The sequence below is a fragment of the Corylus avellana genome, chromosome 4 (genome assembly GCF_965113065.1).
Source record: "Corylus avellana chromosome 4, dhCorAvel1.hap1.2, whole genome shotgun sequence".
Lineage (NCBI taxonomy): Eukaryota > Viridiplantae > Streptophyta > Magnoliopsida > Fagales > Betulaceae > Corylus > Corylus avellana.
The window spans coordinates 18,045,872-18,117,539 of NC_142493.1; the positions used below are offsets into that span (position 1 = coordinate 18,045,872).

General features: G+C 36.5%; 5 protein-coding genes across 7 annotated transcripts; 4 read left to right on the top strand and 1 right to left on the bottom strand.

Annotated features, from left to right (window-relative positions):
• Positions 1-1,371: 1,371 nt before the first annotated feature.
• Positions 1,372-31,326, top strand: CPSF73-II (cleavage and polyadenylation specificity factor 73 kDa subunit-II). Of its 2 annotated transcripts, XM_059590610.2 has the most exons (13): positions 1,372-1,568; positions 1,659-1,836; positions 1,951-2,023; positions 2,300-2,417; positions 5,133-5,206; positions 8,617-8,753; positions 9,632-9,695; positions 11,114-11,179; positions 16,861-16,930; positions 20,600-20,704; positions 23,659-23,800; positions 29,169-29,265; positions 30,291-31,326. In XM_059590610.2, the coding sequence occupies exons 1-13, from the start codon at positions 1,544-1,546 to the stop codon at positions 31,242-31,244; spliced, it is 2,103 nt and encodes a 700-aa protein (XP_059446593.2). In that variant the 5' UTR covers positions 1,372-1,543; the 3' UTR covers positions 31,245-31,326. The 2 variants fall into 2 exon arrangements, with proteins under 2 accessions (XP_059446593.2, XP_088371465.1); XM_088515339.1 differs by lacking the exons at positions 1,372-1,568; positions 1,659-1,836; positions 1,951-2,023; positions 2,300-2,417 and adding an exon at positions 3,809-3,823.
• An 813-nt stretch (positions 31,327-32,139) lies between these two features.
• Positions 32,140-36,224, top strand: RIE1 (RING-finger protein for embryogenesi). Its single transcript, XM_088515340.1, has 5 exons — positions 32,140-32,782; positions 33,874-33,993; positions 34,581-34,713; positions 34,836-34,994; positions 35,755-36,224. Exons 1-5 carry the CDS (start codon positions 32,268-32,270, stop codon positions 35,914-35,916), a joined length of 1,089 nt encoding a protein of 362 aa, XP_088371466.1. The 5' UTR covers positions 32,140-32,267; the 3' UTR covers positions 35,917-36,224.
• An 8,355-nt stretch (positions 36,225-44,579) lies between these two features.
• Positions 44,580-45,846, top strand: LOC148586399 (uncharacterized). The gene is made up of 3 exons (XM_088515611.1): positions 44,580-45,003; positions 45,142-45,674; positions 45,778-45,846. Exons 1-3 carry the CDS (start codon positions 44,580-44,582, stop codon positions 45,844-45,846), a joined length of 1,026 nt encoding a protein of 341 aa, XP_088371737.1.
• A 152-nt stretch (positions 45,847-45,998) lies between these two features.
• On the top strand, positions 45,999-46,595 carry LOC148586400 (uncharacterized). The gene has a single exon (XM_088515612.1). It carries the CDS (start codon positions 45,999-46,001, stop codon positions 46,593-46,595), a length of 597 nt encoding a protein of 198 aa, XP_088371738.1.
• Positions 46,596-58,866: 12,271 nt separating this feature from the next.
• On the bottom strand, positions 58,867-68,491 carry LPXC1 (UDP-3-O-acyl N-acetylglycosamine deacetylase family protein). 2 transcript variants are annotated; one of them, XM_088516127.1, is made up of 7 exons: positions 68,326-68,491; positions 67,822-68,130; positions 65,689-65,895; positions 62,520-62,621; positions 61,379-61,443; positions 61,067-61,150; positions 58,867-59,329 (listed from the first exon to the last, which is right to left on the bottom strand). In XM_088516127.1, the coding sequence occupies exons 1-6, from the start codon at positions 68,383-68,385 to the stop codon at positions 61,087-61,089; spliced, it is 807 nt and encodes a 268-aa protein (XP_088372253.1). In that variant the 5' UTR covers positions 68,386-68,491; the 3' UTR covers positions 58,867-59,329; positions 61,067-61,086. The 2 variants fall into 2 exon arrangements, with proteins under 2 accessions (XP_088372253.1, XP_088372252.1); XM_088516126.1 differs by having other exon boundaries at positions 61,067-61,211; positions 68,326-68,487.
• Positions 68,492-71,668: the final 3,177 nt, after the last annotated feature.

Consider the following 71,668-nt stretch of genomic DNA (forward strand, 5'->3'; position numbering starts at 1 on the left):
CCCCCCCCCCCCCCCCCCCCCCCCCCCCCCCCCACACACACACACACTTGGTGGCTGCCGATTGGAGGATCCAATAATCACTAACGGAGGAAGGAGAAAACATTTGAGAGAAACTCTCGTTTCTTTCTGAGACATGCAACTAGTGTGTGATTTTCGTGAAAGGGACAAAATCGTGAAAGAAAGAAAAACAACAAAGAATCAGCTGCCAGAATAAAGAACAGAAAAATTGGTTCTTTGATTCTTGTCTTCTCTGAATGCCAGCTATAGAGTTGGAGCAGCGTTAGCTCGTTGAAAGGGGCGATTAATGGGAGAGTTCTGGAGAGTTGAAAGGGGTATTCTCTCTTTCGGGGGTGTGATCGAGAGAGGAACGACTCCGGTTTTTTGAGGGTTTTTTTTTTTTTTTTTTTTTTTTTTAATTTTTAATTTTTTATTTAAGTACTAGAATCTAATAAAAACTTTACATTTTGGCCATAAAAGTCCATGTGACAAGATGCCACATTATATTTTTTGTGGAGAAAAAATGACAAAAAAAAAAAAAGATGATGTGACATCTTGCCACGTGGACTTTTATGAGTAAAATATAGAGTTTTTATTAAATTCTAGCACATTTTTTTATTTTTTTTTATTTTAGGGCCGGCATGTGTTAGTTTTGTGTCAATTTGTTTATAACACGAACCCGTTTATGCCAAACCTAAACACGACATGTTTAACTAAATGTGTCGAACACCTAAATCCGAACACGACACGTGTAACTCGTTTAGATAAACGTAGCGTGTCGGGTTGACATGACAGAACCTGTGAATACGTTTAATTTAGATGTTAATATGTTCCAACCCTACACGACCCGACTCGTGAACATGTTTAAAGTCATTTTAATTTTTATAGCCTAAATCCAGCAATCTTGCAAATTTGAAATAATATATATATGGGTCAAACGTGTCAACCCGCGAACCGACCCGACACGTTTATTAAACGTGTCATAAACGAGTGACTTATTTACAATCCAAACTTGTTTAACCTAAATCTTAACCCTAAAATCGCGTGTTGCGGATTAAAATTGCCGGCCCTAGTTTTTTTTTTTTTTTTTTTCATTAACTAGCTGCTTATTACGTGGCCCAGGCCTTAGATTATTTTTATGACATCTTAGCTCCTCTCCAATTCAAGTGAAGTGGAGAAAATCACACAGACACGTTATGAATTATGATAAACTAGCGTTTGTGGTTCAATGGGTGATACGGCAATTTCTACACAAAATCCTGAGGTTCCATCTTCTCTTTTGTTAATTATCATCTTTCTGTGCAGAAACTAGCGATAAGTCAGAGCTGCAGCAAACGTTTGCTTCAGAAGTTTAAACGAGAATAAAACGCAGTCGTTTGGTTAAAAAAAAAATCTTGAGCCATTGGTTATTTTTACTGCAGAAGCCGGATCCATCCCACATAAGCCGTAAAGCCCACCAGCCGAACCAAGAACCATATTTCAAAAAGCGCGCCAAAGAGGGTTGCTAGGGTTCTTTCTTGTTCTTCCAGAGAGAGAAAATCCCACCATGGCGATCGAGTGTCTCGTCCTCGGTATTCCCGCTTCCCCCCTTTCCTTCACTATTCTCACGATCTCTAATAACATTCTTAAACCCAACTTTTTGTTTGCGGTTCCTGTTTCAGGCGCTGGGCAAGAGGTCGGGAAGAGCTGCGTGGTAGTGTCGATGAACGGGAAGCGGATAATGTTCGACTGCGGGATGGACATGGCCTATCACGACCACCGCCGCCACCCAGATTTCTCTCGCCTCTCCCGGTCCGGCGATTTCGACACCGCCCTCACTTGCATTGTCATCACCCACTTGTGTGTGCTTCCACCCACCCCCTTGTCATTCTCATTTCATTGTTCATTTATTCAGCTTGATTGAATTTTCTGGCTTGGTTTACTCGATTTTCATTGATTTTGCAATCGGTTTAGCCATTTGGACCACATTGGTGCTCTTCCTTACTTCACGGAAGTCTGTGGGTATCGGGGGCCGATATACATGACGGTGAGTCTTTCACATGTTTGATGAAATGTTTAGGAAGTATTTTGATACTGAATTCCTCCTGTTTTAAATATCGTATATCATATATTCCTTCCCTTCCTGTGCCCCTAGTTTTCTGACTGGTCACTTGGTTTTTTTTAATAACTAAATGATTGAGTTGGGGTGACAGAGGTACATTGACGTCTCAGATGACTTATCAAATGTTTCACATGTGGAGTTTTGAAATTCATGATTGTCACTGGAATTGGATATTCACGTTGAAACTTAATTGTACTGCAGTATCCAACAAAGGCATTAGCTCCTGCTATGTTGGAGGATTATCGAAAAGTTATGGTTGAGCGAAGAGGTGAAGAGGAACAATTTACCTCGGAGCATATTGTGGAATGCATGAAAAAAGGTACATGCGTTTTTTCTTTTTTCCCAAGTTTTTCTTTTGGGATGTGATGTAGTTACCTGTGTGTGCCAGTCATTTTTGTTTAGTTTCGATGAAGGCCAATTCAACAATTTTGTATTGAAATTGGGTAGGCCTGGTTGGATGGCTATGATCTATCTAGATCACTGACATGACCTGATTTGCTTTGATAGAGAACCATGAATGATTCCCATTTGTCCCAAGTATCTTTGTTGAAGCTCTTATCCAGATATTAGTTTCTTACAATTGATGATCCTATGCCAACATATTCAGTCTTTCACACTGCTATTTTAAGAACTTTCTTTTCAATTTTGCTTTTTTCGGGACACATTAAAATCCCCCCGTCCCTGTGCCTTGGCCAACGACCTTAGTTCCATTTGTATACCATAGTGTCTGTTCTAGAGCTGGATATATATGCATTTCTACACATTTGCTAGGTGGCTGAGATAGTTACTACCATTATATTTCTAACTCAACTCCCCTCCAAAAAAAAAAAAAAAAAGAAGAATGAAATAGAGAAAAAGAAAAGGTATTTACTTTCATCGTCAGGCACTATCTCATTTACCCTCCATTGGTTCTCCCATCTCTATGGGCTGCTTCCATATCTTCAAAGAAAGGATCAATCAGAAAGAGATGCTACGATAAAGTATTCTTTGGCTCTTTTTCTTTTTTATGCTAATGGTCAAAGAACCCTAAATTATTTATTAGTTAGCCTGGGCATTCATGGGAAATTTATGTTCTCAAGGTTGAAGGTGTTGGCTTTTGCTAGCATTAACCACACCAATTGCGCACATGAAATGTGGAGATTCTTGGATAACCTTTGAAGGCAGGGTTTCTCTCTAGCTAGCTGGTGTTGCCCATGCAAGATGAATGAGGAAACAATTAATCACCTTCTCATCCATTGTGAGTATACTACTGATCTTTGGCACTTGGTTCTTAGCATATTTAGAGTTTCTTGGGTGATGCCTAGTAACATCCCAAAGCTACTTCATTATTGGAAATTTCAAGAGAAGGGGACACATAAAGAGGCAATTTGGAAAGTTATTTATGCTCTCTTAATGTGGAGCATTTGGAGAGAAAGGAATCGACACCTTTTTGATGATAGTGAGTCCAATGTGCTTTTTTAAAAATTCTCCTTTCTAAGATCTCTTTTGGATTGGGTCATTGTAAATGTTCCTAATTTAGACTCAAAATTTGGTAGATTTGATTTGTTTTTAGATTGTCGTAGTTTTAAGGGTATTCGGCTCTTTTGTATACTCTTCGTGTATGAAGGCTTTGCCCTTTTCTTTCAATAATATTATTATTATTCTTAAAAAAATAATAATGGTTGAGCAAAGAGGTGAAGAGGAACAATTTTACCTCAGAGCATATTGTGGAATGCATGAAAAAAGGTATATGCACTTTTTCTTTTGGGGTGTGATGTGCGTATGAGACGGTCATTTTTGTTTAGTTTAGATAGAGGCCAATTGAATAACTTTGTATTGAAATTGGGTAGGCCTGGTTGGATGTCTATGATCTATCTAGATCACTGACATGGCCTGATGGGAAGTTATCTCGTAGTTTGCTTTGATAGAGAATATGAATCCCATTTGTCCCAAGTATCTTTGTTGAAGTTCTTATCCAGGTATTAGTTTCTTACAATTGATGATTCTATGGCAACATATTCAGTCTTTTTTAATCACATCTATTGCCTACCACACAACCGCAAGTCATGCCGATGACTAGTCATCGGCTCAATCGCATCGATCAAGGGCACAACCACAACAATTCAGCAACCCTTCATCAATAGAGTTGGCATGATGAAGCCCGACACAGTTCGTCATGTGCAGGCTAAAACCTGATGATGGTCAGGGAAGGAAAAAGCCAAAACTGAGAAAAAGTATAAAGAATTGAGGAAGAAAAAAAAAGGGATTAAACAATATAAAATACTATCTTGTGGCTATGATACCATGTCAATATTAGGGTAAAACAAATTTTCTCTACATAGAATTAGGCTAAGTACAAGACTTACAAAAAAAAGAAGAAAAAGAATTAGGCTGAGTACAAGACCTGCTTTGATTGATAATCAGCCCCTTTCGGTGGTCTAACCGACTTGATCATGAAGAATTGAAGATGGAAACAATGGAGAAAGTACTTGGCCAATCGGTTGATGATTTGAGGGCGAGAGAGAGAAAGAGGACTGAGGCTTTGAAACCCTAGAATTGGTTGATGATTTGAGGGAGATAGAGGAGATGTGAGGTGTTTGCATCTGTGCCATTTGTGTGAGAGATGAAGAGAGAAAGACTAAAGGCAAACCTAAACTTATGAAACCCTAAGGGTTGCTAACAAAAAAAAGTATATTTATAAATATAAAAATAAAATATATATATATTATAGTTGGTAAGGTTGGGTTTCCCAATACCCAAAACCCAACACCCAACCCAACCATGTTGGTAATTCCCCCTCCCTGTCGACTGACTGACTGTGGGAGTCGGAAAACTGACTGAACCTAGTTGGTTTGGATCGAGTATCATTGGGTCAGTTGGTTTGGACCAGCTTGATGCTCAGCCCTACTTCTAATGCTCCACTTTTGGCTATTTAGACATTTAAACAAAAATACTTCTTTTTTGGTCATATTGCGTGCTCTCCAAATTCAGCATCTGCTACTTTTCTCGTATCTTGTCTTTGACTTTGTTGTTTTGATTTGATTCCTCATTGCAGTTATAGCAGTGGATTTGAAGCAAACTGTTCAGGTCGATAAAGATCTTCAGATTCGTGCGTACTATGCAGGACATGTAAAGCGTCTGAACTTCAACTATGATTACATTCTCTGTTGACCGCAATGTTTCCATGCACATGGACTTATTATGCTTCTCTTTCAAGTTTATCCAAACTTGTACAAATTTCTTATTGTCTTTCTAGTATTGCTTATCTTGTCGTAGATTGTCATTGTTATGCTCCTGTGCTCTCTTCTAGTTATGAACTTACCTCCTTAATTTCACATCAAACACTATTGATTAAATGTACCTGTTTATATGCAAGCTCACTTTCCCATTTGGGACTTAATTGGTATTTGGGTGCTAAATTTTGTGGCCGTTCACTCTCTTGATCTAACACATTAAGGAAAAATGTTGGAATCAAGGCTTAGTTTTATTCGAGTTTACACATATAGTGCAAAACACACGCAACATTCTAGATGCCAAAGCAAGCAGCTTCGGAATTCTTAGAGGTTTTACATCCAGGAGCTAGGGTGGATAGTATTGTCACCGGTTGAATTCTGGGTGTGTGAGTTGTGTATTACCTATCAAAAAAAAAAAAAAAAAAAAAAAAGAAAGAGCAGGTGGAACTCAAATGTATTTGACCCTTGGTCACTATCTTTTTTGGTGTCAGTTGGGTTTCTTAGTAAATTTGTGCCTTAGTGTGGTCTCAAGCCCAAATCTTCTTTCTGCTTAGATTAGAGGTCCTGATGGATTAATGTTGATTAGTAAATTGCGACTGATTTTGTGCTCAAGTCCGTGTCTTTATTCTGCGCAAAGTAGAGAAAAAGTGACGTAGCGGAAGACTAAGGTAATTAATCAAAGAGCAGCGTCTTTGATTCTGCAAGGAGAAGCGTCTTCGTCTTCTACCCAAAAGATAAAACAAGCCCGCAGGCTAAAAATAAAACTCCGCAGAGTATTTGAGAGAGAATTCTCTGATTTGATTATAATTCAATTGATTGAGTTTTACATAATAGGCAAGCCTATTTATAGAAGATAAATACTTGTAGAGAAAGTAAACCTACTTCTAGTAGAGAAAGTAAATCTAATCTTAGTAGGAAAGTAAACATAATCCTAGTAGAGAAAGTAAACATAATTCTAATAGGAAAAGTAAATATACTCCTAGTAGGGAAAGGATTAAAAGTAAACTATTTATTCTTGGGGGTGGGGACACACATGTCCTACATCAAAAAGACGAAGGACATATCAAGAAACCTACTTATGGATGCTTATATGATGGGCTCTGAGCTTTGAAACCTGAGGTTTTAGGCCTAGGGATGATGAAGAAGGGCTTTAGTATTTGTTGGTTGGTTGGGGTTCAAAAAGGATAAGATCTAATGGCAAAGAGGGGCTTTAGTATTTTTAGGTTTGTTTCTTGTCAATCATTGTCTCCTTCTCTTTCCTATTTCATCTCCACACTTTGAAGTGTTTCCATCCTTAAAACAATTCAGAATGCACTCTCTAACTCGGGTTGGAGGTAGGCCATGGAGGTGGAGATGGCTGCTTTACATCAGAATGGGGACTTGGGATCTTGTTGCCACCTAGGAAACATATTGTTGATTGGAAATGGGTGTATACTGTTAAGTTCCATTCTGACGGTTCTGTTGATCGCCTCAAGGCTTGGTTGGTTGCAAAGGGCTATACCCAGATTTATGGTATTGACTATGATGAGACATTCTCACTTGTGGCCAAGATCTCTTATGTTCGAGTCTTGATATCACTTACGGCCAATCTTGACTGGCCTTTATATTAGTTGGATGTCAAGAATGCATTTCCCCATGGTGACCTACTTGAGGAGGTTTATATGGAGCAACCACCTAGGTTTGTTGCTAAGGGGGAGTATCAAGCAGTGTCTACAAGTTGGAGAAAGCATTATATGGTCTCAAGCAGTCACCAAGAGTGTGGTTTGGGAAGTTTTCTGATGTTATGACGTTGTCATGGATTTTGGTCTCCACTGTTGTCAGATGGATCATTTAGTTTTCCACTTACACATTGATGCTGGATACGTACTATTTGTTTATGTGGATGATATTGTGATTACTGGAGATGATTCTGGAGGCATCACCAGATTGAAACAATTCTTACAGCAACACTATAACACCAAAGATCTTGGTAAAATTTGGTACTTCTTGGGAATTGAAGTTGCAAGATCGAAGCTAGGCATCAATTTGTCTTAGAGGAAGTATGTACTTGATATCCTCGAGGAGACAGGATTGCTAGGTGCTCATCTTGTTGACACTCATATGGATCCAAAGAAAGTCGCAGTAATAGAGGCTACCAACTTCATGTCTCATACCAATCATCTTATTCGTTTGGAGGATCTTACCATATGATTGCAAAGGCACTCATTCTGATTGTAACAGTCATATCGTGGATTTTGGTTTATAGATGATAATCTCATAAGATCTAATTTGAACCAAAGATATCTCTGCCATTGGATGGCTGAGATGGGATTAAATAATAGGCAGCTCTAACTTATAGGTGCACTGCACTAACAGGTAGCACCAACTGAAAAAATCAGTTGTGCATGATGGTGGATAAGGAGTTACTCAGCAGGTTCTCAGGCACAAATACAGTTGAGTTTTCTATTGTGAGGGTCATCAGATAAAATTTCCTCGTCCATTGTAAGTTGCATATCTAGGTCATCGATGGTTCCACCTGAGCCCCTTCAACTAACCACTTAATTATATTAAAATAAGTTAGTAATTATCTTGGATCAAGCAACTTTATATCCCACATAGCATCACCATCCCAAAATCTTCCCTATAAATATTTTAACTTACATTTTTTTTAATTTAACCTATATGGTCACCATAGATTACAAGAGAAACGCTCAGTTGTGGTTTCTGAAAAATAGCAGCTGGCTTCATTTGTTTGCTGCCTCTATGCTATAACAGTACCTCATTTCCAGAATTATGCTTGAGGTGATTGTGTTAAATGTAAACTCTGGCAGACTTCAGTTGATTTTCCTGAGAAAATATTTTGATCAGAGATCTACACATTTGAAGCCAGATTGTAGCTTCAAGTGCAGCATGCTTCAGTTGAGATCGCCCCCCTGCCCCTATAGAAATCAAAGCCCATTTCCACTGGACCAAGATACTCTGGACATTGTTCCAAGAAAAGAGGATTGCTGTTGCGTGCAGATTCAAAGCTTGACCGTTTGCCTCTCTTGCCTACTTGAAATGGCAGAGGAACAGTAATTTTCAGACAAAACCCTAGAGATTGTATTAATTGGGGTGACACATACCTGTGTGTCTAACAAGGGTGCTTTACACAATTTTTAAGTGCCAGTCTGACATGGTTTCCATCAGAAGATCTTTAATGTAGTCATTTCCATCAGCAAGTAGCTTTCAATGTTTTCTCAAAATAACTTCAAGAATGTAGTCTGCTTTTTCAATCATTTTACATCCCATGTTAATTGAGCTATAACTGTTTATTATGTGCCGAAGGTTCTTGGAGCAGCAATGTTTTATGCAAAGGTGGGAGATACTGGTATAGTGTACACAGGAGACTATAATATGACACCGGATAGGCATCTTGGAGCCGCTCAAATTGATCGACTACAGCTGGACCTTCTTATAACAGAGTATGGAACATGTTTGTGTAAATGGCTAATGTGATAATGTATTTGTTTTGGTAGGAATAATATGTGTGTTGTATTTATACTTCTGAATTGATAGTCAAATTTTGCAAATGGTTTGTGATAGATTTTGGCCTCTTAGGTGTTGTCATCCTCATTACATTATCCAATAACTTGTAGCTTTCTCATTCCATAATTTAATAATGGCCCTCCCATATGCTTTGAGCTAAGCAAAATCAAAGGAGACACACAGGTAGGAGTGGTTCTCCTTAGGCCATCATATACTTGTTTAGAAACTGATGTTTCTTACCTCTCTCTCTCTCTCTCTCTCTCTTCATCTGTGTGTGTTTAAATAGGTGTGGACCGTGTGGTGTGGTCAGGAATTTTCCTGTCATTATAAAATTTAGAACAATCATAACAAAATCGGCACACTATGAGCTGAAGAAAAACATATTTGAATTCAACATTAGTGTATCTTTTTATTTTTATAAACATCAACATGTTTGCTTATGTTGTTCCATTTACTCATTGGTATCTAATCAAACGTCAAAACACTAAAGGCCCTGTCTTTTTTTTTTTGGCTGAGAATATCTGAATTTTATTAGTGAGAAGACTACTGGGGGACCATACCATTTCTCTTCTCTTCAGGTTAACACCCATGTAGGGATACAAGAGATGGGGCTAGGCCCCCAGGAATTACAGTTGGCAATCCAAAGGGTTATGTTGTGGGAAGTCCTATTAGCTATTCTAGGTGAAAAAAATTACAACCAAGTACTAAAAGAAGCTCCTGTCTTACTTAGATGTTATTGCATACTCCTGCTTAAATGATAGGTTTCATTTGGACAAACTACTATGTTCTCTTTTTGATAATATTCTTGTTACAGGTCCACATATGCAACAACTATACGTGACTCAAAATACAGTAGGGAGAGAGAATTTCTTAAAGCTGTATGTAAATAATCGCTCCATCAGATGTCATAAAGTTTTGCGTTTTTACTTATTTTATTGTTTCAATTCTTGTCCCATTTTACTCTTTACTCTTGGACGGCCGCTTGGTTAGATCCTTTAGTGATTAGTTTCTTTGATTTTCTTTTTCATTTCTCTTCCTCCTAGGCACTCTCTGTTTATACTTCCCGTGTATGTGGGTTACACCCCTTTGCGCTTTTTATATCATCATTACTTATCAAAAAAATTCTTGTCCCATTTTTCCAATTTTTAAATATTTTGGGAAATACAAGTCATGGCACTTACTCTTCCAGCTTCTTGCTGTTGAAAGGTTTCTATTTGTACCTTCAGCTAAGTACTTTTAGTTTTAACACGTTGAAAACAATCAAGGCAGTCAAAATATCATTTCTAAGATATGAAAGTTCTTATTAAAGAGTCAATTTTTCAGTGTGATTTTTGACGTATATAATAAAAAAGTCTCATATAGTATGGTACTTGTGGCTTTCCAAATTAGGCAAAACTTGTTTGAAAATATCAATCATATTAATTAGTGTCAACCTTTTCATCTTGTAAGCTATTTCCTCATCTTTGATATGCTGAATTTAACTGAGAATCTTAGATTTATTCAATTGATAATTTTTAAGGTTTAGAAACAATGGTCGGAACCAATGGATGAGTATTTACTGATTATTGTTCAATAATATATATATATATATATATATATATATATATATATATATATATAAATGAGTAATCGGCAAATGCCATTAAAAGGGCAAAGGCATTTCTAAATACACAGGAAGTATACATGAAGAAGCACCTAACTAGAAGGAGCAAAAAGAACAAGAAAATCACTATAACTAATTGTTAAAAGAGATAAGCAGCTGTTCAAAGATACAAAGTTTTGAAGAAAAATGACTTAATTTCCTCCAAAATCCATTCACAATCCCCAAAACATCTGTCATTCTTTTCCCTCCATTATTGTTCAATAATATGTTACTACTTTATGTAATTTACTTATCAAAAAAAAAAAAAATGTTACTACTTTATGTAAACAATTTTTTTTTTTTTTTTAATTAAAAAAGGGATCCAAAGGAGTAGAGATAGATAAATTGCCAAGTTCTTTCTAGTATATTTCACATTAAATATTGAAAGAGCATGGGTAGGGGATGACCCATAATTAACCAATGGTACTATGGGTCTGCTCATGTTTTATTAGTTTCTTATATTATTGACCTAATTATACTATTGAATTCAGGTGAACACTCTTTTAGATTAATAATATTGCATGAGTTCATTTTTTTCGTCTTATAGTTTAAAGTCTTGTGTTTGTGGCTTTGCGCTCTACATTGGTTCTCCCTTCCCCTTTTTTTTTTTTTTTTTTTTTTTTTAATTTTTTTTTTCTTAACTAATGGATATAGGTTCATAATTGTGTTGCGGGCGGAGGGAAGGTGCTGATTCCGACATTTGCCCTTGGAAGAGCTCAGGTTTTCTCATCAGTATAGCTATTAATTTCAGTTTTTTTGAACATGATCTCTTTGAGCTTAGAGTTTAATTATATGGTTTAAATTTTTAGATGAAATTGTACCTAACTATGAAGCGTTAAATGTCTTACAAGGAATGTATTTATGTTGGACTGGTGCTCCATTTTAAGTGTAGTGGTGAATCAGATCACTTGTTACTTCATCACTCGGTTGCTAGAGAGTTATGGTCCTTTGCTTTACTACTTTTGGGGTTCAATAGGAAATGTTGAAGTGTACTTTAGTTGGAAAGGATTGTTCGAGAGCACAAAAGTAGTTTTCTTTGGAATGTAGTTCCCCCATGGCTGGTGTAGAAGATATGGAAAGTAAGGAATAATACATGCTTAGTGGCATTGAGTTGAGTTGACAAGAAAAGAAAAAGAGAAGAAAGAAAGAAGGGAAGAAAGAAGAAACTGCTTTCTTTCTAGGTTAATGAGCCATACGACATCTACATGTTTAAATAGAACAGGAGTGCAATTTATTATGAAAATTGATTAATTTGCAAACTACAATAATAATGGGAACACAATCAGAGAGTAAAAGGAAATTAATTGTGTTTCCTAACACTTCCCTTCAAGTTAAGGCGTGGGTGAAAGATGCTACTTGAAACCTCCTTTGTCTAAATATCTGCTAGTTGTTCTCGTCTTTATATATGGTGTACAAATTAAGCTTGCACATAGTTTCTCCTCAATAAAATGTTTGTCAATCTCAATGCACTTGGTTTGTTATCACTGTTAGAAGAGTTATTAGGGTTTGTGAGTCATTAGGGTTTGGGGGTATTTTGGTTATTGTGATATTTCTCTAACCCTATATAATAAGATGTGTGGTAGGCTATGTAACAAAGAAGAGAGTAATGTGCCTCCACCTTTTTATGCCTAAATCGTTCATGCAAATGACAACATGGTATTAGAGCCTTTGGGTCTAGATCCTTGGCCCTTTGATTGCAGTATTTGTTTTTTCGCTCTTTTTTTTGTTGAACCTCATGTCCTGATGTTGGTGAGTCTCCCTTTGGTGGCAGCACTGTCTGTGTGGCACAATGCCCGCATGGGCAGTGCCTTGATGAAGCTTTAGAGTTGTTCTTGGAGACTCAGAGAAAAAAAAAAAAAATTATCTGGCAGAAAATACTGGCTTTGTTTGTTTTGGTGTTATGTGATGGTTTTGGTGCTTTAGGGGTGTTCCTCTCAGCAGTTCTCTTGTTAGTCGAAGGTTTCTATGTTTCTTACTTGCGAAGTATGGCCACTAACGGTGGCTTTTGTGGTTGTCGGCGGCTGTTGTGGTATTGTCAAGTTTCCAGCGTATTTGTGGCGTTTAATGGTGTTTTTTTTTTGAGTTCTCCGGTGATTATGTGGTGTTTTGAAGTGTTTCTGGCAAGTTTTGGTAGTCTCTGGCAGGTTCCTGGTGATTTGGTTGGAGAAGACGAATCTTGTTTGGTTGCAGGTGCAGTTTTTCCCCTATCCGGGATAAGGCTATCCCTAGCTCCATTCGTGCTGTGCCTTAACCAGGTTGTTGGTTGATCATGGGAAACGTGATCGTCGTTTGTTATCAAGATTCAACCGGCCTTGGTGTTTTGCATTGGTTTCTGACCGGTGGTTGTTGTTTTCTAATGAGATTCTACTGGCCTTGGTGTTTTGCGGTGAGATCCAATCTACTCTAGGTATTTTGCAGGGTTGTGGGTTTCGACCGGTCCTTGTTTTCCGGCGAGATCCGACTGCTTGTTGCAGTTTCAATGAGTTTTTGACTGAGGTTGAAGCTTTTAGCGAATTTGCTTGTTATTTTTATCAATCTTTGTATTGTGTGCTCCAAGCTGTTTCAGCTTGAGGGGGATTGTTAGAGTATGTTTTTCTAGGTGTTTTTCGTTTGCTTGGTTCGTCCATTCTAGACTTATATGAGATATATGTTTTTCTAGGTGGGCTATTGTGGGCTTTAGTCTTTGGGTTCTTTCTTTGGTTTGCCGTGTGGCCGTGGTTACTAGTTGGGTTTTTTGGGTCAGGTCTTCTTGGGTTTTGTCTTGGGTTTAAATTGGGCTTCCTATGTATACTTTCTTGTGTACTTAGAGGCGCATAACGCTTTTTTTGATATATAATATTACTTATCAAAAAAAAAAAAAAAAAAAGCCATAGTATTTCACATATTCTATGGCCCATAGCTTTGAATTCAACTTTTGCAATCGATCTAGCAAACGCAATTTGTTTTTTGTTATGCCAAGTAACCAAGTTACCTCTTACAAATGTGCAATATTCTAAAGTAGAACGTCGGTCCACAATTGATCCCGCCCAAGCATCATCTGTATAAGCTTCTATTCTTTCATGATGATGTTGAGAAAAGAACAAATGTTTACCAGGTGAGTATTTTAAGTAGTGAAGAATCCATAGATTGGCTACATATGAGTCTCATGCGGTGAATGCATAAATTGACCTACCACACTTATTGTATAGGCAATATCTGGACAGGTATGATACAGATAAATTAATTTACCAAGCTATCTTTGATATCGTGCTTTTTCCATCAGGGAATTCTCACTACTTTCCCCTAACTTATTATTCTACTTTATTGGATTATCAACAGCTTTACATCCGCCCATTCTTGTTTCCTTAAGAAGATCAGGAATATACTTTCATTGATAAAGAAATACACCATGTTTTGATCTTTGTAATTTTTTCGTCATCATTTCCTGTCAATACTATTTCATTGATATACACAATAAGAGTAGTTGCCTTTCCTTGTGAGTTGTGAAGATTGCATGATGAAAGTTTGTTCAGCCTGACTTTGCTTATAACCACATCTCTGCATAGTTCGGGAAAACCTTTCAAACCAATCTCTGGGAGATTGTTTCAATCCATATAATGCCATCTTTAGCTTTTACTCTTTACCATTGGCGAAGGGAAATTCAAGACCAAACGAACCTCAATGTATACTTCTTCCTCTAGATCTCAATGCATATATGCATTTTTCACGTCAAACTGGTGAAACGACCAATCTAAATTTGCTGCCAAGAATAAGACTTGTATAGAGTTCATCTTGGATACTGAAGCGAACATCTCCTCATAGTTTATCCCATAGGTCTGCGTAAAGCCTTTTGCAACCAATCTAACCTTGTATCTTTCCATGGAACCATTGGCTTTATGTTTTATAGTGAACATTCATTTGGAACATATTGTCTTTTTCTCATTAGGTAATTCAATGAACTCCCATGTATTATTTTTGTTAACGGCCCTCATTTGCTTGTGCATTGCTTCCCTCCACTTTGGGTCACTTGGTGCTTCCTGTAAATTTTGAGAAATAGGAATAGAAAACAATTTGGAAATAAAGGTACAATTTGAAGGTGAAAAATGCTGATAAGAAAAAAAGTTAGAAATGGGATACAACAACAAAAAAATCATCGACCGAAGACGAGCCTTTTCCCGTTTCTCTCTCTTTATTTTTCTCAATTTTCCAAGGCATAGAATGCTCTCATACCAAGTTGAAAAGAAAGGAAAAAGAGAAGAAAGAGAAGAAAGAAAGAATAGAAGAAAGGAAAAATTGTATTCTTTCTAGGTTAATGGGACATATGGCATCAACAAGTTTAAATAGAACAAGAATACAACTTATTATGGAATAGATTAATTTGCATATTACAATAATAATGGGAGCATAATCCGGGAAAAAAATAAAATAAAGAAATTAATTGTGTTTCCTAACAAGTTGTCTATTCTTGAGTTAAAAAAAAAAAAGTACTTTGTAGTCAAACTTGATTTTTGTTTTGCACCTTAGATTGTAATTATTTAGGGGGAAGTTAAATCCCATTATCCTAAAAGCTTTAGCTAATAGGAAATAATAAATTTTATCATTTAATTAATATTTTAACACTCCCCTTTACGTGTGGGCTTAAACTCTCCTTAATAAGTGATGCCTAATACTTGGAATGTTTAACTGAAATTGAGAGGTAAAGCAGTAAAGTCAGGATTCGAAATAAGGACTTTTACATTTTTTGGTGAATCAAGACTTCTACTTTGATACCAAGATATATAACTAATTATCTAAAAAACTTAAGCTGATAGGAAATGATGAATTTAAAATTTGATTAATATTCTAAGAGAAGATTCTATCTGTGTATACTGCTTGTTTATATAGGTCTCCTTTCTTTCCAATATTACTTATCTAAAACAAAATTAGGCTTTTGTTGTGCCATTTGTATCTTAGATGCTATTTATATAGCTTTCATATATTTGTAAAATTTGTTTTGCATTGACTTTCCTTCTGCCCAGATTTTTCTTTTTTTGTTCTTGATACTACTGCATTCAACAGGATTTGCTTTCAATTTTAGTTAATTTCCTTAGCAAGCAAAAGCCCTGAAGCAATATATTTGATATAAATGAATTTGGAAATTGCAAAACACTATTAAGTTTTGGGTTTTTTCTAAAGTTGAAAGATATGGAAATTATAGAAATTTGTTTTATTGTTTATTATCTTGAAAATTGATGAGGAAGTTGAAGCCTCCCGCTATACTGCATGCCAAGTTGAGCCTATTGGTGGTTCAGCAGTGATTTAACCAAAACCAACAGTTCCTGTTAGTTGGAAATATCTGATTTTGTTAGTTACCTAATAACTGGTTTGTCAATCTCTCGAGAGACTCGTGTATGAGAATTGGGTTGATTTCTATAGACATAGTTATGAATATGTTATGCCAAACCACATTTTAATAACTTTTAGGCCGTCTTTGGCTGCACGAAGTTGGATTGGTTTTGGAATTTCTGTTTGTTGAAATTCTAAATCTTGTCATTATTAGAATCATTTTCTGGATTTGGAATTGGAGGATTCCATTATTATTTCTTGCACTCATAAATTGGATTTGTAATTGGAGCTTCTAATTCCATTTAGAGGGTTCATGATTCTTGCATCCGAATGCAACCTTGGTGATCTTAAATCCTTACTTAAATCCAAACACAACCTGGTTCTAAGTCTGATAATGTTTTTTAACTGAACATTAAAACTTTGTTCTTCTCTCTTTTATTGTCCTTTTGTGGCTCCATGCGATATACTTTTTATGATTTTGTTTCACTATGCCGATATATTTCAAGACATTTAAGCATACGTAAATTGACTTATAGTCTGTCTCTCTCCTCTCTTTAATCTATATTCTAATATTAAGTAGCCAAAAAAGTTCAATTTATATGTTATCCCTGAAGAATTAATCCTTCTGTTGCCTTTAACAATATAGTTTAATGGTTTTTTTTTTCCCAATTAACTATATTAGTTGGTTTAGTATGCTGCTGAATTTAATTGAAAAAAAATCTCAATGGATCTCCATATATGTTTCTATTGAATTGTTTGTTAACTTGTCACCTGTTCTACTCTTCTTTTTTTTTTTTTTCCTCTATAGTTACATATATTATCTAAGTTTAATAATGAGATGCCATATCATGTCAGGTTGTTAATTTTGATATAGTAACCATGCTTTTTCTTTTTTATTTTTTTTTTCTTTTGCACGGGTACGGCCAATATAAGCCTTATCTTTGTCTAGTGGATACTTTTTCTTATGTTTTAATTTATGTTTGATATTTTACCCTCAGCTCAATAGTTATATACTATAATTTCATTGTGAACTAATATCTAGTATTATTGAATGGTTGTGAAATTTCGTTCTGACCATCTTATTCATCATCAATTAGGAACTCTGCATTTTGTTGGAGGATTACTGGGAGCGTATGAATTTAAAGGTTCCCATTTACTTCTCATCAGGTTTGTTCTTTTGGATGCTGTCTTCTTATTTAATTGCATGCATGAGGCTTGGCCACAATGTATGTGGTGATTCATCAAATGCTAAGCGTTTTCTATCCCTTATTATTTAAAATTTTAAATACATCAATTTTGGATAATTATTTGCTGAGATCAGTAGCAGGGGCGTGAATAGTGGCATGACAGACTTGCAAAAATCCATATAACATATTAACCCTAAGACGCTCTTCTAACACATACTATTAAAATTTTTTTTCTTCTTTGTATATGTCTGTTGTCCAATCTTTTTATGTTTTTAGCAAAGGAAAATGTTGTTCTTACATAAGAATCTTACAAATATCCTTAAAAGAATGATGTGTAGTTCTATTGTCAAGGCACATGTTGCACATGACCCACCTACCATGCATTTGGCATGAGGCGCATGCTGCCACATCATTCTCTACAATTTTTCTATAGGAGTATCTTGTTTTATAGCATTTCTTTTTACCAAAAATTGATCACTCTTTTTTTCTACTTGTCCTAATTTTCTTGCTCTCAATGTATGCTTGGTAAGACCCATTTTAAATTGAGATGCAGCTATAAAATAATTGATGCAGCTATAATAAAAGAATATCAATTTGTGGTTTTGGGTCAATGTGTCTACTTGTATATGTATGTATTAATGCTACCATCTTTGTATTTAGATCTGTATGTGTGTCCATGTGCTAATGTTTAACGAGACATACTGACGGGCATAATTCTTTTTCTTTTTCTCTCTCTCTCTCTTTTTTTTTTAATTAAATTTTGGGAATATATTTGCACAGTTCAAATATGTAGCCTTTTTTTGGTTCTTTTTTTCCCCCTTGCTTTTAAATGGACCCTTAATGCTGGAAATCAACTGAAGCTAATAACCTTAAATATTAATAGAGTTTTAGTCTGTCTCAACTATGTTTGAACTCTAAACCATTACACCTCCCATAGAAGTTGCTTAACTTATGTGGAGCTATTCTCAATTGCCATATCTAATTGAGTTTCATATTTATCAAAATCACAATACAGATTGAATTGAGCCAAGTTTTATTGAAAGAGTTGTTTCTGGGATAAATGATTTTTCAGGTATAGACATGGTCATGATCATTTGGGAAGGGAATAATAAACGACTCTCTGAACAATGGAATGGGTGTACTAAGCCATACTTTTAGCCTTGCAGTAATTTGTTTGGGTATTAGGTATTCTTGGGGATCATCTAGAATACATGAACTGATGGAAGAGTTTAAGAAGGGAAAAAATAGTTCCAACCAATTCATCCCAAAGACATCCATCATCATTTGGACTATTTACACATGCAAATGCCCATTCAAAATTCTCAGTAATGCATCTGAAAGAATATGCTACCACAAAATTGTCCACATAGTCCTCAATCTTCTCCACCACCCACCTATCCCACATTAACAAAATATCTCCTAACGCCCCTCTCAAACCCAAATAAGACCAATCCATGTTATTGCTACCCCCACAAACTACGAGCCGCCTCCCTAGTAATAACCTCCATTTTTGTCTCTTGCAAACAAACAATATCTTCTTCTGAATCCCTTAGTAACCCTCTAGTCCTCAAATTTTCTCCTCATCATTCAGGCCTCTCACATTCCATGTTACAATCTTAAGTTTCATAATGAACATTTACCACCCCTCCCCTTCCCTGCCACTATATGAGAATGACCTCCCGTGATATCATAATTCAGTAAACACATCAATCTCTTTAATTCACAGTTTCCTCTATTAAATTTGTCTTCCCACTCAAATCTAGAACACTACCCACACCATTTTGATGCCAACTAGCTTCAATCACAATGAACAACACCATCAATTGATCCTCAAAACCTTCACATGACATTATGACTACCTTTCAAAAACTTTTGACCCTCAACCACTCAATTAGAAGCCACTGAATAAGACCCTCTTTGTTCCCCAACTAAATCAAGTGGTTGAATATCCAGCATCTCATTTCCCATACTCTCCTCAACCGAACAAGACACCGTGGCCAAAGATGGATCAAATGCATTTCCATTCACATAGTGTACCTTCAACCCTTCTAAATTCCAACCCTCTAAACCTCCTTCCCCCACCATATTCTCCAAAGCTCCAAAGAGTTACAAGAATTTAATTTCAACGTGGATCTTGTAATTTGTTGGCCACCTACCACCCGATACAGAATTTGATTACCCACCACCTATTCTCCGAAACACTCGCCAAGAACATCCCCACTTCCATAGGCCCACCTAAGCTACTCCCTTGTATCACCAAACCGCCTAATATATATTGTAACATTGAATACAAAGACCAAAATACCCATATAACATATTAACCCTAATACGCTCTTCTACCACTCCCCCTCAAGCCATATATATATCATATAAGCCCAACTTGGAGCAAATAAACTCTAATTTCGTTCGACACAAGGATTTTGTAAACATATCAGCTAGCTGGAAGTTTTCATACAAAGCCTTTTTTAACTTACAGACGCAACCTTGATACACCCCCTAGCAACAAACCCAGGTGGTTGCTTCATATAAACTTCCTCATGTAAATCCCCATGTAAAAAGGCATTTTTGACATCCAATTGAAATAAGGGCCAATCAAGATTAGCAACCAAAGAAATAAGAATACGAGCGGAAGAGATTTTGGCAACTGGAGAAAACGTCTCATCATAATCAATACCATATGTCTGTGTATAACCCTTAGCAAACAAACATGTTTTCAACCGTTCAACTAACCCATCACGATTAAACTTAGCCGTGTATACCCATTTGCAACCAACAATGTTTTTAGCAGGCGGTAATGGAACAAGCTCCCACGCACAAGTACACTCATAACTTAGCTGAGAGCAGTGATTAGAAAGAATAAAACATAGAGAGGGAAAAACACAAAAAAAAGAAATATGATGGGAGGAAGAAGCAAGGTGGGTAGAGAGTAATCAGATGCCGTCAGTAGTTATGGCTCTGATACCATATTAAAGGGTTTGCATGGAAAGAAAACAGAAGAAGAGGCTTTATATTTCATGTAGCCTCTCTCCTCTCACACACACACACACACACACACATATATATATGGTAACATTGAATACAAAGACCAAAATACCCATATAACATATTAACCCTAATATGCTCTTCTAACACAAGTTTTGTTCCATGTTGTTTTGTTTTGTTTCATACTTTTACCAACAAATTTGAACTTTAAAAAAAAATGAGACAATTAGGTGGCCTGCAGATAATGCATGGAAAATGTAATCCAGATTATGATTTCTTTTAAAAGTATCTTAGTTTTTTTTTTTTTTAATCTTGTATCTGTGGCTTGCATATGTTGTTTTAACAACAGCAGATTATGGGGTGCATGCCTTAGACAATAATAGGGAATAGATTTTTGGATTTCTATTGTTATTCTCTTGATATCATGTAGTGTTTCTGCATTGTATGAATTATTAAGTCATTTTCACTGCAAGTTGTCAGTTGTCGAATCTTCATGATCTTTCGATCATCTTTGATCTAAATCTAGAATCTTTTTGTCTGAAGTTAGACGTTCACTAATCTTTTTGACTCAAACTAGAAATTACTAATGTGCCAAATTTGTTATTCAACTGCTCTCTTCCTTGTAGTGTTTCCCCTGAATTAGTGATATGGCTATTTGTTCCTTTAGGTCTAACCATGCAAGCCAATACATATTATCAAATGCTTATCAGTTGGACCAGCCAGAAGGTCAAAGAGACATACTCCACACGTAATGCATTTGATTTTAAACATGGTATGTCAACATTTCTTTCTCTTAATTTTTTGAGGGATGGAGGATAAAGTTTAACATTGTTCGGTAGAATTTGGAGTTGCAGTACCCTCTGATATATTTTCACAGGAAAAGGAAAAATATTATTGAGCTAAAGGTTTTCTGAAGCTTCCGAATCTGCTAGTAGCCGTTGCCTTTTTTTAACAAGATTAATTCATAAGATATTCTACAGCAAGGCTCCCTAATCTTCTTGTTACAACTTCTCAAGAATGTTAAGATGCATGTTTAACAGCTATAATAGCAATTTGAAGACATAATTCCACATTTTAATGCTTTAATTACTTTTGCATCCATGAGGAGAGATTGAGTTCTGTTAGATGAATAGATCATGTTTTCCATTTCATTTTTAGCAGCAAAATCGAGGGACAACTGCTCCTTTTCTAAATTGAATTGCTAACTATAATTGAATTCCTGGAAGGTACTTCAACCATAGTTTTAATCTAATCATTTTAATAAACTGCAATTGTCCTGTGCCAAAACTCTTACTTGCTAAGGTATCTAATTCATTCTACATTTTTCCTTTATACTGGTACAAGAACTAGTGAAAAGACAAGTGAGAATTTATTTGCCGGCCCTTTCTAGAAGTTTTACCCGTTAGATTCCTTGGGAAATTAAACACCTCATGAATTCATAGAATTATTTTTTATTTTTTTAAGAATTATGTTTGTGTTTATTTATTTTTGTTGTTGAAGGAATTATATGTAGCAATGCCGATGGCTATTCATTTAAGTTTTCAGGTAGAATGCTAGATCTTCAACAAGATAGAAATTCTCATATTTGTGTACATGATCCTGTTGCTCAGATGATTTTTATTGTTTACATCGCTAAGGCTACAAACACTTTCTTGTTGGTACTAACAAAACATTCCTCTTCTAGTTACTTGGGGTTTCGGGGAAGACCTTCATTGGGCAACGCTTGGTTTGGGGTGCTTGTACAGCCTCTTTATTCTTCTAGTTCCTTAATTACCATAGTGCACTGCATTTTCAGAAGCTTCCTGTCTAACTGGCTCCAATTCTCTTCCATGCTGGACTTGTCCATAAAACCAATAATCAAGTCTTCAGTCAACTGGTGGAATACTTCATATATACGCACGCACGCACACGCACACACATACAGATATATATGACTTGTACTTCAAACCAGGGCCCATCTATCATAATGTAATAGTGTATCCTATAATATCTATAAGTCTACTCCTCATGTCCGTGGCAATTTGACAAATGCGATTATAAGCTTTCTCCCACTCTGATCATTTGCGACTTATAAACTTCTTTGATATATTCTTACCACAGCTACTAGGTTTCCAGTTTTAACTTTGTGGGTTACATCCTCCATCCCTTTCATGGTTAATGATGTTTGCTAAAAGAAATTCACTTCTTGTGTTGTATGTTCAAAATCATTTACTTGTTTTTCATTCTTAGGCATCTTGCTATTGCTAAGATGCCTGCTTCCAATTCCAGAAATTATTTCATATTGAAAGGGCATATTCTTATCCTATGGCATCTTTAGTGTGATTGGTTATTCTTAAATTGGTTGCTATGAACTGGGTCTTTTTCTCTGCTACTTAAAAAGTGCATTCTTATTCCATTAATACAAACATATCAGCATTTCAAATTAAAACTTTCTATTTATAAATTTTTTTTCTTCCATCTGATCGCATTCCTACTTCAATAATTCTCCCCTACTCTCTTCCAAACACCTTTCTATGATTTTTATTTGTGTTTGCTACTTTTTTCATGATAAAATCACAATTAGCATGACATATTTCATTTTCTCATGAGACTCTTTTTTTCTGTGATTAATAAATCACACTCATGGAATTTTCTTTTTAAATTTACTAAATAAAAGCTTTAGAAAAAAAATTATAAATACTCTTTGGTTTGTTTAAAAAGGCAGATACAAATATATTGTATCCCTTTGTGGTAAATTCCTCTCTCTACAAACACAGATTGTAATTTTCATTTCCACACTAGCATTGTGAGAATGCTTGCTATCTAGACTAAATATTTAAATTGCCTAAGTCCTTGCTTGTATTCATGTTTCCAACCCTACCCTCCAGTTTTCCAGATCAGAATTGTTTACAGAGATCAAAAAACCAGTCTCATGTAATTTTATTTGTATAGATAATGATGGTATGAAGCAATACTCTTCTATATCATTTAATTTATTGAGCTTTATTAAATAGTTTGTACCTTGTGACTAGGTAGATGTAGATTGTGTGTTGACGGATATGTACTAAGTCCCACATCAGGTATAAGCTCAGTTGATATGAGCTATACAAGTAGACATGAGAAGCCTTAATCATGACTAGTTTTTTTTTTTTTTTTTTTTGGGTATTGTGGTCATGACAAATGGTATTAGAGCTAACTTGATAAAGTCCATGTGGCTATGGGGAAATGTAGAGCAATGAGGATCCCCCTAACAAGGAGGATGTTAGGGATTCAAATGAGAGAGATTGTGGTGCCCCATCACTGTATAAATGTAGATTGTGAGGATATTGTGTGAATGTGTACTAAGTCCCACATTGGGCATATGCTAGGTCTTGGGCTATAGAAGTAGATATGGGAGTCCTAATTATGACAAGTATTTTTGGATAATCTCGCACATGTAGATAGCATGTTCCAGGATCGTCACAACTGTTATAGGATGCTAGCTTTCTTTCATATAATATAAAATTTATATAAAACATTCGAAAATCATTTGACAAAATCTCTTTTAATTTTTAATTTTTTGGTGAATCAATATGATATGCAAATAAGCATCTTTTTGTCTAGTTTAGTTCTATTGAGTCAATTTTACAAAGCATATCCCAATCTAAATTGAAGCTAAAAATGATTGATATGGGAAATAATACAGTGCAATGATGGTTAATTCTTTGATAGGTTCTGTGTCTTGCTGATTGTGTTTGGATGTTGCAGTTCTCAATTTTGACCGTTCTATGATAGCTGCTCCTGGACCTTGTGTTCTTTTTGCTACACCTGGTTGGATCAGTGGCGGTTTTTCTCTTGAGGTTTTTAAGCAGTGGTCTCCATCTGAAATGAATCTTGTGACATTGCCAGGGTACCATCCTTCTTACTTGTCTTATTGAATTAAGAATGATTTTACATAGTTTGGAACAAAGTTATTATTCTTACAATCCCACTTCAAACTCTCCAGTACACTGGCAAGGAATTATTTGATGTGGGACACCTGGTAAATATATAATGATATCCAAAAGTTCAAATGAAAAACACAATATCTGGTTCAGATGCCCATTCTACTTCTATAGTTTTATTGGGCCGTTTATACTGTTTTTAGGTGCATCAGAAGATGTAACAAATTGCACATGCCTATTGTCTTGGTTTGAAAATTCTTGGATTAATAGTCTCTCAGAATGGCATCTGCCAATCAGCTAAAACCCACTCATTTGCATCTCTCTTCTCATAAGCGATGCACGCCATTAACCTCTTATCTGACTTTAGAAGTTTTTATTTTTATTTTTTATTTTTATAAGTAATTGAGATATCATTAAAAGTGTAAGGCGCCCTCAGGTACACAGAAAATATACCATAGAAAACACCTAGTTAAAAAGGGAAAAAAAAAAAAAAAATCATAACAACTAATTACTAAAGGAGAAACAAAAGCAGCTGTCCAAAGATACAAAGTAATGAAGTATAAAGACTTAAGCTCTTCTAATGTCTTCTCACAGTCCTCAAAACTTATGTAATTCCTTTTTTTCCGTAAACACTACAAAAGGTACGAAGGCACCACCCTTCACACAACAACACTTCAAGTCTTGCCAACAATCCACCAACAAGCATTCAAGTCAACTACTTGTCTAGGCATAACACAAGACAGCCCAAATCGACTAAAGAAAATATTTCATAAGGCACAAGCAACCTTACAATGGAGAAGAAGATGGTCCACGGTCTCCCTATTCCTTTTACACATTCAGCATCTATCGACCACAATGACATGTCACTTCCTAAGATTGTTATGAAAATCATCTTTCCTGAGGCTGTCAACCAAGCAAAAAAGGCCAAAGGAACCTTAGTCCGCCAAACATTCTTTCAAGGGAAAAGAAAGCCATCATTACTAACCAGGCCACTATAGAAGGATCTAACATCAACCTCCCAATCATGAGCTGCCCTAGTAAAGCTTACGTTTTATTGATTGGAGCCACCATAAATCTCCAATAAGCTGCTACAGAAGCATCCTTCACGCAAGCAATACCATATAAATCTTGAAAGACTTCCCCCAACACTATAGATCATGCTGGAATCTAACCTTGGAGCCATCTTCCACCTTAAATTTGGTATGACTTGAAAACTTCTCCCAAACTCTCCTAATATTCTTCAATAACTCCACCCCATATGCCTCAAGAGACTCATTAGAACACCACCTACTCCACGAACTACCAAATTTAGAATCCACCACAACTCTGTACCAAGCCTATCTCTCATGCATACTGTGCCATAGCCATTTTACTAAAAGAGCATGAGTGGACATCAACAAGTTCCAAACCCCAACCCTCCCTCAGAGATCGAAGAACAAACCTTGGACTAGCTTACTAGGTGCTATTTGAACTCTTTGCCTAGCTCACCCCATAAGAAATTTCACTGAAACTTCTCAATACGGTTACGACACCTACCAGGAGAGGGAAGAAGGACATGAAATACGTAGGCAAATTTGAAAGTGTGCTCTTAATAAGGGTAACCCTATTACCCTTAGACAAATACATCATTTTTCAACTAACCAACCAACGCTTTATCTTTTCAATAACACCGTCCCAAATAGGTTTGGCTTTAAAGGAGGCCATCAACGGAAGACCAGAATACTTCAAAGGAAAAGAAGAAACCCCACATTCATAATACTAGCAAACCCATCCACATTATCAACATTACTCATAGGAACCAATTTCAACTTAGCCAAATTGATCTTCAAGCCCGAAACAACTTCAAAACATAAGAACAAGTACCGTAGATGACGTAAATGATTTGGGTTTTCCCCACAAAAAATCAAAGTATCATCAGCAAACAGATGGTAAGAGGTATCAATCCCACCAATATTCCATGTCCTCATAGAGAAGCTAGACAACAAACCCTCATTTACTGCAGCAGAAATCATCCTACCCAAAGCCTCCATCACAATGACAAACAACATAAGAGACAGAGTGATGTAGATTAGCAAGCCTTGCTGGCCCATCCGAACGGGCCTAAATCCGAGAGCCTCGTCTCGAGTCCTCGTCCGGAGACCATCCGGACGCCTATGTTATTTTCGTGTTTTTATGTTTTATCTGTGGCCGTCCAGACGGGCTTAAGTTCCGTTTGGACAGGCGAAGTAGAGTTTCAATTCGATTTAGTTTCGTACTTTTATTAGGTTTACGGTTTGGGGGCCTATAAATACATACTTTATAGACCCTAGAACGCAATTGTTGTTTATGATTGAGTTTGTTTAATAAGAATTATTCAGAGTTGAGTTTCTTCATGATTTTCCTTCAAAACCTAGAGAGTATCTAATGTTTTAGAGAAGATTTATTAGATTCGTTGATAATATCATAATCTAGAATTAACCCCAAGGGGTTGGCCCAAGTGGTGGAGGCCTTGGTTTTGAGGTATCATCCCTTCAAGGTCCAAGGTTCAACACCTCATGGGTGCAAACAATCATTTGGGGCCACACCCCCTGGTGAAAAGCCAGCGATTTAACCAGTTCCGTGCAGGAAAACTTCCGAGGGTGCGGTGCATGGGATCGGGGTTTACTCTACAAGGGTGGGTCCGAAGGGTCCTGCCTTGGAAAGGTTCCCCGACATTAAAAAAGAAAAAAAAAAAATCATAATCTAGAAATACCTATCCATTCTTTATTACTGTTTGTCACTGCAGCCCACTAAGTTACGTTGCATCACAGAGGTTCCTCTTGTCTCAAGCCACGGGAGCTACTCAAAGAAATAGTGGGAGTGCCGTTCACCAAAATCAAGAAACGCACAAAAGAAATACAATAAGCTATACATGCGTAGCATTACCCCTCTCTCCCCCCCCACCCCCCCCCCCCCCCCCCCCCCAAAAAAAAAAAAAAAACAAAAAACCACACCTCAGCATGTACATTAAAATAAAAAAATAAATAATAAAAAAAAAAACCAGTTAACATAATAATAAACATTTTCTAAGTCCATTTTGCAAAGAACACCCGACTCTCCTGATCTTATTCTACTATCAAAGTATTCATTGGCAATAAGAATAGGATCTAGGATCTATGCACCTCCGATGAAAGCATTCCATGACTTAGAAATAATCTTCTTCAACACCATCTTTGGCCTGTTTGCTAGAATCTTTGCAATAATTTTGAAATACCACTCACTAGACTAATCAGGCAAAAATTCTTGGGATTAACAACCCTTGGAATCTTTGGGATGAGGGTGACAAAAGTAGAATTTAGGCTCCTTTCAAACTTACCTCTAGCATGGAAATCACAAAAGACCTTCATGATGTCCTCTTTTAGAACAACCTAGCAAGCTTGGAAGAACCCCATAGAGTAACTATCAAGTCCAGACATGTAACATCCCAGTCCCATATTGGGAAGAGAGGAGTAGCTCACATTGAATAAGTGGTTTATAGAAAGATACTTATGGGTGTTAAGTTTCACATTACTTATTTACTATGTGAAACTAGGCTTTATAAGAAATTCTATAGAAAGCTACAAATTGATTAGTCATTTTTGGGTGATAACGCAGATGTGACTAGCATTTTTAACTAGGTCGTTACAAATGGTATCAGAGCCACCTAATAATGCCATGTGGTATTGTCAGTACTACATGACATAGCTTTGACGAGAACGTCAGAGGTTTAACCCCCATCCATATTGGGAAGAGATGAGTAACCCATAGCGTAGGTGGTTTATAGAAAGAAACACATAGGTGCTAAGTCTCACATTTCTTACTTACTAGGTGAAACTAGGCTTTATAAGGAATTCTAAGGAAACCTTCAAATGGTCTAGTCATTTTAAGGTGATAGCGCAAATGTAGCTAACGCTTTTTTCTGAGTCATTACAAATCATCTTGTCACCATTCATTGCTTTCACGACCTCCAACACCTCCCCTTCCTCAAAATCTATCTCCAACCAAATAGCCTCAACCTCATCACCAATAGTCAATAGAAAGGTTGTCCAACAATGGCCTCCAATTGAACTATTCAATGTACAACTTTTTATAAAACTAGACAATGTGCTCCTGATCTCCAACCGATTGGTAGAAATTGTAGCATCAACAAATAAGGAGTCAATGGAGTTCTTCCTTCTATTGGACTATTCAGTGTACAACTAGTCACCCTCCCTTAACCACAAGACCCAAGATTTTTGCCTCCAACTCACCTCCTTCAGGAGAGTGGATCTCTCTACTCGCTTACAACTTCTGCCTTCTTCATGAACTCCTCAACACCTATTGCCCTCTCTTCTTCAACAATGTCAAAAACACATAACTTTTCCAAAAGATCTTTTTTCTTCTTCTTTACATTGCCAAACACCTCCTCATTCCATCTCCTTAAATCAACTTTCAAAGCCTTGAGCTTGCAGGCTAAAGTAAAGCTCGAAGAGCCTTGGAAATGATAAGAGTCCCACCATTGTTTCACCCTGTCCACAAATCCCTCAGACTTTAGCCACATGTTTTCAAATTTGAAGTACCTACTATCCCTTTGAAAGTCACCACAGTCAAGGAGGATCGGGAAATGATCCGAGCAAAGTGTAGGAAGAGCCTCCTTTGGGACACACCAAGAAACTAGGCACAAGATATCAATTATGGACCAAGAGGGTGACTCCCAATTATTCGACTAAGTAAAGTTATGTCAACAAGAGGGGGGTCTATCAAGGCCTGATAATAAATGAAGTTAGAGAACTCCACCATAGCTGGGCAGAAACGAGCTTCTCCCGATAACTCATTGGGAAACTGGGTAACGTTAAAATCGCACTGAATGCACCAAGGCAGGTTCCACCAACTAAGCATACCAACCAGCTCATCCCAAAGAAGCTATGATATTCTTGTTTGATTTGCTGAGTGGGAAATGTAAGATATGAGAATTGAGAATCCATTTCAGTATGGGAAGAGTATGATTCTCAGTTTTGGGTACTCCTGGACACTTCTCAGGCAGATGCCCACGGTAGGATATGGCCTTCTTTCAAAAAGTAATGGGGGATGTAACTGTAGGAAAAAACAAAATGAATGTTAATAACATACATACTGACCCTTTTGGCTTTCAATAATGCCTTTTTTTCTTAATGGTTAGAATATGAATGCTTGCACACAATAAAATTTCTGACAAGTGCACGATTATTGGTTAGTATCTGTTGGGAGCCTGCATGTGTTACATGCAGGGCTCACCCTGTGCACATGTTTAGGACCCACTCAAAACTGATAGTTACAACTAAAATGCTACTAATCTCCATTGCATCACTTCTACTGTAGGTATTGTGCAGCTGGAACTATAGGACATAAATTGATGTCAGGTAAACCCACCAAAATTGATCTGGACAAGGATACCCAACTCGATGTGCGATGCCAGGTTCATAATACTCTCCCTATCTCTCGTACATTTTCTGCCTCTTATCATTTTGTTTTTAATATGTTTCCTTATTTTATGAAGTCTTTATTCCTATTGGTTTATCTTTACCTATGGTTATTTGGGTAAGAAGTCAAGTCTTTGAACTGGAGATACATTTTTTCGTAAAGGTATATATATGGCAGGTAATAAAGCACTGGCGGAGCCATATGGACTCAAAGGAGGGCCATGCTCCTCCCCTCCCCCCCCCCACACAAAAAAAAAAAAAAAAAAAACTTGTTTGAATACTATTTTAAATTTGGACGTTGTCTATTAAGGTTAAAATCATGTCCACTTGTTTCAGAATTTGTGTTCCCATGCAAAAAATTCCAGTTTGTCATTCACCAACATTATGTAACAACTGATAATAGTTTAAAACTCAAATAATTTAAGGGAAACAACATTATTTCAAACAAATTTGCTACTCTTATGCTAATTTTTGTAGATGAGTGTTTTATGTATAATGTGCTTTGTAATTTGTCACGTTAATACGACCATATCACAATACAACTTGTTTATGTTCCACATAGCTGGTATCATCATACACAGTGACAGCGGTAAATTTAGCGAGATTTATAAGCCTTCAGGATCCATAATGTACAAGATTGTTATATATGCCATGGAAGCACGCATAATAATCCATGTTAGCATGTATGTCATGGACTAAGAAAAGAAAAAAAAAAAAAAATGCAATATACTGCTCGTCATAGATTGTGAATTTAACTTAGTGTGGCCTTCAAAAAGGAAACTCCTGCTTCCGCCAATGTTATGAAGCATATGAACATTGTAACCAGTTCAATTTATTGTTCACTAGGGAGGAATAGAAACACAAAATTAAGAAAATTATTCTACTGTGCTTACTCTTTCTGAAACTAGAGCTCTCTCTCTCTCTCTCTCTCTCACCCAGAGAAAGACTAAATTTCTTTTTCTGTAATGAGTATTTTTCCCACTCTCTAAAGTTCTCCTGAACATATCTTATATTTTGCCAGATTCACCAGCTGTCTTTCAGTCCTCATACAGATGCCAAAGGGATTATGGATCTTATCAAATTTCTGTCCCCAAAGCATGTGATACTTGTACATGGAGAGAGACCTAAAATGGCTACTCTTAAAGGAAGAATATATTCTGAATTGGGAATTCAATGTGATGACCCTGCAAACAATGAGACAGTTTGCATTCCTTCCACTCATTATGTGAAAGCAGGAGCCTCAAACACTTTTATTCGAAGTAGCTTGAATCCAAACTTCAAGTTTTTGAACTGCAGTTCAGAAGATGAATCCGATTCATGCTTAAAAGGAATTCAATGTGATGACCCTGCAAACAATGAGACAGCTTGCATTCCTTCCACTCATTATGTGAAAGCAGGAGCCTCAAACACTTTTATTCGGAGTAGCTTGAATCCAAACTACAAGTTTTTGAAATGCAGTTCAGAAGGTGAATCTGATTCATGCTTAAAAGATAGAAAGTTCATGCCACGGCTGCAGGTAACTGATGAAAGGACAGTTGAAGGGATCTTGGTTGAGGAAAAGAGTAAAAAAGCAAAGGTTGTTCACCAAGATGAGCTTCTTCTTATGTTGGGAGAAGAGAAGCACGAGGTTCAGTTTGCTTACTGTTGCCCCATAAATTTTGGCAACTTAGAGGAGTCCAGAAGCAAAGATCTTACTTCATCAAATAATGTGCATTGCTCTTGGCTTCGCATGCTGTACATAAAACTTTCAGATGAACTTTCTGGAGGAAACGTCCAGGATCTTGGGGAACATATTCAAGTAGAATCTGTTCATGTATCCATTTGTCAGAAGGACAGGTGCCCTTACAGAATAATTGATAGTCCCCAAAATAAATCTGAAGCAGTGTTCTTTTGCTGCACTTGGTCAGTAGCAGATGAGAAGCTTGCATGGAAAATAATTTCGATATTGGAGAATTTTAATTTTGGAACTTATTGAATTATAAAGTCAACGATTATTACTATTATTATTATTTTTTATTTTCTTTTTGTGCATTCAATTTTTACAAAATATTCTAATTTACTATTCCATGTGAGTTTTTTAGTAATTTTTATATTTCTGAGCAGAAAGCTATGTAAGAAAATGTGTTGGGCGGGCGTTCGTGGCTCGTGCTATTTGAATCCCGGTTTGAGCTACCAGTGTTCTCAAATCTCAAGGCAATCCAATTTTAAAGTAATACTACTTAGCATACTGCTTTATAATTATCATACAATAAAAATTAACTTTAAAATCAATAAAGGATTGTATATAAAAAAATAAAAATAAAAAGAAGAAAAATCTAAAACTAGTTATTATTATCACTTATTCCAATTATATTGCAATCAACCTACTAAATATAATATTTTTCTTTTACATTTCCTTTGTTTTTAATTTTTTTATTTGAATAAAGAAATGGTTACAAGGAAAATTCGAAAATAAAAAGGAGTGGGAAATCTTAAAAACAGACTTAAAACAAAACAAAAGTAAAAGTGACAGATTAAAGGTGAATATATCTTATCCCCACTTTGAATCAGCAACAACCACCACCGAAGTAAAAAATGCAATTTTCTCCCGAATAGAAAGAAGAAGAAAAAAAAAAGCACTTTTATAATCCAATATATGAATTAAAAAATAAAAAATAAAAAAATGTTACAAAAGTGTCTAGAATTATCTAAACATTTCCGTTTAGGGTTGGTTTTGGTTAGGTAGAAATATGGGAGGGGCAAAATATGTTGGGCTGAATACTTACCCCTACGTCACGTGGATCTTCAAAATAACGCTCAACGTGGTATGCAGACAGACACCATATAAAAACCAACAACCCACGAGTCAATCAAGAAAAAAAAGCCGTCTCTCTCATCTACCATTCAACGTCCACAAAGAGCGTCGAAAGTCTTACACAACACTCCCCACACCCGACAACCTCTCTACTTGTATTTCTATGTGATTATGCCTCTCTCGGTGACTCTCTAGCCTCTACCAATGTCATCGCATTCCTCTTCCACCGCTGCTTCTGCGGCGGCGGCGGCGTCTGACACCAACGCGCCTCTCCTCCTTTCCCGCCAGGGAGACTCCGAGTCGTCTTCGCCCCGCCCCGCCACGCTGGCGCTCCTTCTGGGCCGTGCCACGGGGCGGCGCGGCCCATCCATTCTGGTCCGGGAGACTGCCGCCCGGCAGCTGGACGAGCGACGGGCCGACTGGGGCTACTCGAAGCCGGTGGTGGCCCTGGACATGATGTGGAACACGGCCTTCGTGGTGGTCTCGGTGGTGATGCTGCTCTGCACGCTGAATGAGCGGCCCAACACGCCCATTCGACTCTGGATCTGCGGCTACGCGCTGCAGTGCGCGGTGCACGTGGTGCTCGTCTGGATTGAGTTCCGCCGGAGGAACGCGCGGAGGACGGCTAGGGGTAGGTCTCAGGCGGTGGACGAAGAAGCCCACATTAGCGAGGACGACGACGAAGAGGACAGGGGCTCGGGGAGTCCCGGCCGCTCCAGGTGAGGTTTTCTTTGTTGAATTTTGAATTTTTGATTTGAAATTTTTAGGCTCAATTTGAATATTGAACTAAATTAAGCTTTTTGGTTTGGACTTTGTGTTAAGTCTGAGGGATTTTGTAATCTTCAATCATCATCGAAAACCTAGTTTGTTGAACTTTTTATGTTGCGTGGGACAAATATGCAATTTCTGATGATTTGATGTGGAGCGGTTCAACAGTAACTTTCATTGTACCACGGGCCCTTAGGCCGTGCAAGGTTGAGGATTAGAGTCGTTGGTGTTTACCTAGATCTTTTGCACTTTGTAGGAAACCATAATAATCGATGATAGAATGGATTGATCACTTTGGAAAAGTTATAAGTTTGAGGTCAGAACATACTGTTGAGAACCAAGTGGAAGATGGGAGTTGTTGGCAGGTAAAAGCAGCTGAAAAAGTGGCTGTTTTGGTTGGTTATTGGCATTGGCAAGATTTTACTAGCAAATAGTCTTAGAAATCTGAGAACATTTTTTCCTAGGTTGTTGTTGTTGTATTTGTAAAGTTAGTGGTGAGCCAGGGAATCATCTTTATTGCATTGTCCTATTACTAAGGAATATTGGTATCTTGTCTTTTCTCTATTTGGCTCATGTGGATTATGCATAAGACAGTTGCAGAAACGGTGATTTGTTGGAGAGGGCGTTTTGGTAGGCATGAAGATAGCATGATCTAGAATGCGCTTTCTTATGTCTGATGTAAAGCATTTGTAGAGTAAGAAAGGGTCGAACCTTGAAGGCATGAAGCTGCGAATTGGCTAATCTAAAAATGCTGTTTTTGAGATCACTTTATATTGGCTGGCGATGTCTAGTAGCTTCTGTTTTCCTTCATATGAATACTCAGATTGATTGTGCTGAATCAGGCACTATGTCTATTCTTGTTGTAACTGACAAAGCTGCAAAGCATCTCTCAGACCATGCTATAAACATTAACTTTTATTTTCTTTGTTGCCTCCTGCATCATCTGCCATTACATTTGTTATTCTGTGCTGTTCAGTAACTGAATGAGGAGATTTATGAAATATTGGCTCCTCCCTTACTGACTTGATTGTGATTGGCTTAGTGTCACTAAACGCTGTGAATCGGTGAATACAATGGCATCATTTCTCTGGTGGATAGTTGGCTTTTATTGGGTTGTCTCTGGTGGCAATATCCTTCTGCAAGCTGCTCCACGTTTGTACTGGTATGCTTCAACCACTCTGATACTATGTAAACACTATTTATTTATTTCTGTAGGTTATCATACTATATTATATATAATTTTCCTTCTAACTTTTTACCTCAGTTTATAAACATGCTAAGTTTCTGGAATTAATGGCATGAGTCATCAGCTCATATTGTCCCATAGTTTGATCTAAAGCTTTAATCCCCTGTACCAAATAAAATTTTCTTTTAATATTTCTAAAACAACCAAGCTGTCACAATGATAGTTATCTTGCTCTAATGCACTATGGTTCTTCAAGGGAAGTATGATTTTCAATAGATTAAGCCTATTTAGCAGATTGTCATACAATTGAGATGGCGTGACAGTGAAAATCAGTCTTTGATTTTATTTTTTTTACAAGTGCTAATTTAGGAGCTGATTTTCAATGCCACATTATCCAGTTGTATGGCAATCGTATAGCAGTTTACTATTAAAGAAGAACTCTTGTGTGTTATCACAGAAAAACTATCTTCCAGGTAAATTATAGATCCATTTTTATGTAACATAATCCTCTCTGTTGCATGTTACATTTTCTGCAGAGGATCTCTGATTCTGAATTTTTGCAGGTTGGCTGTGGTTTTCCTGGCATTTGATGTCTTCTTTGCCATCTTTTGTGTTGTTTTGGCATGTTTGATTGGGATCGCTCTCTGTTGCTGCTTGCCATGCATTATTGCAATTCTTTATGCCGTTGCAGGACAGGTATGAAGTTATAGCTGTTAACTATGACTCAAATATGTGTAACATATTTCCAGAAAAAAAAATATATGTGTCACATATTCTTGCAACTGCTTAGTATTGTTGTCTCTTCTGTGACAAAATAGGAAGGAGCATCAGAAGCAGATCTCAATATCCTTCCAAAATATAGATTTCAAATATTGAGCAATGATGAAAAGCCTAGTGGGGGTGCAGGGTCGATGGTTCCTGTAGAAACGAGCAGTGGATACTTGGCAAATGAACGTACACTTCTACCTGAGGATGCGGTATGTGTTTTTTTTTTCTTTCTTTTTTCTTTTGTCTTTTGAAAATTTATATGGTATTATATTGTTTTATCATGAGAAGGATAATTATTTTCACAATTTTATTACCTTATTTTGTGGAACGTTGCCTTTTTACATATTTGATCAGAAATTCTGTTCATCTTCGCATTCTTCATATTTCTTGTTGGATATGTATGCAAATACATCTATAACCTTATTCACATGTTCATGTGCACATGGGTGCACAATGAAGGGAAGTAAGTTGAATGCTACTGTCAGTTGGGAAGGTTTTTCCTTTTTACCTTCAAAGTATTTAATTTCACTTCGATACTTTTGATCTGATGTGCTTAATTTTGGGGAAGTGAAGGAGTTTTTGTTTTTCTAGAAGCATTTCATTTGACCATTGTTGAGACATTTGTACTGAGACGCCTGAAGCAAGGCACAAGTTAGGACCTGGATGTTGGTCATGTATGATGGATCCCTTCTTTATGCCAATTATGGACCTAGATTGCCTTTTTAGTGACTTACAACAATCTAATCTTATACAACAAGCTAATCTTATACGGCATACGTTGTAGAGAAAAAATTGAAGGACCGGAAATTAAATTGGGATCTACTTGAAAGCATCTATCTTAAGTAGTTAAATTGCTAATGCACATAGAATTTTATTTTATTGACACTTTATAAACCAACAAAAAAAATTATTTCATAGACTAAGTTAATTTTCTTGACATCTTCGTTTTGGCTTTCTTTTATTTTCCAGGAATGTTGTATATGTCTCAGCCCATATGAGGATGGAGCAGAGCTCCATGCTCTTCCCTGCAACCATCATTTCCATTGTACATGCATTGTGAAATGGCTCAAGATGAACGCAACATGTCCGCTCTGCAAGTACAACATTCTCAAGGGAAGTGAACAGGTATAAAGGAAAGATTGGAACCCCCAATGTCTGGGGTCATCAACCCACAATTTGTTTGTATGTTTGTACAGAAAAGTGAGGCAGAGATGGGAAAGCTTCTCCAAAATTTATAGACAGTAAGTTATAGCAAGTTGTCAATTGAGCCTCATTTTGTCTGTTTTCGGCCATTTGGAGTTGCCTTTATTCTTCTTGTCTCTGTATGAGTTGTTTCTTATGCTTGCACAAAAATGGAGCAATTGATGTGCAGGTTTTACATGGTTGCTTAACTTTCTCGGTTTTCTGGTTTTATAGTAGAAAGAAAATTGATTGCTTCACATATCTATCAATGTATTCTTGTTAATATTTGACTGGTTATCATTAAAAAAAAAAAAAAACATTGTTTTGCCCCAAATTCTGGTCATTTATTATTTACCCTGTATGTACTTGGTTGACTAGAGGATAGACTATTGGAGAATTCTGAGGGGTCGCAAGCTTTTCATATTACGGCGGGGGATCACGCATTGTCATATGCCTTTTAGCCAATTCTTCTAAGTTCTTACATAGCACAGAAAGCTGTGGTGAGTATCTCGTAGTCGATTTGGGAGTATGTTGCATCTTTTAATCATTGAAAAATAAATAAAAACAAAATTCAAGTTAATAAATTGTGACAAAGTTTTCCATCAAATTAAGATGGAGAAAATTGAGTTACTCTTTTACTAAACTGTTATTTTGGCCTACCTTAAAGATTTATAAATTATTTTTTATATCACATGGAGTAATTTATAATTTAGGTCAATTATAGGGACTAATAAATTATTTTTTATACTAGTGGGAATGATTTATAATTTAGGTTAACCACGATAATCAATTTTGCATTTATCCATTTTGCTTAATAAAACCAAAAGTGGGAAGATTGTCAATTGTTTTGCATCTAAGAAGGGCAAGTTTTGAGTTTGAGCTTGGTTTGTTTTAGTTCCAAGCTTCAGCTAAGTTAGAGGAATATGGCTAGAAATTACATTTTTATCTCACCATACTTAGTAATCCCAATCAAATCTTAGATTACTCTTTGTTTAAAAAAAAATATTAATTAATTAATTAATTAATTAAATTAAATTAAATTAAATTAAATAGTTGGTTGTGATTGCTATATTAATACGGGGATAGTTAGTGAGATAAAAATACACTATATATCATTTCTCTTTCAAGAACGTTTATGCTGAGAGCATGTAGGCCTTGTTTTGGCAAAGAAGAATGCTACATTTCCCACTTTTTTTTTTCTTCAAAATTTGATCACTAAATGATATGTCATAATCTTATGTGATGGTGACACACTTTTCACAATAATTCCTACATATCATTTGGGAAGTAAATTTTGGAAATTTTTTTTGAGAAATGTAGAATTTCTCAAAGTAAAAAGATTTTATTTTGTAGTGATTTTTTTAATTGAATAATAATAAAAATTGAATGATGTCAATGGAAAATAGTGAAACTGAAGAGTTGATCATTTGCATCTCAATTCTTCTTGGGAAAAAATGCTTCATTAATCCCCAAGGGTTCAAGAGTTATCAAGGGTGTGTTTTAGTCAACCTCTTTTCAAAACTATTACCAAATAATTTTTCTTTATTTTTCTCACAAAAAATTCAAATGTTATTTCACCTTTATATAACATCAATCACTTCTTATTATTATTTAAACAAAAAACTCACAACAAAAGTATTTACCAAGTACACTCCAAATTACTTTATTATAGTCGTTATTAAATAAATTATTCTGATTCTCTTATATTAAAGTTCAAATTTTTTTAAGGCTCAATTCCCACTGTGCCAGGTGTGCCGTCTACCATTTATGCTGTGTCTTTTTCTGGGCTTGATGGGGTTCTTAGATCGGACTGGTCAAAGCTTGATCTACGTCCCTCCATCAGGCCCACCTCGACATGCGCCACTCCACCGCGCGCACCAGCCTCGCCTACTTCCAACGGCACCTTTCTCTTTTGATTCCAGCAACCCAACAACGGATTGTGACTCGTGCGCGCCTACATGTGGTTTTTTTGCTTTCGGATTAGAATCATCTGGTAGCCTTTCTCCAATGGTGTTTTGTGGGCTTTTGTACCTTTTTTTTTTTTTTCCCTGTATTTTGTGGTCTTGGCCTGTTGAGTTGAGGATGTGAATAATTTCCTGGCTTGTAAGTTGAGCAGGATAAGTTTCGGCAGGAGAATGTTGCTACCTATGTATCGAATTAAGTTTATCTAAAGCAGACCTGTGGTTACAATTGAAGATTAGTCATGAGTTAACGGATTTTGATGTTATAGATAGGTCTTAAATATCAGATTGTTATGTATGTATTTATGACTTGTAATCTTGTAGTTTTGGCTTTGATTTTCTCAGAACTTTTATACTGTGATGTAAGAGCTTTATGCTTGTGATGCTTCATCAATTAATGAGATTAGAATGATTTCCCCTTTAAAAAAAATAAAAAAAATAAAAAAAGTTCAAATTTTAAAGGTGATGTCACGTCATGTCATTATCATGCGAACTCAAAACTTAAAAATTTTGCCACATCAACAAGAAGAAAAAAATGGTTAAATTTTTTGGCATATGGGCATTCACTTCTAATAAATAAAATGATTAAATTTATATCTTCCTTTAAGCTTAAGCTTTTGAAACAAGTGATGGTTTCACATGGTATTAGAGTCAGAAGTCATGAGTTCAAACCTTAACTCTATTAATTCACCCCTAATTTAATTAAATATTTCACATGTTGGGCAAGTGATGATTTATGGTGCGTTTGACATTGTGATTTCATATACGAAAAGTACAATTTTAAATCAAATCGTAGAAACTTGATTATTAGAGATTGCTTTTTTTTAAAAAAAAAATTGCGATTTAAAAACATCAAAATTCTGCATTTTCTAATCACATGTAAGAATGTGCTTTTTTAAAAATCGCACAATTTTAAAGGCTAAACTGTAGTTTTAAAGGTCAAAACTGTAATTTTGTCAAACGCTTAACTACGTTTTTAAATCATGTTTTCCAATCACACCTTTTAAAATTACTATTTTAAAATTGCACTTTTTGAAATCGCAATCTCAAACAGACCCTTAACAAGCCCTGATTCCCCTCCCCCAATTTCAATTAAAAAAAAAAAACAACTTAAGCACTGATCCTCAAGATGGCTCACAGTTTCCAGCCACATTCGTCTCCTTCCATGTCACCACTCTGACCAAAAAAGCTGCTTTTGTTAATCACATTTAACTTGAGGACTCACTGCATCAAACTTTGTTTTTCTCTGTTTCATTACATATTTCATGGTTAGGATTGATCAATGGGTGACGTGGAGCCTAATTGCATGTAATCATGAGCTCACTCTTATAGATATAATCCAATGACTTAATGATGATAATAATCAACGGTCAAGATCACACGTAGGACCACTTTTGGCTATATACAAGCATAAGGAAAATATTTTCATTCAACCATTTGATCCAATGGCTTCTAGCATTCTTTAAGATTTTTAATCCTCCTTCAGTTAGCATCATTCAAAACTAATTATTATTGGCAGATAATGCACAGAATCCTCCTTTTGTTCCATATATTAATTACTTAAATGCATTATTCAATTAATTCCTCTCATACAAAATTCTTATGAACAAAGTTATCCAAATCGAGTGAGATTCTCATAATTTCAATATCAAGTCAAATAGAATTAAATAGACTTGAGAGAAACTCATTCTTCAACTCTACGAGCTCTTTTTTCACACTGGATAATATGTTCTATAAATTGAATGAGGTTGTAGTTATAGGCCGTGTGGTTCTTGCTAATTGCTCATTGGCATGCCTCTTAATGCTTGAAACACCGTATGGATTCTTTAGGGGTATCAATCAAATGTAAGGAATGGATACTGTTGATTAAAACATAAACATATAAAAATATAGAGTTCTATGTGTACCTTTCTTCTAAAACTCACAAATAAAGATCTTTGGTAAGTGTTCTACAATGTATAATGATGCCTCTCACGTATAGATTTGAAAGAACTCAACGGTAGTATTTTATTACAAGAACAAAACACGTATGTCCACAACCTAAATGATCTTAGATGGAGAATAGAAGAGAGAATTGAGAAAGATTCAGAATTTCTAATTTTGAAATGAATGAATAAATTTGTTGATTTAACTTCTATCCCATGGGTATTTATAACCAACCAAAAGACACAACTCTTGGTTATGGAATTCCAAGAGATACAACTCTTGATTTTATATGGACCAACTCCACTGTGGATATATTAAGGTCTTATTACTAACATCTCCCACTTACACACAGTGAGTATGGGCTAACCATACATCTCTCATATTGATACGTCTCTCATCAATCTCTGACATCATTCATACTTGCAAATAGGTCGTGCAACCGTCGAGCACACCTATAAAAATATCGGGAGCATTACGCTAAGTCTTGTTAGAGACTAGCATAGCAATATCCCTAAAAACAAATCAAGGTCTCATTATGCCTCAGACTCATTCAGTCACATTGGATTAAACATCTCACATCCCTCATGAATTTAATTTTTCATAAGTATGTTAAAACCCCACTAACTGTAATGCATTCACAATTATGTCGCAACATTCAAAAAGCGACATAACCTGTCGACAGTAAATACAAAACGTGAATGTGTTATGTTTTACCGAAAAATCTTCCCTCGCCTTCATGTTACTTAGCTTAAGTTCAACCGCTTTCCCAGTCATGTCTCTTTAGACCGCATCATTCATGGCCATAAACAATATGTTAAAGTAGCAAATGCTAAATCCTTTGCCTCACAACATAGTCAAAGGTCACATAGGGCATAATTAGGGTCTTAATAATGACCTATAAGACTCACACGATGAGGAAGAAGAGATTGATTCACTCACCTCCATTGTCGGTCGAACGAGCACATGTAGTATGAAATACATGCTATGGTGGAGTTCTCTTTCCAAAAGAGTGTATGTCTAAGCTCAAAAAAAAAAAAAAAAAAAGGCCGCACAGATCTTAGTCTAGTTGCTACCCAAGTGCCTAACCCGAGTCCTCTATTTGCTCGCCACCTTAGGCGCCAAATTAAGGTCTCGCATCTGGCTAATCACAGGCTAAATAGATTGTGGCATATCCATGCATGGTCCTAAAAACAATACTCATCATAGACCTCATCTTAGCACCAACTAAGGCGACATATCTATAAATGTGTCTCACCTTGGCACTAACTAAGGCAACCCTATCTTAATTTGCTCGCTATCAAAGCGCCAAATGACACAATGTCTCATCTCTACCTTGCTACCATAGCATTAGAGGCGATCGCTCGTGTGAGAAAGCTGATCTAAACCTGTTGACATACTTTCTTAGCCAATACTAAACATGGCTTATATGTGTGTACTAGTAAAAACAATATGATCCATTTAATGTCACACAAAAATGAAAATTCATCACATATATAAAAATAATATTCCAAGTAAAATACATCCAATGTACATGGTCAGCAAAAACCATCATAATCTACGCAATCCTAAACTCCGAACATAAGCCATATGAGCATCTCGAACTATAGGCTTTGTTAGCGGATCAACTATCATTTGACTCGTGGAAATATGTTTAAGCACTACTTTTTTCTTAGCGACCATATCTCGTATGTAGTGATATCTGATGTCTATGTGTTTGGTTCTTCCATGATATTTGGGATCCTTAGCATAGGCAAGTGCTGCCATACTATCACAATGAATTGTCACAGGATCATTAATTGTTGTGACCACATTCAAATGCTGTAAGAATCGCCTCAACCAAACTGCCTATTGTACTATTGTTGAGCATGCTATATACTCTACCTCCATGGTAGATAAAGCTATACAAGGTTGCTTTTTGCTACTCCAAGTAATCACTCAATTACTGAGGAGAAATGCATATCCTGTCGCAGATTTGCGCTCGTCTAGGTCACTGCCCCAATCAGCATCACTATAACCAACAAAACGCAAATCTTCACCTTGATAGCAAAGTGCATAATCCATTGTTCGCTTGAGGTATCTGAGTATTCTCTTCATTGCTTTCCAGTGAGCTAGTCCTGGATTCGATTGGAATCTGCTAACTAACCCAACAGCATAACATATATCTGGTCGAGTACAAATCATAGCGCACATTAGACTACCTACAGCACTAGAATATGGAACTCGAGACATCTTTTCCTTTTCTTCTTGAGTTTTAGGACTCACTTCTAGATTTAAGGGTTCGCCTCTAAAAATAGGAGTGTCAATGGGTTTGCAGTTATGCATTTGGAAGCGTTCAAGAATCCTTTTGACGTAAGTTTGTTGAGACAAACTCAAAAGTTTCTTTGAACACTCCCTACAAATTTTAACTCCAAGAATATAATCTACTTTACCCATATCCTTCATCTAGAAAGTAAATGACAACCATCCTTTAGTGGCGACAATCATGTTTTTATCATTTCCTGCCAATAAAATGTCATCAACAAGGGCGGATGGACCGTCCCCCCAAATTTTTTGAAATTCTTCTTTAAATATATATATTTTATAAATCTATCTCTTAAATTAAAAAATTTGTCTCCCCAAATTTATAAATTCGTCCCCCCAAAATAATATTTTTATCCTCTTTAATTTAATTTAATTTTTTTTAATTTCACCCGAACTAAAATTAGATCATTCTATTTGCCCCTAAATGACTAGGCAGTCTTTCTCTAGTTCGTTTCTAACTAGCAAAACTAAAATTGATTTGGAGTTTTGAGCTTTTGTGTAGCATCACATCAAACTTACCTTTGCTGGCAGCTTGGCATCAGAACAAAAAGCACATCTTGTCTCTTGAAAGCAAAATCAACCTTTCCCGCTTCTCTCATCTCTCTTCACCTTTCAAAACTACTCTACTGTCTCTAGAATGGAAGTGTGCACTGTGAGTCTGTGACTGAGCCGCGGATCTCTCTTACAATCTTAGATCCATCATCCATTTGACGAAAAATTAAAGCTTGGAAGTTGGAAGATTGAAGATGCTTGTAAGTTGTAAGCTTGTTTATTTTTTCTGCCACTGTATATCTGCAAGACTGCAACTCAGCAACACTTTATCTCTACTCTGAAATCTGAATCTGATTTTTTGGTAAACTGAAGCGGTGAAGGCGTGAAGCCCAAAGGCCAAAGCCGTGTGTCGGTGTGTGGTGACTGGTGAGTGGCGTGACTGTGAGCCACTGAGCTTGGCCTCTGCAAAACTCTCATTTTCTCTGTCAAACATTTGAAAAGGCTTAAAGGCATAAGCAAAACTGCAAAAGACTCAAAAGTCTGCTTCGCCACTGTCACCAGCACCAAGTCAGTGCAATTTTTTTATTTTAATAGGAAGTTTCAAGTTTGTCTTTGACTCTTTGCTAATTGTTGCCTTGTTGGTGAATGGTGAGTGACATGCCACTTGGCCCACTTTGTTGTTTGGTAATGGTGAGTGTCTGAGTGATCACGTGAAGTTTCTTTGTTTTGTCTTCTTTTTTTTTTTTCTTTTTTTGGGGGGGGGGGGGGGGGGGGGGTGGACGTGTTGTTTTTATTATTATTATTTTTTTTTTAATTTTGTTGTAGGTGAGTCGCTGCTTTTATTTCCCTTAGATTTTTGTGAATTTTGGTAGCAACTCAAAAGATAGTCAACTTGGAGAATGTTGAATGCAAATCATTACTACATCCAGTAAAGAATGTGATCTTAAAAATAAAAGAAAAAAAAAATGGACTTCTTGTGTGAGAATTTGAGCTTAAAAAATTTCCATTGTTTGAGCTTAGCCTTCAATTGGAATTTTCAGCTTACATGTTTTATAATAAAGTGTAAATTGTAATGATCTTATAATATTCAATTGGTAGCTAAGAGTGGATTTGTGTCATATGACTATGGTCCATGGATGAGAATGAGATGCTAAAAGTATGTGATATGTGATCACGCTTTAACAATTTTTTTTTTTTTTTTTTTGATAAATAGGTTTTAACAAATTTAGATCGCATTGTGGTAAGGCACAACCAGTTTCAAGATTTCAGAGGCAAGAACGAGGTATTACGCTGAAAGGTTTTTTTTTTTTTTGAACCCTAGAGATCATGATTAGTTTATTTTGCTAGTAGTTTGTACTATTGAATATTTATGATGTCATGAGATTTCGAATAAAATGAGTATTTTGATATAGAAAAATTATACAATTTTCTATTTTTTTTATTTTAGTTTTCATTGTTAGATTTTGTGGGTTAATTTGATAGGTTTGAATTTATGAATTTATTTGGCATTCCTTCACTTGTTAGTGATAATAAGAAATGTAATGAAATTCTAAACAAAAATCTTATACTTCTAGATATTTTTCAGGTTAATTCTTGACCATAATTTTTCTTAAAGTTAAGAGAAATATGGGAAAGCCAAAAACACTTGATTCATTCTTTAAGAAAAAAGATGGGAGTCAATCAAAAGTTAGTACTTGTATACATTTAGAGAGACCTTTAGCAACGGATCTCGAGGCTTTAGTGACTGATGAGCGTCCCTCCAAATGTCCAAGAATTCAACCTGAAGAAATGAATGCTACCTTTTTGCAACGTGATCTAGGATTATGTATGCAAATATGGGAATTCCCTGTTAACTTACAAGATGACATTTGACGTGCTTGTATTAGAGCCAAACCATGTCAACCCAAGCTTTCAGAATATCCATATTTAGGAATGGGTAATAATCGTCGCCGATTTCAAGCCTTTTGGTTTGAGACATACTCAACTTGGGTGGAGTATTCAGAATCAAAGGATGCTATATTTTGTCTTCAATGGTATGTTTTTGCTAAGAAACCAACAGGTCGTCCAGGATCAAATGCATTTACAGGGAAAGGTTTTAACAATTGGAAAAAGGCAAGCGATGGGATGAATAGTTCTTTAATGAGACATGTGGGGAAAGATCCAAATTCACCACATAATATTGCCGTGAAATGTTGTGAGGATCTAATGAATCAAGCAGGGCATATAGAAAAGATAGTTGAAAAGCAAACATTACAAGAAACAAAGAATAATCGGTTGCGGCTCAATGTTCAATGGCTTGCATTCCAAGCATGTCCCTTTCGAGGTCACGATGAAAGCTCTGGCTTGAAAAATCAAGGTAACTTCATTGAATTGGTAAAGCTCCTAGCAAGCTAAGACGATGTTACTAGACTTGTCTTGGAAAATGCTCCAAAAAATGCCAAATATACATCACCCAAAATTCAAAAGGAAATCCTACATATCATTGCAAATAAAGTGCGGGATGTGATTAGAAAAGAAATTGGGGATGCCAAATTTTGCATTCTCATTGATGAAGCTCGGGATGAATCAAAAAGGGAGCAAATGGCTATTATTTTGAGGTTTGTTGATAAAAATGGTTTTATTAGGGAGCGATTCTTTCATATTGTGCATGTTAAAGATACTTCTGCATCAACTTTGAAAAAAGAGATATGTGTTGTTCTTTCTCATTACAACCTCCAAATCGAAAATATTCGAGGCCAAGGATATGATGGAGCTAGTAATATGCGTAGTGAATGGAATGGGTTACAAGCTTTATTTGTTAGGAATTGTACCTATGCATATTATGTACATTGCATGGCTAATAAACTACAATTAGCTTTAGTTGCAGCATCTAGAGAAGCCAAGCACATTTATCAATTCTTTATCCAGTTGGCTTCAATTATTAATATTGTTGGGGGTTCTTCTAAACGTTATGATGACTTGCAATCTATTCATGCTGTTGAAATTGAAAATTTGGTTGCTTCTAATGCAATTGAGACTAGAAGGGAGGTAAAACAAATTGGCACTTTGCAATGACCTGGAGATACTCGATGGTCATCTCATTATTAATCTATTTGTAGCATGATAAGAATGTTTGGTGCAACTTGTTCAGTTATCAACAAGATCTCAAATGAGGGAGCTAATTATTCTCAACGTGGTGATGATGAAGCGGCTTACATGATATTAACATCATTTGAATTTATTTTGATATTGCATTTGATGAAAGAAATTATCGGACTCACGAATATGCTTTGCCAAACTTTGTAACAAAAGTCACTAGACATTTTAAATGCCATGAGTCAAGTTTCAACTACATAATCACTCATTCAAAAGATGAGAGATGATGGGTGGGAGCCTTTGCTTGCTACTGTTAAATCATTTTATGAAGAAAATGATATTGATATTGCTGATATGAATGCTCATTACACTAGAGCTCGAGGTAGATCTCGTCGTCAAGATGAAGGGTCTCCGACAACAATAGAGCATCAATTTAGAGTTGATATATGTACTACTGCAATAGACTTCCAGTTACAAGAATTGAAAAATATATTTAATGAGCAAGCTGTGGAACTCCTCATTCTTAGCGTCGCTTTAAGCCCTAAAGATGCATACAAATCATTTAAGATTGATGATTTATGTAAGTTAGCTGAGAAGTTTTATCCTCAAGATTTCACCGAACAAGAAAAAATTTGTTTGAAATTTCAGTTGCAGCATTATAAGCTTGATGTGCCAAAGCATCAAGATTTTCAAAATACGTCTACATTATCTGAGTTATGCAGAGGATTGACAGTTTCAGAAAAATCAAAGATTTATCCTTTGATTGACAGATTGATTTGCCTAGTGTTAACTCTCCCTATTTCTACTGCGACTACAGAACGAGCTTTTGCTACCATGAAACTTATAAAGACTAGATTGCGTACTAGAATATAAGATGTGTTTTTTGCAGACCATTTGGTAGTTTATATTGAGAAAGAAATTGCTAAGAATTTTACTTCAGAGATGATAATGGATGAATTTTATTCCATTAGCGATCGCCGTCGAGCATAATTTGAAGGAGAAACTATGTTTTTTTTTTTTTTTTTTTTGTACATGTCTATAGCAAAAGAAAGTTCTCTTGATCTTTTCTCCAATGATTCTATAGACATGTAACTTTTGTAATGTCGTACAATTTAATATGAAATTAAATTTAAGAGTTTTTAGTTTCTCACTCATCATTTTCAGCATCCGATCCTCAAAATTAGAATCTGGGCAAAGTTGTGTGGCCTGGTATTGCTGCTGTGGAGGCCGGTAAGTGGAATGGGGTTGGTAGGGCTGCCTGTTGGATTGAGCTTGATTGTGTGGCCCTGGGGCTGAGTTGCCCAAATTTGGATTCTTCCATCAGAAATTGGGATGATTTCTCCACCCAGGGTTATAGGTATTGGAATACGGATCATTACCCGGTCTGGAGAAAGTTGCATTCACCTGCTCATTAGCAACATCAGTATAATTTCTAGCAATACGACTGTTATTTACATGATGCATAGGACTAGAACAAAATGAGCAACGCTCATGTGGTGGTGTGCATGTGAGCAGTATTATGAGCAAAACCAACAGTCATCAAATCTTGATCTAGCTTCTTGTGATAGCCTCAACTACTTGGGCGGCCATGTTTGGGGAATGTTCTGCTTCATACAAACTCTCTGTCTTGAGTGCTTTAGATGCTGGTGCCCTTCATCTGGTGGAAACCTGTTGAAGAGAATTATTACTCAAATTTTCAAACACAGACCATGCTTCATCTTCACTTTTTAACATGAATGTTCCCCCACACGATGCATCTACCATCTTTCTATTGGACTCGGTCAAACCATCATAGAAACTCTGCACTAGCTGCCATTTGGGGACAGCGTGGTGTGGGCATGATCTAAGTAAGTCCTTCAGCCTATCCCAGGTTTCATGGAAATCTTCTCCCTCATATTGGGAGAAGCTAGTGATAGTTCTCCTAGTGTCATTGGTCATTCCTATGGGAAAATACTTCTTAAGAAACTCTTGTTGCAATTGAGCCCAAGAAGTGATAGAGTCGGGTACTAAGGACTGTAACCAATGTTTGGCTTTTTCCTTGAGGGAGAAAGGAAAAAGACGCATCCTTAGTGAATCCTGTCATTTTAATGGTAGAACAAATTGCTTCGAAATCACTGAGGAAGTCATAAGGGTTTTCAGTGCTAAGCCCTAAGAAAGAAGGTAGACTCTGTATAGTGCTAGGCTTAATCTCATAGTGGGCTGCCGTAATCTCCGGCAGCCGGAGACATGTGGGTGTAGTGTAAGTGGTAGGGAGATAATGATATCTCAAAGCCACGTGATTAGTTTCGCCCATGGTCTCAATGGGACGCTCTTCTAGCAAATTAGGAGTCCTTTCGGATCTAATTTGTCTAAGGGTGTGTTCAAGTTCAAGGTCGCAAGGAATTAATGGAAAAGACAAAGAACAGCGACCTAGCATAAAAAAAATAGAAATAAAAAACTAAACTAAAACAGAAAATTAAAGCTCACAAATGGCCCTTAGATGCCCTGGGATTTTGGATGTAGGCTGCTGCTGGTGCGTGCGATCGAACGGCAGGGTGCGCTCAAGCGTACTGCCACAGATGGGTGCGAACGCAGGAGTGGAGCGCTCGAGCGCTGCTGGCCTAATCCTGCTGGAGTGCGTCTGTGCACTCGATCGCACACGATCTGCGCTTGAAGGGCAGCTACGGACCTGTTTGAAAATTCTAAAAAAAATAAAACACAAAACAGAATTAAAGTTAGCAACGTAAAACAGAAAATAGATTATTAAGCTAAAATTAATCCTTAAAATTAGATAATGAAACTGTTAAGCAGTCCCCAGTAACGGCGCCAAAAATTGATGTGGTATTTTTGTGACCAAAAATATCAATTATAAAAGTACCCCTCGCAATAATACGAATCCCGTAAGATAGGGTTATATTGAGGGTGTCGAACCTCAAGGACTGCAGGAGTTTTATTATCAAAATTTGAAAGATTAAAATTAACTTAATTCAAGAGAGAATGATTTGTTTGTGTCAATTCAAAGTGCATGAAGTAAACGGAAATAAAGAGAGTAAATATATGAGAGAGAGAGAGTAGGGTATTGACTTCACCACTATCCGCACATCAATAGTTAACCATATTTAATTCTAGCAATTCATTATAGGCATGTTATAATTTAAATAAGAAAACACATTATTGAAGAATTAAAATAATTCATCTTCGGATAGCATGGATCGTCCACCTAACCACTAAGATGCGGTACAACTTGTCTTCCCTAAATATGAATTATTTAATTATTTAATAAGTTTCATGCAATCAATGGAATAGTATAACCCATCTTCGGTTGGCACGGATCGTCTACCTAAATTACACTAAACTAGGGTGTAGTACGATCTGTCTTTCCTAGGTATGGCCTATCTAACCCTATTGATTGCATGTCAATTAAGAACCATTGTATAACCATCATTCTTATAATCACAGAAAATAAGAAGGATTCGAGTTCAATAATAGTAAAATACTTTCTAAGACAAGATAAGAATTTTACTAATATTGAGTTGGAAATTAAGAACAATTGCAGTTAATATGAAGAACAGAAATCAATTGTAGCAATCCTCAGAGTTATACAATCAACATGCATAAATTGAAAAACTAGAAATTAAATACAATCAAACCATTGTGCTTGGAAAGGGTTACATCAATACCCCACAATTGGTTCAGCCGCTTATGATCTTCTAAGCTCCCAAGACAATTTTTTAATTTTTAACTTTAGAAAGCGATGTGTCTGTTTACAATGTTTTGAGCCTTATTTATAGGTAGGGGTGCAAAGGCGGGCGGTTTTTAACCGCCCGCTAACCGCTAACCGTTATAACCGCCAACCGCCTAACCGCATAACCGCCTAACCGCATTAACCGCTAACCGCCTAACCGCTATAACCGCCTAGCGGTTAGCGGTTAGCGGTTATTGGGTCTACTAACCGTAACCACTAACCGCTAACCTCCTTTTTATATAATATATTTTTATAATTATAATTATAAAAATATTTATACATATAACATAATCACTTGATCATTAAATCACAATTTTTTTAAAAAATAATTAAATCACAATTTGAGTATTAATATATTATCACTATAATTTATATGATTATATCATATAATCACTTGATCATTAAATCACAATTTTTTTTTAAAAAATAATTAAATCACAATTTAAGTATTAATATATTATCACTATAATTTATTTGATTATATCACATGAGATTGATCATTAAATCATTTGATTATATAATAACAAATTATACATATATAATATAACATAACTCATAAGTATACCAATTCATACTAATACAACAATTAAATATCTAGAGACTTATTTCCAATGTATGTTATAAACTTATAAGTCTACATATGTATATGAATAATATAAATGTATAATATCAATACTTAATCATATGATTCAATGATAATCCAAATACTTTATTCAAGACTTCAAGTGAATCATATTATTAATGTACAATGATGATATGATTCGTATAATATCAAATTAAGTAATTGACATTGGATTAAACAATGACCAATGTGTTACTTATAAACACAATTTAAGTATTAATGTATTATCATTATAATTTTAGTAATTTATATATTATCACTATAATTGATATGATTATATCACATGATGACTTGATCATTAAATCATATGATTATATAATAATAAATAATACATATATTATATGACATAACTCATAAGTCATAAGTCTACAAGTTAATCATATGATTCATGTACAATGATAATCACAATTGATTCAATTGAATTAAACAATATATTACTTATAAATACAAGTCTACAATTTAATTAAAGCATTATTAGATACTTTAGGAATTTAGGATTTAGGAGTTTGAACATTACCATTTACCATTAGATATTAAGTTCAATTCAAAGAAAAAAGATTATAAGTAAATATGATAAGAATTTAAATAATTAATCATATGAATCATATGGTATAATTTAATGAGACTATATAATTATATAATATCAAATTAAGTAATTGACATTAGATTTAACAATGTGTTACTTATAATCACAATTAAAGTATAAATGTATTTGTATCATTTAATGTTTTATTTGAACTTATTTTATATGCTTTCTGTTGAACTTTTTTTATATGTTGTGACAGTTGTCTGAATTCTGAACTTTTTTTTGTATGTTGTGTTGAATTTTTATTTTTATTTTTATTTATTTTTTTTGTTTAAAAAAAAGTTAACCGATTATGATTTAATATTTAAGGAAATTTTTTTAAAAGTACAAGTAAATGTAAATTTTGGGTCAAAATATTTTTGATTTTTCAATATGGGCTCTTTTTATAGCAATTGGGCCCAAGAAGATATTAAAAATACAAGAAAAAAAAATAAGGGTAAAAAAAAGCCCCAAAAAATAAGCCCAAAAAGCCCTAAAGAAAGCAAAAAAAAAAAGCCCAATTTTAAAAAAGCGGTTAGCGGGCGGTTATCTATTTCACTAACAGCTAACCGGCGGTTAGCGGTTGCGGTTAGTGAAATCTACTAACCGCTAAGGCGGTTACGGTTAGCGGTTATTGCCACTAACCGCTAATCGTAACCGCCTTTGCACCCCTATTTATAGGGATTAGGAAAACCCTAGAAACCCTAGGAAAACCGGAGGTCAGTCTCCCAGTCCAATTGGGAGACTGAAAACCAAGTCCAAGCTGGAAAAAGATTCTTGCCATGCACTGTACGCCCGTGCGTGCTCGATTCGAAGGTTGTGCGCTCGAGCTTAGCTGATGTGCATGCGAGCGCATGCGTGCGCTCAATCCTGGGCTGCAGGTGCTCGAGCGCAGGCGCGCTCGATCTCAAGAACAGCTGTGCTCGATCCCAAGTCCAGAATGCTCCAGCTTTTGCCCTTTTAAGCCCAATTTTCAATGGTTCGCCAAATAAAACCTAAAAGAAAAACAAAACAAAAAAAAAAGAAAACAAAAACAAAAATCAAACAAATAACAATGCTAAGAAATTAACATATGTAAATTAAGGGCTTGAATGTGCAACATTTGGCGCTTATCACACTTCCCCAACTATATCGCAATAGAAACTTACAGGTTTCTATGGTCAGCCAGATCCTAGCAAGAGACCGGAGGTGTTGAATTTACTTTGACACATCGCTCGGATGGATCCTATCCTTTGGGCCTGTCTTGGTGATTTTAATGAAATCCTTAGTGCAGATGAAAAATTTAGAGGGAATAGACGCCAAAGGGGCTTGATGGAAAATTTCCAAAATACCTTGGAGGTGTGTGGTTTGTCAAACTTGGGATATAGGGGACCCAAATATACGTGGAATAATGGTAGGGAAGGGGCTGAGTTTACAAAGGAGAGACTCGACCGAGTGGTGGCAAATTAGGAGTGGAGTGAACTACATCACAGGTTGGAGGTTGTGGTTGGGGTTTTACTTTGTTCCGACCATTCCCCACTTTTGGTGTTGCTAAAAGACCAGGTTACACAACATAAGGAACCACACAAATTCAAATTTGAGGCTGGGTGGGACTTGCATGCTAAGTGTCGTGAAATCATAGCAAAATCGTGGGAGGAAAATATGACCCATGCAGCAAACCCATGGCAAATGATGTCGTGCAAAATGGAAGAGTGCAAAAAATCCTTGATGCATTGGCAACGAGAAGAGGTGGAGAAACCGAACTGGGCTTTTGTTGAGCAATGTAAAAAGCTGGCTGTTTTACAAGGGGCAGAAATCGCACCGGATGTGGGGAAAGCCATAGAACTCCAAAAAGATTTAAAAATCTTGATGGAGCAAGAGGATTTAAAATGGAGACAGCGGGCAAAAACGGATTGGCTTAAATTTGGCGACCAAAACTTGAAGTTTTTTCACGCATGTGCAAGCCAACGACGGAAGGTGAATAAAATTGGTCAAATCCGGGATGAGAGAGGTGGCTTATGGGACAATCAAGTAGGGATTGGAGGGGCTTTTGAAAGTTATTTTGCTGGCTTGTTTACTGCAGGAGACGCTGTACATTATGATGTGTGCTTGGGTGGTTTGGAAGGACGAATTACGGAGGCAATGAACGATTCCCTTGTGAGGCCTTTTACCGAGGAAGAAATTCGGACTGCTCTATTTCAAATGGCTCCTCTAAAAGCCCCTGGACCGATGGTTTCAATGTTGGCTTCTTCCAAAAACACTGGGACATTGTAGGACCTGAGGTTTGCAAAGATACTCTCTATTCTCTAAATAATGATGTTCTTGATAGTGAGCTAAACTCCACTTTTATAGCACTTATTCCCAAAATTAAAAATCCCACCAGTGTCACAGAATTTAGACCGATTAGTTTGTGCAATGTCCTTTATAAAATTATTTTGCAAGTTTTGGCTAATCAACTTAAGGTGTTTTTACCCCACATTATCTCCCCATACCAGAGTGCTTTTATCATAGGGAGATTGATCTCTAATAATATTTTGGCTACCTATGAGACCCTTCATACGATGCACATGCGGATGAGGGGTAAGAAAGGCTATATGGCGGTCAAAATTGATATGAATAAAGCCTATGACAGGATGGAATGGGGGTTTTTGGAGGCAGTAATGGGAAGAATGGATTTTGCTCTGAGGTGGATTCAACTTGCCATGATGTGTGTTACCTCAGCGCACTGTGCAGTTTTGGTGAATGGGATACCGACGGGAAGGATTATCCCTACTCGGGGTATTCGACAAGGCGACCCTATTTCTCCATATTTACTCTTGATTTGTGTGGAAGCTTTGAGCTCTTCACTATTGGTGGCGGATAGAGAGAGTGTGTTAGAGGGAGTACCTACATCCAGGAGGGGTCCTTGACTCAATCACCTCTTTTTTGCTGATGATAGTTTACTTTTTTGCATAGCGGATTTGGGTCACTGGAATAGATTATCTTTTCTACTCCATAACTATGAAATTGCCTCGGGTCAAAGATTGAACACTTCTAAGACAACTATCTATTTTAGTCGGACCACCCCTCAAGCGGTTAGATAGACAATTCTTGATGTGTCAAGAATCCCAAGCTCCCAGAGATATGATACGTACTTGGGATTGCCAGCTTTGGTGGGGAAATCTCGGACAAAAGAATTTAAGAGTATTATTGATAGAGTGTGGAAGCGTCTGGAAGATTGGAAACTTGAACTTCTATCTTAAGCAGGGAGGGAAATATTACTAAAGGCGGTGATACAAGCCATTCCAACTTATTGTATGAATATCTTCATGCTTCCCAAAGCATTGTGTTCCAAGATCAACTCTCTTATGCAACAATTCTGGTGGGGAGCTTCGAGTATACATTGGATGAGTTGGAGCAAAATGGGCATTCCAAAAATCTAAAGGAGGTATGGGATTTAGGAATTTCAAATGTTTTAATAAGGCACTCCTTGCTAAGTAGTGTTAGCGGCTTTAGCGGACACCAGATAGTCTAGTCTCCCGAATTATGATGGCAAAGTATTATGTTAATAGTTCCGTTCTTGAGGCGAAATTAGGGAGTAAGCCATCCTATGCATGGAGGAGTATCTTGAGCTCTTGTGACCTATTAAAGGAAAGACTATTTTGGAAGATAGGAAATTGAGAAAACATGAAGATTTGGGGTGATAAATGGGTTCCAATTCCTACAACCTTTGTAATCCAATCGGCCCCAAGGGTGCTAAATCTGGATGCTAAAGTTGTGGAACTCATTGATAGAGATCTACATGGATGGAACAAAAGGTTGCTCAAAACCTTGTTTCTCCTTGAGGAGGTAAATGCAATTCTGAAGATCCCTATCAGCACACAGGGCATTGATGTGGTCATATGGAGGGACACGACCAATGGCTTGTTTACAGTTAAAAGTGCCTACCATGTGGCCATGAGACAGGCATCACAATTGCAAGCCGGCAGCTCTTCTAGCATTGAAGACAAGGCGATGTGGGGTAGTTTGTGGAGATTACAAATTCCCAATGCGGAGAAGAATTTCCTATGGAGAACATGCCATGAGATCCTCCCAACAAAAGTGAGTCTTTATAGAAGAAAGGTTACCACAGATGCATTATGCCTTATTTGTGCTCTTGAGGAGGAGATGTGTTTCCATATCTTGTGGGGCTGCCCCTCATCGAGAGATGTGTGGAGTGGGAGTATAAAGAAGTTTCATAAGAGTTCTCTAAATGGCCCAACATTTGGGTGGGTGGTGGAGGCAATGTTCAAGACGTGCGATAAAGAGGAACCCCGGCTGTTTGCGGGGATTGCACGACGAGTGTGGTTCTGGAGAAACGAGTTTGTTCATGGGGGTTCTTTCACTCACCCGAACGTGCTGGTCCAACAAGCTAGAGATGCTATAGCTGATTTTTCTGCAGCAAATGCTCGAAAGGTAGCTCCCGTTTCCACTCTCGAAGAACCTAATGGGGGCAACAGCTTGTGTAGCCTTTGAGGTGGTGCTTACTGTTGTCTGTCATCTGGTAGGAAGAGAGTGGAAAGTGGGAAGGGATGTTTACTAGACTGAATTCTTGAGATGTAATGCAGCCATGCAGGAGTTTTTTTAAACTCTTACTGATCTGATTTATTGATAAAAATGAATACCTTTTTCTCTAAAAAAAAAAAAATAAAAATTATGTTTTTTTTTAAAAAAAAAAAAAAAAAAAAAATTAACGATTAATAAAAATTAATAACAATCTAATTAATGATTAACTATTAATAACAATTAATAACAATAAAAATTTGATAAAAAAAAAAGTTATAACAAAAATTAACGATTAATAACAATTAATGGACATGCATGCAGATATTTAAATATCTTCCAACCGATATAAAATAGTGTCAAGTGTTTATAAACATTTAAAAGGCACATTAAATTTAATCTAGATTTCCTCCATACCGGTGTGTTCAATTGTTCCTATCCATAACAATTAATAATTAATAACAAAATTTAATTGCGATGTGTATAATGATTATTGTAAATAATTTTATTGTTTCCTCCACATGCATTGATTATATATATATATAATGGTAGTTAAGTTTTATAAAACCTAGCTAGCTAACTAGGTTCGAAGCTCGCTAATTATTTCAACTAACATATAAACGTACAATATATATATATATATATATATATATATATATATATATATATATATATGGTAATAATTAAGTTAGGTAACAAGTTTAATTAATCAACCATTTTCTGATGTACCACATGTAGCATGTCAACCATTTTTTTGACGTGCCACATGTAGCATGTCAGCCCTTTTCTGACGTGCCACATTGGCACGTCTGGCCACAGATCCCCATGCCAACTCTTTTTCTTTCCTTTTTCCTCTTCTTTCTTCCTCCTACCACACGCAGCTCACACAGCTCCTCCCTCTTCTCAACCATTTTTTCACCGCTGGCCACCCATTCCTCTGCCGTCGCCACACATTTCCCCCGCTCCATCTCACAGTACTCACTCACTCTCTCACCCGCTCCGGCTAGCTCACTCTCTCTCTCTCTAAAGGCCAGACGCCGTTCGTCCTCGCCGTTGCTGTCTTCGTCTCTGGCAATTCCTCGGCCTCAATTTATCCATCTCCGGCTGCAGCTTCTCTGCCAATCGATTGGGTATATATATATGTTTTAAATTTATTTATGTGTTTTATATGTTTTAAATTTATTTGTTTAATAAGTTAATTATTCTTCTAACAGCCACTTACGTTTGTCTTAGGTTTTGAAAATAACAAATTTAGGTTGTATGGTAACAAATTCTAGAGTTAAAAGGTTCTCTGCTTTTGATACAATGTTTGTGATCCTCTTTTCTTGGAAATTATTTTCTACATCAAGAATCCATTTGTAGTTTGCTTGTTGATGTATATATGCATTTGTAGTTTGCTTGTTGACGTATATATGCTTTGTAATTTTGTTTGGAAGGGAGTTAATCATTAGATGATAAATACCCATTATGCTTTGCCAGCAACTGGATCTCTGTCGAGCAGAGTGTAAGAGATCAGGTGGAAATGGGAGGGCAGCAATCTAGGGGGATACAAAATGATTGATGGTTTTAATGATAGTATTTCATACAAATAGGATTCAAGCATAGAGTTGCTTTTGGGAGATTTTGTATACCTTGAAAAGGCCCAAAATGACCCCATTTGGACGAATTGAGATTTATTTGAGTAAATTAGGATTTAAAATGGATTAGGATTATTCTCAATTGATTAATGGAAATAAAAAAATACAACAATATTAAATTTTGATAATAAAATAACTAATCTTCCTAAGAACTTATGTTGTTAAAAGGATTTTCTCCGTTTTAAGTAAAATGGACATAGATCGGTTTTACGGTTAGGATTTTATTTGTTGCATTTAGTGGCATACATAGTGTCATGTCATTTAAAAATTTTAAATGATGTATCAACATATACACCATTAGCTATAAAATTTAACTTTAACCATGAAATAGTTTATCTCCATTTTATTTAAAAGATCTCATGTATTTTTTTTCGACGGTCCAAATTTAATTTTACTCGTTTTCTTTCTTTCTCATGAAAAACTTGGCATTAAATCTGGACCGTTAAAAAAGTTATATAGATCTATATATAATTTATAGGATTCAAGAGGGAGATTTAAGGCCTCTAAGAGGCTGAAATTTATGTTCTGAAACATAGAAGAAGAATGAGATATTAAGGCTTAGAAACAAAAAGAGAAAAACAAAGGAATAACCATGGCAATTTAAAACCTTAATGAAAATAGCATTAGGATATGATTTAGCCATTGGTGCACTTTGTTTGGAAAGATTGTAAGAATTTTATATGATTGTGTATTTTTCTCTAGAATTCATAATCTGATTGTTGTGAATAATTTCGGTCAACTGCCAAAGGAAATACATGAGATCAACAGAACCATCATGCAATAATTCTATATGTTTTTTCCATGTTATGACGAGATGCAATATGTTGATTGTGGGAATAAACTATGGTGCCTCATTTTTCAATTATAAACAGTTTTGATGTATATATGTTTCAGGTGGCAATCCCATTTTCTCAAGTCCCTACCACCCCCATGTGATCCTCTCTAGCCTCTAGTGTCTTTTGTGTGGTCAATATTTTTTGTAATGAATTTCTAAATTAGCATTCAATAATGTCATTTTTTACCAGTAGGAATTTATTTTTCATAATTGCATTCATACTCAGTCTTGCCTCCATTCTTTACTCAGTCGATTAAGTCCAATGTCTTGGACGATATTATTTGCTTAGACTTGGGATGCGTTTGGATCGCGATTTTGTAAAAATAATTTGTATTTTTAAGAGATATCATAAAACTTAAGGCATTTGGCATTACGATTTAAAAAGTACTTATTTTAAAATTTTTAAAAAATAAAATAAAATTAAAAAATATTTAATTAAAAAATAATAAAATAAAATAAAAAATCTACTATTTCTATAAGCTAATTAGAGAATGCTTATTTGAAAAGGTGCAAATTTGTATTTATTTGAAAAAGCATAAATTTAAACAAAAATCACAATTTCGCATAACAAAAATTTGATTAAAAAAAAAACTTTTTAACATGTTTTATTTACTATTTCTAAAAATTTTTAAAAATTAAATTAAATTAAAAAAGATTTAATTACAAAATAATAAAATAATAAAAAATCTACTATTTCTATAAGCCGATTAGAAGATACTTATTTGAAAATGTGCAAATTTGCATTTATTTGAAAAAACACAAATTTAAACAAAAATCACAATTTCGCATAACAAAAATTTGATTAAAAAAAAAACTTTTTAACATGTTTTATTAAACGCCTTTGCGATTTTAAAAACGTAATTTTTAAAATCGAACTTATTGAAACCACAATCTCAAACGAACTCTTAGACAATATAAAATGGTGTGCTAAAAGAGATAGTAACCACATAAAAATAAAACTTTAAGAGTTTGTAGAATTGCTCAAAGGAAAGAAAGTTATGGGGCGCAGATGAGTCTACAGAAAGACATAATTAGCAGAGAAAGCTTTGTCGCAAACAAGATTGGTAGAGAAGTGTAATGTTATGTCTAAACTAAGTCATATGCTTGAGTTCAAGAGATGCATAAACTCGAATAATACTTGTAGATTGTCATTGCCCTTAGGGGCTTTGACATAGACGTCCAAAGGAGATTAATATTGTTAAACTTGATACAATTCGAGTCTAAGTGGAGATTTTGTTAACGAGTGGTGACTTTCATCCTATCCATTATGTGGGCCTTGCTGGCTTTACTTTTATTACTATTTGGTTTCGGAGAATTTCCTCCAAGTTCATAAAGAAATTGACTTGAATGAGTCTTTAACATTTCCACTTACACTAGAATCTTCATCAGGTCATTCCTATCAATTTTAAACGTTAATAAAATTACAAAACGAGCATATATCTATAGGGGAGGAGGTGAATTACATTCTAGATATGCTAAAGTCCTTTGCGTGAATTACACAAGAACAATTAGACATCTAATTCGTAATCGCAACGACTAATTATGAAATTGGAGCTCTACCAACAGAGCTATATTACCCACCGTAAGTGGACATCCATAAAGGAGTTGATGCTTCTTATATTCTTTTGCTCAAAAAATGCATGTAAATACAACTCTTTTGGATTAAGCTTTTAAATCATTCCAGATAGCCGCCGCACCAAATCAGCATGCAGTGCATGGCCACCCTGTATCACATGCAAAAAAAATCATAACTTGATTGAACGGATTGTAAATAGTAATCGTTAGATCATACGCACAAAGCAAATTTGAGAGTAGAACAAACTTTTACGAATATAATCAACACAAATTCTTCTTTTCCATGAGCTTTCAGACAATGAAGCCGTTGAAAGTTGAAACAGGAAGAAGACGAAGTGGATTGCAGTACATAGTGCTTAAGCTTGCACAACTTATAAAACGAAAATTGTGATATTTGCAAGGTTAATTAAAAGCTCACTACCAGCATTAATACAAGGAGAACGACAATAATACTTTACAAGCTGGAGAATGAAAACAACAGGGAAATCTAACGGCCATCAGTGCAAGCGATGAATTGTAGTTTATTTAATAACTGTTACACTACTAATTTCTTTTTTAAAACCCAACATGAAATGAAGTTCTTGTATTTATGTTGGCTCCAATAAACGCTTCCAGTTGAATCAAACCTTGTTATTGACCAAATAAAGGGTTTAGAAGAAACAATGATGAACATAAGGGATTATAATCAACTCGTTAAGATCCATCAAACTATGGCCCCAAGCTCATTCTGCCTAAATTCTCTTGTTTTGACAACCAACGTCTTTTTCATATATATATATAGAGAGAGATATTCTCAGAAACTTGTATGCCCAAAATAATTAGACACAACATATAAATGATGGCCCCAAACTGAAACCTAATGCCGCAACTGGTTTACAGGCATAGGCACCATCAAAGCAGGTAGCGACTGAAGGAGAATCTCACTTCTCAACCTCATGCTACGCAGATTCTACTTTCTAAAGGAAAAAGGATCAAAGATCTCTGATGCAAACCAAGCAGCAAACTAATTTTATCCATTAGATAAGATAAATGCCCTCAAGTTATGCACACTTTTTCATAGATTTATAACAGCATGTGTAACACAAACAGTAAAAGGACAAAACTCAAGGGTACGGTGAAATTTCATGGCCATCAAGATATTCTTAGTACCATTCTTCTTAATTTGAATGGTCATCAACAAGGTCAGGCAGGTACTGAGGACCTTTACCAAAAGAATTTGAACTGAACGAAGGTGAAACACTTCTGAAGCGACATGATTGCCTATTAGATTCCTTGAGGAGAGAACTTGACATACATTATGTTACATGACCAAAGAAAGGTATACATAAATGAAGATACATATAAAGTTAGTCATGATAAAATAAAAAATAAGAGACAAGAAGTGTATGAGTAAAGAGCCTAAGAAGTAGTGAAAATTAAGTAATGATATAAGAAAATTGACAATGGTGTAGCCACTGGCTGCATCCAGAAGAAGAAATGATTTGGTTTGAGGCACAGGGCTACAAGGAGGCATAAAAGCATGCGGTTCAAGAGTTTGGGAGAGGACATGACGGCCTGTACTGTCACTATGACCCAATACAGGACAAAGTGGTCGAAAAGGGATTTGTGAAAGTAACATACACGCAAGTGGGATCATGGGTTTCCTACTAAAGATAGCTAGATGAAGTTCCCTAAAAAAACAAAAACATATAACAATGTGAACGGTGTAAACATACAAAATAAGGTATTAGTCATGTCCTTGTCTCCACAGTTTGAATGTAGTAGACGTCCCAATTTTCATGTTGAAGTGCAAAAGCATACCACATTCAAACTTGATAGATTATTAATCAATTATCAACAAATTATAGCATCCAAAACAGGGAAGAAAAGTTTAGCAAGATACATGCCTTGTAGGCCACTATGTTCGCTACTGGAAGCCCTTGACTGCCAAACTGTGCAAAAAGGGAAAGGTCACCAATAAGATCCAAGACCTTATGGCGACAAGGTTCGTCAGCAAAACGCAGTGGGGGGTTCACCCAACCTTTGCTGGCACTGCAGAAGAAATTAGGATCATGTATGTGATGAAAAATGGAGGTAAACTAATTTCTGAGGTTGCACAGCTGTGTAAAGTTTCTCATGTCCCTGTTTGAACCTAACTGATTTCCTACACGCTTGAGAGGAAAAAACTGCTGTCGTGTATATATGGATGAGGCATGTACCTACAAATAATGGCATTTTCTGGTGAGCCACCCTTTATGAGTCCAGCATTGCGCATTTTCTCCACCTGCAAGGCTTTTCCAATGTAAACACTATCATTAGCAACATAGATTCAACAATATAAGACTAACTTGAAAAAAAGAGGTCACACTTAGCTTCAGACATATCACTGACCATATCAAAGTAGTATATATAGCTATGTTTTGCCGCCTTTACCCAATGGACCACATAGCCTTGTTAAACTTTTTTTGTTTTTTTCTTCTAAAGTTGATAAAACCAGCAGCACTTTGTTGATGTAATATTCTGCACTTCTATCACATACTTGTGACAATATGCTGTCCACTTCATTAAATGGATATTTGAAGCTGACACAAGAACTAATATTGAACCAACAAAATAGATTTGTTTAATCATAATATATTTCACTTATTTGATTCTTCCAACACAACATATAGAAAAAGAGTCACAATTATTTTACTTAAAATATTTGGATGTAGTTTGTAGGGAACAAGAGAAAAAGGAATGCAGAAACAGTAGTCTGCTGAAAAAAGAAACTCCATAAGCATGCATATCATGTCATTCTCGTATACAATGATATGCATGTCATCACTGGCAACAAGAAATGGCTATAACTGCATTATGAGGCACAAGTTGAGGGAACGATGGTTTCTAAAACATATTATTACAAGATACCTCTTGCCAAATAACTCTGATTCATTTCCACCCTATAACATTAAGCAATTTCTCTGTTATAAGAATTCGCAATATGCAGGTAAACAGCTGTTTTTCTTTTCAAAATCACAATTAATGTATGATCCTTTGTAACTTATAAAGTCATTCAATATATAAATTATGAGAGACAATTATACATTTCGAGTTTACAATGCGACCTAGCTTTTCTAGATATTAATTCAATACGCTTTTTCATAAGAGGGAACTTCTCTTTACATTGCTTCCAACTATAGCTCAGGTGTCAAATACAACAACCATTACTTCAATTACAATTTTTTTTTAAAAAAAAAAATTCAGAAAGAAAAGAGACCTCAATGTCACAGTGTTTTTACTGATTATAAAGTCACTTTCGTGTTACTTCAAAAGCAAATTATCAAACCATGATAGGAATCAGGAAATAATAAATCAAACCTCCTCATAAACGCAGAAGGTTCTTGATGAAGCTATCTGTTCAGAATACAAAGAATTGTCCAAGGAGACTGCAGAAAACCACTGGCAGCCAATAGCATGTACCTATAATATTAAAAACAAAAAAAAAAATTGTGAATTATTAAATACTCCTAGGAAATAAGACAACTCAACCTCATCTCTATTACATGGAACACTACTATTGAATACTTAAAATTGACATTCATAAATCTATTCCAGGTCTTCTTTTCCATAAGTAATATAATCTCATTAAAAAAGCACTAAGGGGCATAACCCTAGTACAAAGGAAATATATAAGAGAATCCCTAATCATTAAAAAAAGAAGAACGAAGGTTTAAAAAGTTAGAAAAAAGCATACTATTATGAGCTACTATCCATGTGTAGAGGATGTTGAACATAATCCTTTTCAGCTCCGCCACCTATCTTTTTTTTATTTTTTTTTATAAGTAATAAATCAATCTCATAAGAAGCGTAAGGCGCCCTAAGTACATTGGGAGTATACAAAAGGAGCCACATAACTAGCAGGGAAAAAACGAACAAGGAAATCACTAAAATTAATCAACAGAGGATACACATATTCCGCCGTCCATAAATACAAAGTTTCATAGAACAAAGATAAAATTTCTCCCAACGTCCTCTCTTTGTCCTCAAAGGACCTATCATTCATTTCCTTCCATACACACCAAAAAAGGCACGTAGGCACCATTTTCAACACCACAACACTCCTAGGCCTACCAAAGGATCACCAACAATTAAGCAGATCAACAAAACTTCTAGGCATAACCCAGATCAGCAACACTCCTACGCACGTGCCTTCATTAGAGGAATACAGGATTCTTTGGTAGTTATCGTCGGTTGAGACAAGGGGACCCCTTATAACCCCTGCTGTTTGTTTTTGTGATGGAGGCTCTAGGTAGAATGATATATGCTGCAATGAGTGGGGGGTTGTTGGAAGGCTTCTCTATGGGCAATTTTGGTTCCTCCTATCTTATGTTGCTGATGATACTCAGATCTTTTGTGATGCTTTGCTTTCTCATTTGCGTCATCTGCAGTGCTTATTTATGTGTTTTGAAGGGGTGTTGGGCTTAAAGGTAAATCTGGATAAGTCAGAATTGGTTCCTGTGGGGAATGTTTCTCAAGTGGGAAGGTTGGCTCGTATCCTAGGGTGTGGGGTTTCCAAACTTCTGGTCAAGTATCTTGGGTTACCGTTGGGGGCCTTCTATAAGGCTAAGCATATCTAGGATGGTGTTATTGAGAAGTTGGAATCTCGGTTGGTCAGTTAGAAAATGACGTACTTGTCTAAGGGTAGCAACGTTACCCTTATCAAGAGTACTCACGTGAATCTGCCTAAGTTTTTTATGTCCCTCTTCCCTCTCCTAGCGAGTGTTGCCAAACGCATTGAGAAGATCCAACGTGATTGCTTGTGGAGTGGGCTAGGTGAAGAGTTCAAATATCACCTAGTGACTCTATCTTCAAAGCTCCATGCATTCCGCTCTCTCTAAATACACCACATTAAACATAGCAGATTCAACCTCCAAACTTCTAAAATATCACGACGCCCCACCTAACCTCTTCAACTCATCAACAACTCTCTCACCCTTCTTGGCATAACCCATCCACACCAAACAAATTACATATCAAGCTTCATAAATCTCTTACTACTTCACAATGAAGAAAAAGATAATCAATAGACTCTCCACTCTTATTGCACATACAACAACAATCCATTAGTTCTACCTCCTCAAATTATCCAACGTCAATATTTTAAAGTCGACATCAACACAAAGAACGTCACTCTCAAAGGAGCCTTAACTCTCCAAATACTCTTCCACAGAAACAGGGAGCCCATAGATATGGTTAACGCATGATAAAACGACTTCACTTCACACCTATGCCTCTTGGAAGGGATCCAACATATTATATCCATGTCTCCTTGCCTTACTATGAGAGAATACAACATCTCAAAGAAATAGGAGACCAACTCCACCTCCTCGTCTTGGACAGGTCTAGTTTAAATTATATTACAATGAATACTTCCATTTCAGTACAGCATGAGATCCGCCACCCACGTATCCTTGCAACGTGCAATACTAAACAAAATTGGATAAGATATCTTCAATGGTTGATCCCCACACCACACATTATGACAAAAATTGACCTTGGACAAATCACCCACCTAAAATCTAACAAATCTTGATAACGTTTCCCACTCCCTCCTTTTATGTTTCCACAAACCCACTCCAAATGGCTCTAGTACCTCCTTGGAACACCAACCTCCCCTTAAATTGTCATATTTAGTCTCGATTATCAATCTCCACAATGCTCCACTCTCCGTAGCATAATGCCAAAGCCATTTCGATTGAATTGAATCAAGTTTCTAACCTCCAACCCACATAATTTCATCGTAGTACAAATTCTCGACCAGTTCACAAATGGAATTTAAACTCGTCACCAATTTCACCATTCTTGAGTACCAAATCCCAAGTAACCAGGCATTGCAGCAACCTTACCAAATCTCAAGAAGAAAAATAATGGGGTTCTCTCTATTCTACGTTAAGTATTTTATTTGATAACTGATTATGAAAATCACTAAGTTCTATAAGTGAAAAGCCATTAATGATATCTTAATTACTTATCAAAAAGAAGAAGAAAAAAACCTGTAACAACACTTCAAAGCGTATCATTTTATTTTGGTTCATCAATATCTCCCAATTTTAAGCTTTCATTGTCTAAAAAAATTGTACCTAACTAAACAAGAATATAAGCTTATTATAGCAATAACACGCAAGGGTACTTCACCAAAATTTGGTGATAGTTAGTCCTATTTCAAACTTAGAAAGGCTGAATTCAACCATTTAGTGCTATACAAGGTATATTCCCAAAACTTGGATCAATCCAATCAACCTACAAATTTTTCCCATTGCACATGCAGAAAAAGACAGGAATAATGTACAGATCAGTAATAGCCATCCCATTCGTTTAATTTGTGGTCGCTGTCGAATACGGGTAACAAATAAAGAAATGAGAAGCTGTAATAAGATTCATATATGCTTAAAAAAAATGATAATAACACAGAAGCAGCAGTAAGCTTCTCAATTTTCAAGTTCTGTAGTTTAGAAAACAGAAATTGACAGTCCAGCAAAAAGCATACCTGTGGAAAGTCAATTCCATAAGTTATTTGAACCTTTTGTGAAGGGAATGCAGCAACAAAAGAATCACTCCTCCACACATGCATTGGTTCATTCACATGAGGAGCCATTTTCTCACAATTGTTGCCAGACTGATCTTTGGCCACCTTTAACCCAACTTGTTCTATCGCCTTTACCCATTCTTTTGCAGAGCCATCAAAGATCGGAACCTGTTTGGGCATTTATTGGCACTATCAGTCTTCCATTACCATGTTCAAGCATTATCAGTTGTTAGCCTTCATCCAACTACTAAAAGTTCCCTTTTTTTTTTTTTTGATAAGTAAATGATATAAATAAAAGCGCAAAGGGGCGCAACCCACATACACGGGAAGTACAAACAAAGAGCGCCTAAGAGGGAGAGAAATGAAAGAGAAAATCAGAAAAACTAATCACTAATGGAGCTAGCCAAGTAGCCGTCCAAGAGTAAAGAGTAAAGAAGAAAAAATGAGTCAATTCCTTTATAGTCCTAGTAGAATTTTCAAAACATCTAGCATTTCTTTCATTCCATATACACCACATAAGACACAAAGGGATCATCTTCCACACAACCGCCCTTCGGGATCGTCCTCCCGACTACCAGCTATCGAACAAGTCCCTCACCCTGCAAGGCATAACCCAATGCAACCCAAACCGAATAAAAATTGAATGCCAAAGAGCACTTGCGAGCTCACAGTAGAGAAGAAGATGATCGACTGTCTCTCCGGTCTTCTTGCACATACAACACCACTCCACTACCACTATGTTCCTCTTACGCAAAGTATTATGAGTCAAAATTTTGCCTAGAGCCGCAGTCCACCCGAAAAAAGCCACTCACATAGGCGCCTTAGTACGCCAAATGCTCTTCCAAGGAAAAATGTTAAATTAGTCCTCGTGGTTACGCCAATTTCTAAAAGTTCCTATTATAAAGTTAAATACATGATGACATCTATTTCGATTTTATTACAGGGAAAAATGTTAAATTAGTCCTCGTGGTTACGCCAATTTGTAATAAGCCTCCATAGGGTTTAAAAAGTGACTTAAAACTCCATGTGGTAAGCATAAATGACAAATAACTTCGCACCCCGAATTTACGTTTAAAACTTTGACCAAAAACTGTCAAAATGCCACGTCAACAACAACAACAATAATAATAATACAACACGTGTCCCGATAATAAAAAATATAAAACATAGAAGATTTCAAAAACAACAAAGAAAAAAAATTAAAATAAAATTCTAAGAGGTGATCAAACCACCCCAAATCAGCTAAAGGGGGTATCGAAACCATCCCCAAGAATTTGGGGGTGGTTCGGCGACACCTGTCAATGATTGATTCTCTCAAGAACAAATTGATCCTCTATAAATTGGGAAGCGCCCACACACACAGATTCCATTTGGCTTCATATGCAAATCTGTCCATAATTTACACATCCTCTTAAAATTAACAAATTTTAACTGATTCTTCCACCAAAGGAATACAGTTAAAAGCTGTTTCATCAATATCACCCTGTTTCACCAAATGTATGATAGAACTAGTTTCACCAAATGGAGAGAATTACATATGAAAAATTTAAGAGCATGATATAATCTAATTGCATCGAAACATCCTCCACAGAAACTGTTATTGACAATGACAATTTATGCAAGAACAAAATTCACTTACTAGGCAACAGAAGATCCAAAAACCACACTCATCAATCCTATTCTCTAAATGCTAAACTCCAAAAGAATGACAATACTCCTTGCTGTTTTTGGAAGAAAAAAAAAAAAAATTGAGGGTCCACATAATAAGATTTCAACAATGACAGATCGATTTCAAGGAGAAATTCGAAATGAAATCTAAAGTCAAATTCAAAATTAGAGGGCACAAAAATTCAACAAGCCCCTAAGTGCAAACTGATTGTACATACATCTTCACAGTCTAATAATTCAAAATTCACATTTACCACCTACAAGATCCATACGAGAGATGGAGAAAAAGAAATTATCAAAATGGAAACCAGCAATTGGTATCCTCCTCCAAAGCCGAAATCCTAAATGGCATAAGCTAGAGATAAAGCAAGCTTAAATTTGTACTTATATCCATTGACGAAATCTTAACAAAATCAAGGTACCAACCTCGACGTCGTGATCTTCAGGATTTAAATTCCGTATTTCAATCCTGCAATTATCAACACCAACGGCCTCCAATGCCGAGAGCAAGTGCTCAACGGTTCGAATTCTGAACCCATTCTTGCAGAGAGTGGTACAGAGAGGCGATTCTTCGGCAAAATCGACGGACGCAGGAATCAAATTGGATCGGAAATCGAAATACCTCCCTTGGCCGGCGAGCTCAGGCCATAGTTTCACAGTGGAAACCTCGCCGGAGTGCAGAGCCTTCCCGGTCCGCTCTATGCATCCAGCTAAGGTTTGCTGAAGCCTGCCAGACTGTGAAAAAATAAATCACGTATATCACACTCGGGAAAGATAAGTATGAAAATCGGAGTACAAGTGAGTTCCTGTTTGGTTACTGAGAAAATATAGGAAATCTAGGGGATCAATTAAATTTTTTTTATTTTGTTATTTTTAATTACAGATTGACTTGAATTTTATAGTCTCTTCAGAGAGAGAGAGAGAGAGTACGTGTTTCCAGGAGATGAGATTGGAGGACTTGAAGGCATTGAAGGCAGCAGCGAGAGTCATTGAGCGAAGGCTTTGGAGGCTGGGTGAGGCGTGAGGGAAGGGCGCAAGGAAACTATCCGGGGGAATTCCGGACTTGATGACATGGCATGCTCAGTGGACCATGCCATGTCAGACCACTTATTACTCAAGAAAAAAAAAAAGAGAAATGCTACATCTCAATAAAAAGGCCATCTTTCGGCCATAAATGCCTACGTGGCATCAAATTTTTTTTTTTGTCTTTTTCCCTTCCAACAGCACCATCTCTCTCCACTGTCAGAAAACTTTTTGTTTCTTCATTTTTCTCCTCTTCACTCCATTTCTCCCTCTCGCCATTTTCTCCCTCTCTCAGAGGCCGTCTCTCTCTATTCTCCCTCTTTGAGCTCTCACCGATGTTGGTTGAAGCAATCAAAGGAAATGGTAGGCAAAAAATCAAACCATCACCCCCAAATTCGGCCCTTCCACACCGAAATCCCCATCCTTTTTCTCCTCTTCACTCCATTTCTCTCTCTCGCCATTTTCTCCCTCTCTCAGACGCCGTCTCTCTCTGTTCTCCCTCTTTGAGCTCTCACCGGTGTTGGTTGAAGCAATCAAAGGAAATGGTAGGCAAAAAATCGAACCATCACCCCCAAATTCAGCCCTTCCACACCGAAATCCCCAAAAGTAATAACATCCCAAAATCAATTCTTAAAATCAGCAATAACCATCATAGTATCCAGCTACCATTAAAAAAAAAAAAAACCCGAAATGGAAAGCACCCAAAACAGAAAACACCAAACAGACAAAGAAAGAATCCAAAATGGAAAACACCAAAACGGAAACCAGCCGGAGCCAAACTGCCGGCGTCTTCTAGGCAAAACCCCCGCCGGGACCCAAAAAAAGGTCATTACCGGAGCTAAGTTTCCGGCGTCTTCTAGGCAAAACCCCTGCCGGGGCCCAAACCAACGCCGTTACCGGATCTAAGCCGATGGTGTCTTCTGAGAAAAACTTCCGCCAGACCCAAACCACCGCCGCTTTCGAACCCAGTCAACCAACACAGGTGAGAGCTCAAAGAGGGAGAACAGAGAGAGACGGCGTCTAAGGGAGAAAATGGCGAGAGGGAGAAATGGAGTGAAGAGGAGAAAAAGGAAGAAACAAAAAGTTTTCTGACAATGGAGAGAGAAGGTGCTGTTGGAAGGGAAAAAGACAAAAAAAAATTTTGATGCCACGTAAGCATTTATGGCCTAAAGATGACCTTTTTATTGAGGTGTAGCATTTCTCAAAAAAAAAACCGCAGAGCCTGTTAGCTTACTCTTCTATCTCTTCAATTCCAGCTCAGCTGCCTCTACCTGTCGCTCTCACTCACTTCCTTCCTGCCAGAAAATCTTTGTCGCCACTAGAGAATCCCCTCCGACGACAGCCCAAAAGCCCACTCTCCCTGTCCCGCTCTCCCTCCCTCACGCCTATCTCTCTCACTCCGGCGAAAGATCTCCGGCGACTCATGAAGAAAATTGTTGGTTGGGCGTCGACAAAGGATCTCAAAAATCTCCACCTCCGGGAAAGCTCTCTCTCTCCTCCACCGGTTGGTTCTTAGGTTATGTTGAAACAGTTATCAACCCTGGTAGCGACTTGATTCAAAGCCTGCTAAGAAAGAACAAGTATCAGTAGTGATAGACCGCGAGATGGGGGGTATGGCGGTCATGCCACCTATGATGCTTGAGTGAGAGTTTGATTATGACAAGAGTAATAAAATAAGGAAATAGTGAGTAATAATAACTGAAAATAATAAGAGTAAGAAAATGAATACGTATTTGTATCATAAGATGACTCCCCCTTTTATAGATGCTGTGAGTGGGTGAACTCTAGTGGGACTCTCACTTGACTCCCTTGATTCATGGGAGTGGTTGAAACCAATATTATCCTTTGAGATAATATGCGAGATTTAAGTAGATAGGATATTATGTATTTAGACTACTTTTGGGAGATATTTAGTTGATTGCTCTCTGATTTGGGTTGTAACTCCCATATTGGGTTGTTTGGAGAGTGATCATGCTCCCTTGATTGTAGGGGTACGTGATTCTGCATGCAACCATCTCAATATGGTGCATAACCGCATGCTTGAGTGCAAACCTGATACGATAGAGTTATTGTGTTAGGATTCTCTGGGCTTTGGGTTTTCATGCTTTGGTGTCCTGGCGAGCCATGGGCCTCTTAGTCGAAGTAGGCCTTTTGGTTTAGGCTTCAGGATATATTTTGTATCAATAGTACCCCACCATTCCCTTAGGTCACTATAGTGGCCTAATGGGAATAAATAGATTTCTATCTTTCTCGAGCTCACTATTGCAGAATTGGGCTTTCAAAACTTTCTGCCCATCTTATCTCTCCAATTTAACTTTGCACCCCCCCCCCCTTCTCTCTTTTTTCAATCATCCACAAACGCCACGTTTTGAGGCGTGGCACGCTTTTTGAGGAACGTGATCGTGGCCATAATAATAAAATATGGCGCACGTTTTCTGTCACCTATGGTTGACGAGTGTCAACCCAGGGTTTGCTTGTATTCGAGCGTTTATGAGGCGATGGTATGATGTCCCTGCCATTGTTTTCTCTAAGATACTTTTTTAAATTATTTTAAGGGTTGCTTGAACCCTTTGGGGACACGTGGCAAGTGGATAAGAATGTTCTATCGAGCGGCATTCTTTTTGAAACGCTTTTAAGTCTACCGTGAGACTCTTAAACTTCTGGCGGACACTTGGCAAAGTGGTTCGTAATATTAATTGTGAGGACGCCTTAAAATTAGGGTTGTTTATCTTCTTTCTTCACTGCCGTCAAGTATCTTGCTCTCCTTTCGCCTCAACTTTGTCTTTCTTCTTCTTTTATGCTCCTGGTTTTGCGATGGAATTTAGCAGAGCTACTCTTCGTTCTCAACTCAGATCTTCAGACTTGGAGGTTTGCAAGGAAGTATATAAGTTTCCCGAAGGTGTCCGAATCCGAGTCCCTGCAGTCGGCGAAGGCGCCACCGGTCCAGAAAACGGAGACGAGATCTGTTTATCGCTCCAAATCCTAGAAGCTGGTTTCAAATTACCGGTTCACCGGATGATTAGGGAGATTTTGCATATACTAAACTTGGCTCCTTTTCAAGTTTCTCCAAACGGCTGGCGAGTTCTAATAGGGATGGCCATCCTTTGGCCGGAGTTACACAAGGATTAGGGATGTCTGCAAATCATGGCAAGGGAGTTTCTTTACCTGTATTATGCTCTCCCGGTTAATGACGAGGTGGATGATATTTGGAAGTTTCACGCTCGTAAAGCAGGGGCTGTATTCAAGCTTC

What these genes read in the sequence shown, in the direction of transcription:
- CPSF73-II (XM_059590610.2), top strand. Translation starts at nt 1,544, where the DNA reads ATGGCGATCGAGTGTCTCGTCCTCG. An exon ending in GGGGGCCGATATACATGACG is followed by an intron (nt 2,024 to 2,299) that starts GTGAGTCTTTCA and finishes ATTGTACTGCAG; the next exon opens with TATCCAACAAAGGCATTAGC. An exon ending in AATCTTGTGACATTGCCAGG is followed by an intron (nt 23,801 to 29,168) that starts GTACCATCCTTC and finishes CTTCTACTGTAG; the next exon opens with GTATTGTGCAGCTGGAACTA.
- RIE1 (XM_088515340.1), top strand. Translation starts at nt 32,268, where the DNA reads ATGTCATCGCATTCCTCTTCCACCGCTGCTTCTGCGGCGGCGGCGGCG. An exon ending in GCTGCTCCACGTTTGTACTG is followed by an intron (nt 33,994 to 34,580) that starts GTATGCTTCAAC and finishes GAATTTTTGCAG; the next exon opens with GTTGGCTGTGGTTTTCCTGG. An exon ending in CACTTCTACCTGAGGATGCG is followed by an intron (nt 34,995 to 35,754) that starts GTATGTGTTTTT and finishes TTTATTTTCCAG; the next exon opens with GAATGTTGTATATGTCTCAG.
- LOC148586399 (XM_088515611.1), top strand. Translation starts at nt 44,580, where the DNA reads ATGGGTAATAATCGTCGCCGATTTCAAGCCTTTTGGTTTGAGACATAC. An exon ending in CTCTGGCTTGAAAAATCAAG is followed by an intron (nt 45,004 to 45,141) that starts GTAACTTCATTG and finishes TTGCAAATAAAG; the next exon opens with TGCGGGATGTGATTAGAAAA. An exon ending in CAATTGAGACTAGAAGGGAG is followed by an intron (nt 45,675 to 45,777) that starts GTAAAACAAATT and finishes CAACTTGTTCAG; the next exon opens with TTATCAACAAGATCTCAAAT.
- LOC148586400 (XM_088515612.1), top strand. Translation starts at nt 45,999, where the DNA reads ATGAGAGATGATGGGTGGGAGCCTTTGCTTGCTACTGTTAAATCATTT.
- LPXC1 (XM_088516126.1), bottom strand. Translation starts at nt 68,385, where the DNA reads ATGACTCTCGCTGCTGCCTTCAATGCCTTCAAGTCCTCCAATCTCATC. An exon ending in CTGAAGATCACGACGTCGAG is followed by an intron (nt 65,896 to 67,821) that starts GTTGGTACCTTG and finishes ATGCCCAAACAG; the next exon opens with GTTCCGATCTTTGATGGCTC. An exon ending in CCTTCTGCGTTTATGAGGAG is followed by an intron (nt 61,444 to 62,519) that starts GTTTGATTTATT and finishes AAAGCCTTGCAG; the next exon opens with GTGGAGAAAATGCGCAATGC.